Source organism: Callithrix jacchus, chromosome 5 (genome assembly GCF_049354715.1).
Source record: "Callithrix jacchus isolate 240 chromosome 5, calJac240_pri, whole genome shotgun sequence".
NCBI classification, from domain to species: domain Eukaryota; kingdom Metazoa; phylum Chordata; class Mammalia; order Primates; family Cebidae; genus Callithrix; species Callithrix jacchus.
Genome location: NC_133506.1, coordinates 18670670 through 18742758, shown reverse-complemented (window position 1 = coordinate 18742758; position 72089 = coordinate 18670670). Strand labels below are relative to the sequence as shown.

Genomic DNA, 72089 nt, shown 5'->3' with positions numbered 1-72089 from the left:
AACTGGCTTCATCTTCCTGGCTCTAATTTCTCAAATAATGTCTGTGAATATAGTTTTCACAACCTGACTACCTAATTAAGAAAGCGACATGTTTGGAAAAGATTTTAAATGCCAGTGTTTGTCAAGCTGTTTGTTTAGTGAACTCTCTGGGTGCACTGTTACACAAGAACTGTCTTAATTAAGGTTAATTCGTGTATAATTAGAGCCACTGCCTTTGGAAAAGATTCTACTGGTGGTAAAGCAGTGAGAACCCTTAATGTCTAGATTGAAGGACAAAGCAATTGCAATTAGCCAAATTTCAAGATATACCCTTTGCCTCCAATACAGAAGCTATGCCCCTGTTCTGTCCTGTTTGGAAAAGTACCTCTTTCAAGTGTTTGGAAACTTCTTGCAGACTTTGTATACCACCATTCTTTTAATAAAATTATTTTTATTTTATATATTTTTTACTATATATATATATATTTTTTTTTTTTTTTTTTTTGAGACAGAGTCTTGCTGTCGCCATGAACCAGGCTGGAATGCAGTGGCGCAATCTTGGCTCACTGCAATCTCCACCTCCAGCGTTCAAGCAATTCTCCTGCTTCAGCCTCCCGCGTAGCTGGGACTACAGGTGCATACCACTATGCCCAGCTAATTTTTGTATTTTTTAGTAGAGACAGGGTTTTACCATGTTGGCCAGGATGATCTTGATCTCTTGACCTTGTGAACCACCCACCTCGGCCTCCCAAAGTACTGGGATTACAGGCATGAGCCACCTGCCCGGCCTATTGTATATATTATATATATATATATATATATATATATATATATTATATATATATATATATATATGTAAAACATCATATTTTGTATACATATTTGCATTGAAATGACTACTACAGTCAAGTCAACCTATCCTTCATTTCACATAAATACCTTGTGTGTGTGTGTGTGTGTGTGTGTGTGGCAAGAGCACAAAAATCTACTCTCTTATCAAATTTCCAGCATACAACACAATACTACAAACTGTGGTCCATCCACCGGCTGAACATTAGATCTACTCTAGATTTATTCATCTGAAAAACTGCAACTTTGTACCTTTTTGTCTGCATCTCTCCATCTCCCCCTACCTCTGGTAACCACCCTTCTACTCTATTTTTACTTAGTCAGGCTTTTTAAAAATGCTGCATATAAGAAAGATCATGAAGTATGTTTTCTTTTCTGTGTCTGGCTTATTTCACTTAGCATAATTGTCCCAAGATTCCTCATGTTGCAAATGGCAGGATCTCCTTCCTTTCTAAGGCTGAATAATATTCCGTTTTGTGTGTGCATGTATCATAATTTCTTTTATCCAATCATCTGTTGCCAGACACTTAGGTCGTTTTTATATCTTGGCTATTGTGAATGATGCTTCATCAAACATGGCAGTGCAAATATCTTTACAAAGTGTTGATTTCATTTGCTTTGAGCATATGGAGGAATAGGAATTGCTGGATCATATGGTAGTTCCTTGTTTAATTCTTGAGGAATTTCTATACTGTTTTCCATAGTGATTGTATCAACCAGTTGCCATTCCCACCAAAAGTGCTCAAGGGTTCTATTTTCTCTACATCCCTGTCAACAGTCATTATCTTTTGTATTTTTGATAATAGCCAACTAACAAGTGTGAGGTGATATCTCATTGTTGTTTTGATTTTTATTTCCCTCTTTTTTAGTGATGTTGTACACCTTTTCATATACTTGTTGGTCCTTTCTGTGTCTTCGTTGGAGAAATGTCTATTCACATCCTTTGCTCATTTTTCAACTGTATTATTCATTTCATGCTATTGAGTTGTCCTATCCATAAAATCATTGCTGAAACCAGTTTTATGGAGCTTTTTGCCTGCTTTTTTTTTGTTCTGGGAGTTTTATGATTTCAGGTCTTATATATAAGTCTTTAATTTGGAGTTGATTTTTGTGTGTGGCCTAAGGGTCCAGTATCATTATTCTACATGTGAATATGCAGTTTCCAGCTCCATTTATTGGAGAGTCTATCCTTTCTCTGTGTGTCTTCTTGGTCTTGTTATTGAGAACTAGTTATTTTGTATTTCCTTGAGTTCATTACTGGGTTCTCTGTTCTGTTCCATTAGTTCATGTGCCTGTTTTTATGCCAGTACCAAGATGTTTCAAGATGTTTTGATTATTATAGGTTTGCAATGTAATTTGAAACCTGATACTGTGATTCCTCAAATTTTGTTTTTCTCAAGATTGCTTTAGCTATTTGGAGTCCTTTGTGGTTCCCTAGGCATTCTAGAATTTTATTTCTATTTCTGTGAAAAGAGCCATTGGAATATTGATAGGGTTTGCCTTGAATTTATTTATCACTTTGAAGAGTATGGACATTTTAACAGTATTAATTCCTTCGATCCATGAACACAGAATATCTTTACACTTACTCATGTCTTCTTCAATGTCTTTCATCAATGTTTTATAGTTTTTAGTGTACAGATATTTTTACCTTCATGGTTAGATTTGTTCCTAATTATTTTATTCTTTTTGATATTATTGTAAATATGGATAAAGCAATTCTGATTCCAGCCTCACGGTAGTTAGAAGAAAACAACATATAATCAATTCAGTGGTGGGCTGCTTATTTTCTAAACTATGTTAAAATTTAAGTCAGGCGGCCGGGCGCGGTGGCTCAAGCCTGTAATCCCAGCACTTTGGGAGGCCGAAGTGGGCGGATCACTAGGTCAAGAGGTCAAGACCATCCTGGCCAACATGGTGAAACCCCATCTCTACTAAAAATACAAAAAAAATTAGCTGGGCGTGGGTGGCATGTGCTTGTAGTCCTAGCTACCCGGGAGGCTGAGGCAGGAGAATTGCTTGAACCTGGCAGGCAGAGGTTGCAGTGAGCCGAGATCATGCCATTGCACTCCAGCCTGGTGCCTGGTGACCAAGCAAGACTCTGTCTCCAAAAAAAAAAAAAAAAATTTAAGTCAAGCAAAAATCAGTCAATTCTACTTTCTCTGTTCTTCTTACCCTTTCCTCTGCAAAAAGGGAGAAGCTAGGTGGATGGGAAGATGAGCATAGAAAACACAGGCAACCTTTTACTAAGACACTTCTCAGTAATGGAGACGTGACCAGGAAGAATGTGGTGGGCTGTTCCCATGTCTATCAGTGGCACGATGGTGCATCATCGTGCATCATAAATCTGCTTTTCTCATAAGTCTGGCTTTTTTAATAGTGAGGGCATCAAATATTAAAATGAATGCCAAAGGAAGTCATACAAATTTTATTGGCACTTTTAAAAATAGGACACAAGTGCCTAGCAGTGCCTGACCTAAAATAAGAACTTATATTTGGAAGCCAGAAATTGTCTGGAACTTCCATAAAAAAATGAATCAAAACAAGGACCATTTCGTTTTGCTTACTGTTCACTGATTTTTTTTAAAAAATTTCCAATTCATTGTGGACCAATATTTTTATAAAATACAATATAAATGAGGTACTAAAAACTAAATAAGATAAAACTCAAGACCAGATATATTATTGTAAGATTCAGCAGACATAAAATAGAGTTGAATTGTTATATGAGTTTGTAATTTTCTGTACTAATTTCTATGAAGACTTGTAAGAAACAGTTCTTGCAGCAGTGCAGGTCTGTGGAACTTATGTTGAATACAACTGGACCAGATAATGTGTCAAAGTATTTATTTCCTGGATGTTTTGAGCAAAATTCACATCTGTTTGCTCTTTCTTCAATTGGTTGTTGCTTTATAATATATCTTCTCTCTTCCCCATAAAGGGCTGAAATGTTCATAAATTTGTGAAGACTTTTGTTCAGGCGAGATCCGCTTACCCTTCTGACATGTTTAGATATTCTTCAAAGAATACTTCATTGCTTGAGAGCGAGGATTTACTGCTCCATAAAGAAATACTACTAGGTGCCAACAGGTGCATTGCTTGCTTTTCTATTCAGTTTAAGCGCATTGGGTTTTTTGACAGATGAACCTTTGATAACATCAGTTACTATTTCTTTTTAACTTTCCTTGAAACTTAAAAAAATGTTCCACTTAGAACTAATAGTGGTATGTTTACATAAAGTAGTGGGCTTGGGATCAGTTTCCTCTAAATGATTGGGCCTTGCTTGTCTGTTGTGTTCACCTGAAAATTGAGCCCCTGTCTCTGAAAACTCAATAGAAAGGCTTTTTCTCCAGAAGCAGAAATATAAGAAAACTAACATTTCATTAAATATAAGAAAACTTTCTGTCCCACTGCAGAGCAGGCTGAAAGATGTTGTTTTATTAATTAGAGTGAGGAGCTTAATAGGCTACTCGCAAGTCTGGCAGCTGAGTCTCTGCACCTTCTAATGGTGCTTTCTAACTTGTAACACTTTGAATCATAGACACCTACTCTGAAGGCCAAGAAATTAATTTATCACCTGAAAGAGATGGGGTATTACAGGCATGTTTTCAGAAGAATATCTTGTTCATTATTCAGAACAGAATTTTGGTTAGCCCACATCTAAGTTAATTTTGTGTATCATCATTTTGTAAGCATCAGCAATTTACAAGTTTTCAGGAAATTGACAAGCAATGAAATACATAAACGTCTAACACTTTGCTGAACATGACTAAATCTCCTTAATGGCTTTGAGGACAGTTCAGGATTTTCCCATTTCTCTGTGTAATCATTAAAAGCAACACTTTTTACAGCGCTGGACAACAAACACAAAAGGATTGACTCACGGGCGGATTCTGTTTTATTCTATGACACATTCCAACTATTTATTGAGCAAAATTCTGATAACTTTGTTCATCATTCAACCATTTAAACTGGAGTTAAAAGTTAAGGGCATGAGAAGGTATTCAAGCTTTTCCAATATAATTATTTCACATGTAGGAGTCTTTTCTCAAAGCATTTACCTGAAGAGAAGTTGATTTTTGAAGTCGTTCTATTGTTTAATTTTTTTCAAATGAAACATTTTAAAATAACATCATATTTCCTTATTTTGTCTCCCTACTAATTATAAAGGAATGTTCTACCTCAGGTCTGCTGGCGTAACTACCAAGAATTAGTCAGAACAGTGTAAGAATATTCTACGTACCAGGTAATTTTATATGCAAATTAAGGACTTCTAATTTATGTGACCCAAGGAATGCCGAAAATTGGATCAGAAAATAACTTAAATTTTGGGCCATTTAAAAATCTCTTTTTCTACCTGAAATCACAGTAAATAGAAAATGTCAACATGGAATGCCTTTTTAGAGTGTACAAACAGGAAACTATTAGATTGAAACACATAAAATTGCCATATTTGTGGGTCAAAAATTGTTCAAATATTGGCAATTTTAGGTGATTTAGCCTAACAGCTGATATGGCAGGTGTTTCAAAAGTTTGCCTCTACAAAGAGCAACTTGGATACTTCTGATAGACATCCTAAAATTTCCCAGAGAGTCATATTTTCTTTAGAGTAATTTGAAATTAAAACAGATCTGTTTATGAAAAAGAAGGGGAAAAAAAGATTGATTTATCTCTTTAATCCTGTTAGCATAAAAAGGAAATACAGGGATAGTCAATGAAGTAGTTTAATGAACTTTAAGTGTGGCATTTAAAAGCAACATGATGTCTTTTCTCTATATTCAAACTGACATTTGAAGAGATATGTTGAAGTGAATGATAATTTGAAGGGATTTTTTCCCCTTTATTGCTGATTTCAAGATATAAAAATATATTTGCATCTCAGGCCCTTAACTCTTTTGCATTGGTTTAAGGTTATAAAAATCTTTGTATTGGTTTTTTATGCATTAAAATGAGTGATCATGCTGAGTTTTTCATTTACTGTCTATTTTAAGATATTCAAAACTTAGTTCTGTAAGTGATTAGTATTGCTCAAGTACAGCCCCATTTGGAAAGGAGACCCACATATCTCTGGCCACATAAATAGGATTCCAAGGAAACATTAAACTCCAAGTGAGTTTATTTAAACTCTCCATTGATTTTGGATGCTTAGAAGTAATTTCCATCAAAATATCACCAGAGTAAACAGTAATTTGGCACTTTAAACATCTACATTCTGTATTGGAAAAGCATGTCATGCTAGATTTGTGAGCACGAAGCAGCCACATGACTTTTTGAACAATGGCAAAGTAAATGTGTTTCTGATTTCACATCTCTAGCACTATTCAAGTGTTTATAGCATTAATACCTAAAGTATATGTATTAATGGCCTGCTGGAAGATCAGAGATCACACAGAGCAGAGATGGAATGGCCTACACAGGCAAACTTGAACATCTGGCCCTAAAGTATATGTATTAATGCTATAAACACTTGAATAGTGCTAGAGATGTGAGGGAAAAAAGTCATTTCACACCGAGCTAATACGCACATTCTTAAGAATTATACCTATATTACTCTGTACTTATAAAATACTGCTTGTCAATGATCAACTCTATTACAACATTTTCTTCTTAAGTGTATAAATCTCAAGAGTGTCCTTCAAACTTTTTCATCTCTATCTTTCATTAAACAAAACAAGTTATCCCATGTCACTAATGTGCCAGGAACTGGGCAAGATGTTTTTGTATCTCTTAGCTTACTTTATTGTCACTTTCAACTCTATGAGTAGCTGTGATCTCTATTACCTATTCTTGGGCATAAGGATTGCACACCTAGTGACTAGAAGGAGGAGATTTGAAACCCAGTCTTTTTTCTTTCATACTGTGAGAGTTGCCTTCAAATGCCCATTGCAGGTATAGTTAGGTGTTTTGAAATTCTACACTAGAGAATCTTAGACTTTAATAAAAATTATCTGAGAATCTTGCTAAAATGCTGACTCTGATGTAGTAGATTGGGGTCGGGTGGGAGAGCCTACATTTCTGATAAGCTCCCAGGTGATGCTAATGCTGCCGGTCCAGCAATCCACTTAGAGCATTAAGTACCCACACTACTGGAGGCATGGCCAGATAGAGAGGTAAGGCCTGCACTTTAAAATGAAGACTTTGTTGAGATAAAGCAGGTGTTGGAAATCAAAATCAGCCATATTCTAATAAGGCAACTATAAAATGTGGTACTATAGGTGTGGGAGCTCCTAGAGCCTACAAAATTAAATAGGAGTTGGGAAAATTAGCCAAGAATGTTTTAATTTAGATGAGCTATACAAGACAGAAATAATAAAATAGGGATGATCAAAAATAGGACAGTCAGGGATAAAACAGGGAAGAGGAAAGTGGGAGGGGATGTTCTGGCATTTACGTCATGACCTGCCACCATACCCTGTTATGAGTGGCTTCTGGCAAGAGAGTACTTAAAAAGATACTGTACTTGGGAATACACTTTATACATAGTACAGAACTGTCAAAATTAGTCTAATTGTTTTCTTCCTGAATGCTTGTTCACTTACCTATGAATGAATGAGAGCAGGAAGTTTTAATGAGGTCAGGCACTCTGGGTTACCTATTAACTAGATTTTGGTTAGTAGCGATACTTTCATCTGTTATACGCTACCTTAACAGTCAATGTGTTATCCTGGGAGCAGCAGCACCTGGGAACTTATTAGAAATGCAAATTCTTGGTCACTACCTCAGACCTACTAAATCTGAATCTGCATTTTAGCAAGATCTGTGGGTGATTCCCATGGGCATTAAAATTTGAGTTGCATTGATATAGTAGAAAACGGGAGTCTAGAAGAAAGGTCCAGTTGGTTGCTAAGTTTTGTGGAAACACAGAGAGGTTTGGGGAAGAAAGAATTCTTTATAGGCTTACCAAAGAGATGAATCCCAGAGAGCATGAGGATGCTGGCTTAACTGAATCAAAGCTGCAAATTCAATGCTACCGCTTGGAGCAGAAAAGAGCTGTTTGGATAACCTTGTTAAGTTGAGCACATCAGGAATTCCTGATGGCTCAGTGGTATTGCCTCTCAGGGCCAGAATGCCTATGCAGTTACTTCCTTGGCACCATCAATAATCACCCGTGACCAGATCCCAAAACGAGAATTTGTAGCTCAGTTCAACAACAGTTTCCTGTATTGCTTGAGTAACTCTGCACCAAGGCCCAGGAAAAACACATGTGAGGAGTTAAAATTGTTTTAAAAAATACACCAGACTCTCCTTCGGCAGAATGTTTTTACTCCTTTGTAGAAAGTTCTGTCTTCAAGATACCTCAACCCTCATTATCTCAAACAAGATCAAAATATCTCTTGTTGTCAACAAGATCAAAAGCAGCTGAAGCAGAAGGACAAGCCAACAACTTACAGCTTCTTGTCATTTCCTTTATTACGACACCAAGCACCTTGCTGTGACTGGTTTACAGGCTGTATTAATTAGTATCTTCTGTGTTCCCAACCCTCTCAAATGACCTTTATTTAATGCACAACTCTGACTTATTTGGGCAGTTCTTCTGGCCTTAGATGGCATGTGTTTATGGTCCACTGTCAGCTTGGCGAGGGGCCAGAGGTTCAAGTTTGCCTGTGTAGGCCATTTCATCTCTGCTCTGTGTGATCTCTGATCTTCCAGCAGGCTAGCTTAAGTTTGTTTATATGTCAATAGTAAGGTTCCCAGGTGTTGCCAAGCACACCCAGTCTCTGAGGCTCAAGCTGGAACCAGCATACCGCCATTTCTGTTCCATTTTATTGACAAAAGCAAGTCACATGCCATCCAAGACTCAAGGGTGGAAAAATAGATATAAAGTGCTTCAGTGCCGTAAATGCTGTGACTACAGTGAGGGAAAGAATTATATCCCTTTTTGCAATTAACGTGCCACACAGGCCAAATAAAAGATCAGAAGACTTTCACAGACAGGACTATGTTTCATTCATCTTGATTTCTCTAGCACCATCTTTATGTGCTCAGCATCTGACATATTTTGGGCATTTAACAAATGTCTTAAAAAGAGTTTAATTCATTTTGTTTTGCTCTTTCAATGAGCTTTAAAATCTCTGACGAGAATCCAGATTCTGTTGAAATGTGATTATTATACTCATGGCGGGGATCAGAACATGCCACTTCAAAATATGCTACATTGGCATAAGGATTATTTTGAGCCAACGACAGTTGAGAAAGAGCAGATTTAGAAAGAGCTGCCTGGATTCCTCCATCTGACTACATGCAAGACATACATTTCCATTTTTATTGGTGTCCCCCTCTCCAGAACTAGAAAAAGAAGAATGACTTCAGAGATGACTCCCTCCTGAGATGGCATTGAAATGAGTCCACGTAAGCAAACATTACTAAATAACCCTTGTTTATCACTAGTTTACCCCACATGTTTACCTTTCCATAATTTACTGCCTCTGGAAGCCCACAATCTCTTTTCTTTGTCCAGTCACTTTCCACAATGTATTGCCATTTGTTAAAACACCATGTAAGTCCCCAAGTCTAACCACTCCTTTAGGTTCTTACTTTTTCTGTATGAAGTTCCTTTGCATGTAAACTTTTTCTCCTCTTTTTTCAGTTTAATATACAAGTTCCAGCCTTGGAAGCTAAGAGGATAGATGAAAAGTTTTTCTTTCCCTAAACTCACAAAGATGACCTGATTGCCAGATTAGGATAACTTTTTGTCCAGTTGTATATTTGACAACTTATAGAAAGAACCACAGTAAAAAGAATAAAAGAAAGAAATAAGACAACTAGAAAACATAAAATTTGAATGACATTTTTGAAAATGAGCCTTGCCTCACTTAATATAAATCTGTACAAAATTTTTCACCTGAAGATATTTTTTACAAAACCACTTATAAGGATAAATACTGTGAGAACACTAAAAATATAATTGCATAATTGCAAGTTTAAGCAAAAGTTGTGGTATACCCACGTGACAGAATATTAAGCATTCATTATGAAGACATGAATGGAAAATATAATATTAATATTAAAATATAAATACTTGTTTTTATACTTATATTTTATAAATACAAATATTTTTATTTATATAAATATAAATTATGAAAATATAAATACAAGTATTTATATCTGATATTTTTATATTTTAACAGAATATAAATGTGTAATAGGAAAATAATTATGTTTTAATAATTTATATTCATATGTTTATAAATAAAAATTATGTTTATATTAATAAACTTATTAATATAAATTATATTTTTATATATGTGCATATTATTTAAATAATTATATTATAAAATAGAAAAATATTTATACAATATTATTATATATAATATAAACATACATCGCCATAAGACAGTATGACTAAATGCAAGGCATGGATATACCTGGGTAGATGAGCTAAAGTTTATATATATATACACACACACACACACACACACACACACACACACATCTATATTTAAATTTGTATGCATTTTCTATTTTCTAAATATCCTGCAATACAAATACATGATATGCTTAAAATAAAAAATTAGCATAACATAAGGAAAGACAAAAGACAAATGGAAGGATACAGGTAGGGGAGATAATCCCTTATCTATTCTAGAAGAACCTTTTTCTATAACATCATATGTTGTTATATAAGTTAATTTAATTCATGTTCTTACCTTTTCATAGGACCACAACAAAATCATGGAGAAAGTTTCTTCCAGTAAGCAAGTTAAATAGTTCAACTATCTTCAAAACCAGGGAAATCCATTTTCTTAGAAATCTTCATTGGGAAGACCATATAGATATCAGAGCAGCACAGATATGGGGACAAAGACCCAATGTTGCTAACCTCACTGGAGAAGTTGAGCACCAAGGACAATCCTAAAGAATTAATTAAAGATCACACAGAGATGTGTGGAAGGCAGCAGAACCAGTCCTTCCCAAGTGTCTTGGTGGAAGCAGAGGATAAGGATGAAGAGGGGCAGAGGATGCCAGCCCTAATCTCAAGAAGCCATGTGATGATTGCAAAAGGAGGGGACACAAGATCTGCTCACTCAGATCCACAGGTAAATCAGGAATGGAGGGGAAATTTGGAGAGGCCTGTTGGTGAAATTGGAGTCAGAGAGTAGTTTCAATTTGGAGTCCTTACTGGGATATAACTGCTCCTTGCGCTGACTTGCACTGGAGAAATGTCCATGTCATCAGCATCTTATTATTTTTAATCTCATTTAAGAAGTTTTCTCCTTTTCCCTCAACTTTTTCTTCCTCTTCCTTCTCTTCTTCTTCCACTTAATTTTTTTCTTTTTCCTCTCCCTTTTCTTCCTATTCTTCCCCATTTCTCATCTCCTGAATCACTGCCAATTACCAGCACAAGGGAGCCCTCCCAACTGATGAATGTATAAACCCCAAATTGTGATTTGGATGATCCCTCCTTACAGTCGACAGTCATTCCCGTTCACTTCTACTTCAGTACTCTCTTCCAGATCTCATTTTAAAATCTCTCCATTTTAGGCCTCTTTCTCTCCTGATTTACAAGCGTGGGATGTCAGAGACTTTCTTCAGGCTGGTTCATTTAAATATTAAAACATTTCATCAGTGTGCAACTGCCTCTAAATTTCAACTTTCATGGCCTGTGCTTTTACTAAATTAATAGTCAGCACTTCCATAGCATTTGTGATTTTCAAAGCAATCCGCAAGCATTAATTAATGCTAATGCTACCCTAAGAGAATGCTGTAACTAGCTAACTGACTGAACTTTCTCTCAAATTATTTTTAAATGGTTTCAACTTGGGAGGGAAGTTGGAGTGAATGTGCAAGAGTGTATAGGATTTGGTATCATTTGCTGCCTCCTAAAAGTAATGATGCAGTAAATTGAAGTGAATCATCCTCAAAAGGATATTAAGGTTTGATCCACCTGGAATTAATCATCTCTAAGAATTACCTGTTGCCTATACTGCATCTACCAAGGCCATTCTTGTAATAAACATCTAGGGACAAAAATAACTCATGATCCAGGCATTGTTTTTCTCCCTACTTATTTTAGTTACAATCATAGGATTCCATTATTCTCCTTTCTTTGCTTCTTATCTCTATTTGTGAAAACATAAAAAAAGTGACAATAAAAATATGATTGGCTCTGCAGTCAATCAGTAAGCATTTACTTAACACCTACTAAGTGTCACATGTACTGCTTATTTCCTGGAAAAAGAAGGAAAAACAATTAAAAAAAAACAGCCTACTATTGTTGCCTTAGGGTAGACTTCAATTTACTCATAAATCAAGCTAACATGTACAACTTTTGAAGGATAAATGCTTACTAAAGTTTGGGTTTATGCGTGCAGTAGGAAAAAGAAATCCTTGTGAACTGGAAAAGTTGGATGGGGCTTCAAGGAAAGGTTAGACTTGAAGATGGCTTTCACAATTGGTGTGATAGGTTTTGGATCATCCTGAAGTATAATATAAAGGGAGTCACTGTGAGTTGTTGAGGTTGTGAAAGATGAAAGGGCTGTGTTAGGCTGAGAGTCACAAGTATGATGTCTTAGAGATGATCAGAGATAGGATACCAGTTTGATGACTCTGTGAAATACAGGATCTTTGGGGTGTTACTTTTCTGGCTGGAAGCCTGTGGCTGGTGGCACCTTTGCCTGAGTTTTGCCCAGGCCTGCTGGGCTCATTCCATCCACCAGGCCTGGCAGGCTGTGCTCAACTCTCACTACTTGCCTGTATCCCACATTTCCTCGGAAGACTGCAAGTCAGGTGCAGAGCCAGAGAGGGATGTGAGCAAGTATGGGGTCTGGCCACTGCACAGTCAGACACGCTGGCTGCTGCTGCAGGGTGGGCAGCTCCAGGTGCTAGCATGGGTGCTGGCTCTCTGCAAGGCTGTGGCTAGACCAGGCATACTACTAGCAGCTTCCCTGGCTGGCACCACAGAATGCAGTGGTGCCCAGAGCTTGGAGATGCCAAGTGCTGCAGGGCCCCAAAGAGGGAATCACAGTGCTGGGTTGGGGAGCATCCAGGTCTGGGTTCTGTGAAGGACCACACAGCTCTTCTCTCCTTCTTTTCACCTCCCACATGGTGAGCAAGGGGCATGTTTCAACCCTGCTTATGTTACAGATTTTTTAGTTTCACCATTCGCTGGGTCCCAAGTTCTTGTCCTGTGACCAGGAAGAACGAGATATGCAGAAACTGAAGGGTGAGCAAGACGAAGTGGAGCTTTATTGAGCAATAGAACAGCTCAGAGGAAACCCTCAGCAGGCAGCTCCTCTCCATAGCCAGGGTGTTCTGCTGAGTGTTCAACTCCTGGCAGAGAGGTTAGCTCCTCTCTGCTAAGCAGGTCTTCCCAACGAGTGTTCATCTCTCGGCAGAGAGGGTGGTTCCTCTCTGCAGCTGGTTTTCCTGTTGTCTGCTCCTGCTCTCAGCAGATTGGGTAGTTCCTCCCTGCAGCTGGTCGTCCCATGTCTGTTCAGGTCTGGCTGAGTCCAGGGCTTTAATGGGCCTCAGAGGGGAGGAAGTACATGCTGGTTGGTCTATGGGCAGCCATGGGTGGGCCTGGAAAAGGCACCATAAGTTCCCACTCCAGTCCCTGGGACTACAGTTGGGCCCCCAACCTTCAGGCCCCTTCTGACCTGAAGATATTGCCTCACTGGGCACCCCCAACCTTCCACCCAGGAGCCTGTCTGCCTCCTGCCACTGTCAATGGTACCCAGGCTGCTCGCACCAAGGGGCACCTGCAGGCCAGTGAGGAGCTGCCCTTAGCTCCACCTTGGCTTCTCCCCCCATGCTTATTGGTCCTCAAAATCTGGAGATGGCCCAGGCGGCAGGGGGCTGGTGTGACAGAGCTGCCTCGAGTGTATGTACACCTGACTGGGCTTGGCCCCAACTCCACTTTAGATGGGAGTGGGTTCCGGGAGTAGGGAGAGGCCAGGCAGTAGGAGATGCCCCCAAGCCTGCGGGGCTGAAAGGAGCTTCCCAGGACTCTAGGGTGCAGAGTGCAGAGAGGAAACCTGTTTTGGGGAGGGTGGGGCTCCTGCTAACTCCATGGAGTGTGCAGGCAGCCCTGGCCATGCCTTTTCTCAGCCTGGGGTGGGGGTTCCAGGTCCTTACTGGGCCCCTCTCTGCCCACCCCTCCATGCCCCATCACAGTGGCTCTCAGGGTGACAGTCTCCAGGGGGACTCCTATCAGCTCTGTGGAGCACAGCACCAAACTAGAGACCTAGCTCTGCCTCCTCCCCATGTCCTCCCTGTAGCAGCTGGCATGATAGCAGCAGCTGCTCTAGAAAGCCTGCTGCTGCCATCAGGAGGGAGGGTAGAGTGGTTTCAGAATAGCAGCATAACACTGGACAGCAAGCACTGGATTCAGGTGACCATGGGTCCAAAGAGTGGTACTTTGCGGATGGGTGACCTTGAGAAAATTCTGTCCCTCTTGGGCTTCCATTTTCTCATGAGTGAAGGGAGGATGGCAATAATTAGATTGAGTATGGGGGTGATGGGAGATTGAAATAAGGTAATAGGGAAGAGTCAAAAGGCTTTCTAGATTGGTTTTCTTCTTTTGGTCATCAAATTAATCATTTCACCATCTGTGCCCTAGGTGTGCATTCTTCATGATGAAAGTAAAAGTCTTAAGGCTTGAGTTTCTATTTCCTGGAGTATACAAAGAAATGTCTAAAAGACATTTCTACTAGAACAAAAATACTCATAAGTATTGAAAAGCAGAACATGTTCAAATTTATTACTAAACTGATAAGAAGAAAGAATATTCAAAAGCTAAAAACAGTACAGGTAGGAATCAGGCAGGATGTAGGAGGAGGAAGTTTGTCCAGAAGGCATTTGTTGAAGCTGTGTGATGTGGAGCCTCCGCTTTTATGGCCTTCTGGGCTTGCAAGAAGTAGGAGATATAGCCTTCTGCTGTCACCACGCCATGGAGCAGGTTTATCTTTGCTCCCAAAATAGGTGCTAGAAGGAACTGCCCTCTAGGTATAATGGGATCTGTTAGTCAATCTTTGTTGTCCCCCTGCTCTATGAGAGAATTGCTGGGAAATTTGCCCCTCTTGAACCTTGGTTCTGAGTGAAAGGTGAAAAACATCTTGTTTTAGAATTTTAACCAGCCTGCACATAAGTTTGCATCCTGAATTGACAAAACCTGTGTGATCCCCAAACGCCTCCAGCTTAGAATTTCATGTAAGGTGCAATGATTTCTCCAGGTACCTGGCAAGAAAGCCCTAAAACACAAAAGACCCAGAAATCCAAATTCTCCCTTAGCTATCCTTTTCTAAATTCTCCTGTGCATGAGGTTATGACTAAAATGGAAATTCATATTCAGGAGGTCTGGGGCAGGCCTGAGATTCTGCAGGTCTTACATCTCACAGGTGAACCCTGTGCTGCTGGCACATGGATCCCACACTTTGAGTAAGCGCAGAGACTCACCTTCAACTCACATGTCAGGGAAGTTCCATGGAAAACATCCTGAGGGTATTGTTTTAATCAATTCTGCTTGCTATAACAAATTGCTTTAGAATGGCATGGTTTAAATAATATTTATTTCTCACAGTCCCTAAGGCTGGAAGTTTGAGATCAGATTGAATTGGGGTGAGTGTGCTCTTTCAGGTTGCAGATAGCCATCTACTCCTTGTATCCTCACATGGTGGAAAGAGGGGCAAGGAAGCTGTTTGGAGTCTTCTAATAAGGATACTAATCCCTTACATGAGGGTTCCACCCTCATGACCTACTCACCTCTCAAAGGCCTCACCTCCAAATACAATTGCATTGGCGATTCAGTTTTAACATATGAATTTTAAAAAGAACACAAGCATTCAGTCTATTACGGGTATGAAATCACAAGCCATAACTTTTAAAAACAAAAGAAAACAAATGCAGGGAGAGAGAATTAGATCAGCAAATACTTCAGGTATTATAATTATCCAGCTGAGCTATAAAATGGATGTTTAATACATTTTAATAATTTATATATGAGATTGAAAATATGAGCAAGAAGAAAGAAACTCATAAAAATAATAAGGTTTGATAAAACCAAATAGAACTTCTAGACATAAAAATACATATGTAATTATAAAGTTTTTAAAAGTTAGTAGATAGGTTTGAGAGAAGATTAAATCCAGCTGAAGAGAATATTATTTTTAGCTGAGATATAGATCTGAAAATTGTATTTAGAATAAAGCTTAGAAAGACAATGAAGAAGAGAAAATATTTGCAAAATGTCGTTGGAGAGTTCTCTATAACTAAAGTAAGACAAAACCGTTCAGGTTTAGGATGCCCAACAAATTTAAAACAGAATAAAATTTTTTAAAAATTCTAATCCAGCCTGTAATCCCAGCACTTTGGGAGGCCAAGGTGGGTGGATCACAAGGTCAAGAGACCGAGACCATCCTGGTCAACATGGTGAAACCCCATCTCTACTAAAAATACAAAAAATTAGCTGGGCACTGTGGCATGTGCCTGTAATCCCAGCTACTCAGGAGGCTGAGGCAGGAGAATTGACTGAACCCAGGAGACGGAGGTTGTGGTGAGCTGAGATTGTGCCATTGCACTCCAGCCTGGGTAACAAGAGCTAAACTCCATCTCAAAAAAAAAAAAAAAAAAAAAAAAAAATTCTAATCCATGGCAAACAGATTTTCAAGGGCACTCAGTGAAAAAGACAACTTAACCAACTGCAATCTTTCAGTAAAATCAATGAAAACCAGAAGATAGTCAAACAATGTATTCAATGATCTGGGAGAAAATAATAGTTAACCTAGAATTTTCCATTAAAAATGATTTTTTTCACTGTGAAAATAAGGTCTGTTCAAATGTGTAAATAGAAACAATCACTAACAGATTCTCATAAAAGAAAACTCTAGAGGATGTATTTTTTGAAATTCAAGATTCAGATTCTAGATAGAAATTTCATAAGACAATTTGCATACATGATAAGACTAACAAAAAGAGAAGTGATTGAAAGACACACACACACAAACAATATAAATAAACTTGAAAATAATAATAGACATGGTTATAGGTGTAGTAGTAATTATAGTGGATAAAGATGGTTTAAATGTTTCAGGAAAATTTTGTCAGGCAAGAGAAAAATAAAAAAAAAGGGAACAACTAGCTGAGTGGTCCTTACGTTGTGATCTTTGGGCCAAGCAGCATCAGAATCACCTGGAAACTTGTTAGAAATGCGCATTCCCAAACCTACCCTGAACCCACTGAAACAGAATCTGTGGTGCCGGGTCCCAACGACCTGTTTTTTAACAAGCACTCCAGGTGATTCTAATGCATGCTCAAGTTTGATAACCATTGCTCAAGCTATATGATCCCCACGAAAGACATGTCAAATACATGAGTAGAGAGGTCTGGAAATAATAGATAAATGTGCACCCGGTAAACATTAGCAACAACAACCACAAAAGCCGTGTAGCTATGCTAGTATCGGCTGCAACAAACTTTTGTGAAACCCTTTTATAAGAGTCAGATTTCTTCATTAGTTTGCTTTCATTTGGTAACAATTTCCAAATCTCAGTACCTTCCAACAACAAGCATTTGTTACTTGTGGGCAGGTGCAGCTGGCTGCTGCCGCTTGCCCAACTCCGTTCCACGTTCTCTCACACTTTAGAAGTGCATATTCTCTGGCAGAGGGAAAGAGCAAGACAGATGGAGGAAACACATGATAGCTTTTAAGGCTTGCACTCCTCGGTGGCAAACATTACATCTGCCAGTATTGTGTTGGCGAAAGCATGCCACTTGGTCCAGCCTCTACAGAGGCAGGTATGCAGACATGTCTTTCTCACAGAAACATTGCATCTCATAGCAACAGGCCGAGGAGTATAAGCTTCTTATGGAAGTGAGAGTAAATATTAGGAATAAGAATGTAATCTGTTTTCGTCTGTCCTCTTAGTCACAGATCTCCTCCTCTTTCCATTATGCCTACAAACTACACTCAAAAGCCCCATGGAACATCCTGCAAGGTCTCATCCAATCATGAGATCAGGCTCAAAGCCCACAATTTTATAGCCATCTCTGCATTGGAAAATCCAATGCACAATGGTAGAATAGGAACAGGAAAGTCAGAACAATCACTTCTATTCATAAGGGAGAAGGATGGGAGGCATGGAGCAGTCACTCTTTTATTTTATTTTATTTTATTTTTTGAGATAGACTCTCGCTCTATTGTCCAGGCTAGAGTGCAGTGGTAACCCCTGCCTCCCACGTTCAAGCAATTCTCTCTCGTGTTACAGCTTCCTGAGTAGCTGGGATTATAGACATGCACCACCATGCCCAGCTAGCTTTTGTATTTTTAGTAGAGACAGGTTTTTCCATGTTAGCCAGAGTAGTCTTCAACTCCTGGCCTCAAGTGATCTGCCTGCCTCAGCCTCCCAAAGTGCTTAGATTAAGGCATGAGCCACGGTGCCCAGTCTTCTTTTTTATTGATCTATGGGGTATATGCAATATTTTGTTACATGCATAGGATGTGTAATGATCAAGATAGAATATTTGGGATATTTGTCACCTCGGATATTTATCATTTCTATGTATTGAGAACATTTCAAGTTCTTTATTCTGGCTACTTTGAAATATACAATACATTGTTGCTACTCTGCTTTGAATATTAGAACTTACTCCTTCAATCTGACCTTACGTTGCTACCCATTGATCAGCCTCTCTTCATCCTCCACGCCTACCTGCACACACTTCCAGCCTCTGGTATCCGTCATTCCACTCTCTACCTTTATGAGATTAACTTTTTCAGTTCCCACATAAGCAGGAGAACAGACCATATCTGTCTTTCTGTGACTGACTTATTTATCTTAACATAATGACCTCCAGTTTCATTCATGTTGCTGCAAATGGTGCGATTTTATTCTTTTTTAATGGCCAAATAGTATTCCATTGTGTACATATTCCACATTTTATTTATCCATTCACCTACTGATGGACACTAAGGCTGATTTCATATATTTGCTATTGCAGATAGTGCTGCAGTATATATGCAAGAGCTGGTATCCTTTTGATATACATATTTATCTTCCTTCAAATCAATACCACAAAATGGGATTGCTGGATAATATGGTAGTTCTATTTTTAGTTTTTTGAGAAAACTTCGTACTGTTTCCCATAGTGACAGTTCTAATTTATGTTCCCACCAACAGTGTCTAAGAGTTCCCTTTTCTCCCCAAACCTTGCCAGCATCTGTTACTTTTGTTTTACTGAAAACAAGCCATTCTAACTGGGGTGAGATGATATCTCTTTGTGATTTTGACCTGCATCTCCCTGATAATTGATGATAAGAATTTTTTTATATACTTGGTCATTTGTATGTCTTCTTTTGAGACATGTCTATTCATGTTCTTTGCCTACTTTTCATTGAATTATTTGTTTTTGTTAACTGCTGAATTATTTATATATTCTGGGTATTAGTCTCTTGCTGGATGAATGGCTTGCAAATATTTTTCTCCCCTTCACTATGTTGTCTCTTCAGTCTATGGACTATTCCTTTTCTTGCTCTTTAGTTTAACATGGTCCCATTTGTCTATTTTTGTTTTTGTTATCTGTATCTTTGAGTTCTTAGCAATAAAACATTTGCATAGATCAATGTCCTAGAGTGTTCCCTTTGTTTACCTTTAGTACTTTTACAGTCTCAGGTCTTATATTTAAGTATTTAATCCATCTTAAATTTGTATATGGTGTAATGTCCAATTTTATTCTCCTGCATATAAATATCCAATTTTTCAACACCGTTTATTGAAAAGGGTGTCTTTTCCCCAGTATATGTTCTTTGTGCCTTTGTTGAAAATTAGTTGGCTGTAAATACGTATTTATTTTTAGATTCCTTATTCTGTTTAATTGGTCTATGTGCCTGTTTTTATAGCAATACAATGCTATTTTTGATTACTGTAGCTTTGTAATATATTTTGAAGTCAGATAATATGATGCCTCCAATATGCTTTTTTCTTTTCTTTTTTTTTTTTTGTGCCCTTGATTGCTTTAGCTACTTGGACTCTTTTTTGGTTCCATATGAATTTTAGAACTTTTTTTCTATTTTGTGAACAATTACAGTATTTTGATAGGAATTGTATTGAATCTGTAGATTGTTTAGGGGCAGTATGGTCATTTTAACAATATTAATTCTTCTGATCCATGAGCATGGGATGTCTTTCCATTTGCTTATGTTCTCTCAAATTTATTTCTTCAGTGTTTTGTAGTTTTCCTTGTAGAGATCATTCACCTCTTTGGCTACATTTATTCCTAGGTGTTTTATTTTTTATAGCCATTGTTAATGAAATTGCCTTATTGATTTCTTTGTCAGCTAGTTCATTATCGGTGTATAGAAACACTACTGATTCTTGTTTGATTTTTGTCTTTATTTCTTAAAACAATATGAAATTTTAAATCTGGCATGTGAGTTCTCTGACAGCAATAAAAGTAATGTTCATTTTCTATGGATCGCAAAGTTTGAGAATTTGTGATCACATTCTTAAAATTCATTACCTTATTTTATATTACTGAGGCTGTGTTTCTTATTTTTTTAAAGACGAGGTTCCACCATGTTGGCCAGGCTGGTCTTGAACTCCCAACCTCAGGTGATCTGCCCGCCTTGGCCTCCAAAGTGCTTGGATTACAGGTGTGAGCCACTACACCCAGCTGAGGCTGTGTTTCTTAAAAGCGTCTCAGAACCAACTTGCTTTTACCATTATCCATCTTCAGGTTATTCAAGGATTCAAGCACAAAGCAAGACTTATAGACTATCCTAAATCTGCCAGCAGTGAGTGTTAAGCAATACAAAGTACCAAATAAACAACTTAGAATAATAACTTGGATTTAAGATGCTGTTGGAAAAAGTTATGATGTAGTCAGAGCTTATTCAGCCTGTTTGCCAAATAAGCCCGCCTTTCCCCACCTTTTTTTTCTTCCTGTGGAAAGAAGGGGAAGTCAGTTTTTGTTCTTCCAGAGATTCATCTTGTAAACTGCAATATAAAAATAAAATAGAATATGAGTTTTATATTTCAGGTTTCCTACTTGACAGATCTCATATCCTTGGCAAAGCTATGTATTATTAGGTACCATTCTAAGGAAGGAAACACAAATTATAGGGGTACCAACTGCCATTTAATATTTAGGGTGAATTCATATCCAGTGTGGGCTTTTGAGGATAGAGCATATTTTATTGAGAATCAATCCAAATCCAGAAGCTCTTCTTTGCCATGGCCCCAAATTTGAATAAACATGAATTTAAAAAATTCAATAGATGTGCAGTTGTGACTTTGTGTTTATTTGTCTTAATGTAAGTTTGTCATTATCTGGGGTTTACCAGATCTTGACGATTTAGAAAGAAAAAAATAGTGCTGCCCCCAATTTTACATTCTTAGGTCAACTTCCCATTCCATATCCCGTGAAATCTTGAAGTTCACTGCATGATTTCTGAGTCCTAAAAAAATGTATGGTATCTTCTGTTTCTGAGCTACTGTTTTCCCTTACACCACTTCCACAGAATCCCATACTGACCCAAATATAAAAGTCATTCTCTTGGTTTCTACAAAACACCATAAAAGAATATCACACAAAAATTCACTCGCATGAAGCATCTAAATATGTAGTTTTACTCATGATTTAGGATCCTTGAAGAGGTTACAGTGCACAGGGCACATCATAAAAGCTGTGTCAGGATCATGAATATAATCTTGACGGTCTTTTCTACCTTCTTTGTCTCACCACAGTCATCCCATGCCTTCTGGAATTACCTCTCAAAGAAACTGTGTGGTTCCAAATTCTGCCATGGCTTCTGCTTTTGGAGAACTCTGATTTAAGGCAATGATATGCTGTCTCATAGATAAACATTGTAAGTTCAGTGGTTGTGAGAACTAAATGGGGCAATTTATGTATAAGCCCTCACTCAGTAAAATAGCCAGAATTCATGGGTCTACCAAAGTGGCTCAGTTCCTTCACTCTCCATTCTATGAATGCCCACTCGAGATTGAAATGTGGGGAAGGGACTGTGATTGGATTAGAGTATGTCGCTTGTCCTGCTGAGGGCAGGGCTGCGGCGGGATCACTGAGAGCCCTGCCATATGATATGAAGTGAGAATGGATTGTTGTCACTTAGAAAGGGTCATCTCAGCTGTGAAGGCAAAATGACCTCCTACTGGACTTCTAAGCCCTATTTTATGTATGAGGGAATGAAAGCTCAGAAATATTCTGGGATTTGCCAAAGTCACATAGTAGGCAGTTCAAAGGAAATTGTATTTACCTCCTTTGATTTTAAATCTAGCAGTCTTCCTTCTGCAATGTTTGTGAGAAGAGTACTGATTACTACTTGGCACTGACTGTACCTATGAGCCTGAAAATATACTTAATGTACCTATCCCTGAATTGCTGTTATTAGCGAAATTGTTTCTTACTTGTGCTATTTTGCTTCAGATGAGTTGGAAAGAAAATAAGCTATTGATTTTCCAAATCTTTCTCAAGTCCCTGGTGAAAAATAAATAGTAAGATATCTGGCCAGGCTATAAAATGTTGACAATCAGCAAACATTACAATAGTGCTTACCATTAAAGAATTCCTTTAGATCTGAGGAACAGATGTCAAAAGCTCACTAAGGTCTATGTCAACATAAATTGAGAGTAGACTGGAGTCATGAAGGAGAAAAGAACTGCATTGTGGAGGCAAAGAATCCTTCCTTATCATCGTAAGGAAGTGTGTTCAAATCCCAGCTTGAAGGAGAAAAATCTGACATACAGCAAGCAGTCATAGCCCACTTCACTATTACTATTATTTTTTGTGTGGGAAACTATAGGCTACCAAAGACAAAGTAGTAGTCCCAGTGAGCAGTGGCAGTCAGACCAGCAGGCCCAGTGATAACCCAAAGGCATAGTATGACAGTTACTCGCTATGAAAAAATATTTTGGGCCTCCATATCTCACCCCAAATACCCCATTCTTGAAAGCACCACCAGCCACGGGGTTATCTTTGGGTTCAAAGGATAGCATTACTAATATGTAAAAGGGCTTTAGCCTATTCACGGAACAGGCACTATATACATAAATCTAAAATAGTATAGTCCCCAAGAAATAATACGACTTTTAGCACATAAAACCATTCTGGATTCTGAAAACAAATGTCACCAGCTGAGGTGAAATATCGTATTTCTGTACCTTGGTTCAGTGTAAGAAAGTTTTAAAGTAAACTATGGGGCTATGACCCCATTTCACAAACTACCCACAATAAATTCACCTAAGAAATTCCCCCAAACATCAGCTACTAAAATACCTTCGATAATTGACCTTCTTTGGTAATCAGATGTTATTACTTTTAGGACATGTTTTACAGAATGATTTTCTTGTTTTGGAATAGAGAAAATTAGTTTGACCTTTATTCCCCTAAGTTTGTAAAACACACACACACACACACACACACACACACACACAATCCAAAAACTATTCGTGGCTATAAAGCAGACTTTGGAGAAACTTTGGCTGTAGGTCTTATTTTTTACACACTAGGCAGTAAATAAACGGGTTTGATCCATGTGGAATCTGGCAATCACAATTTTTGTGCTTTGTGTTAAGATTTTGGATACATATGTGTGCCTTCCTTGAATGCAAAGGACAGCCAAACTCATCTGCATTCCTTTTAGAAATCAGGAAGAGCACTGCAAAAACAATATATTAATGCCTTAATAAAACCAATTACTGGGAGTATGGGGAGGTTTATATTTAGATTATTTTTTGCTCAAAAAAGTTAATCAAGGGCTAATTTTGGCAAAAACATTTTTGAAATTAAAAATTCTCTAAAAGCTCTCATTTTAATAAATACCCTGTAGTGACATATTACACCCTTTTTTTCTAATATAGTGCAGGATTGTCAGGGAGAAGCATATACGTTTGATTGTAATTTATACTCACCCCAAATTGTTTCTCATAAAATTTTGGAAAATTTTAGTGATATATAGCTCACACCTACATAATACTTTCTATTTTCCAGTTACTTTTCTGAATTTCATATATCTATATGTATGAGAATTTATGTGTATATGTTGATACATTTAATTCTTATATCACCTTAAGAAGCAGATAGTATTAGTAACATCTCCACTCTACAGACAGGGAAACTGAAGCACTAGAAGCTAAATAGCCTGCTTAAGATGGCACAACTAGTATATAGAAGAACCAGGTTGGGAATCCCAGCATTCTTGCCCCAGAGCCTCTTGTTCTTAATCATTGCACTATATTTCTCTAAGGTCAAGTTGGTCTGTTCTTATTTAGCTTTTTCTTAGGAGGGAAAGACTTAAATCCAACAATAACTTCTGTATAATCTAGGTGCTGTGATTTGCTAGTGTGAGACTCAGTGCATAGATTACCTCCCTTTTTCTTTTCTAATCAGCTTCAGAACCTTGGTCAAGTTACTTTGGGCCTTGGGATTCTGTTTCTTACCACAAGTTAAGGAAATCAATCTAGAACTGAGCAGTCCAATGTGGTCACTTCCAGCCTTATGAGATTTCTGGGCTCTGGCCAGTCCAAATTAAGATTGCTGTACTCACCAGATTTTCTGGAATTAATATTTTAAAAAGAATGCAAAAATATCTCATTTAAAAAATATTGATTATGTTTAAATGATAATATTTTGGGTATATTAGGTAACATTAAAATATTATTAAAATTAGTATTATCTGTTTATTTTTACTTCTCTTAATGTGACTACTAGAAACATTAAGACTATATATGATTTAACTTTGTGGTTCACATGGTATTTCTCACACCAGCAATTCTTCATCTATATGTGCATTGATATTTCCGACTGAAACACCCCTACTGGCAGAATGCAGGGAGAGGCATGATTCTAGAAACATGAGCTTTAATATCAAGATTTTCTCACATGCTGAAAAACAAAAAACAAAAATGGGAGAATGCAAGAGCATGACATTAACATTATAAAAGTAATTCAAATCCATTGCAAGCCATTTTAAAAAGTTAATTATTTGCAAATGTTGCTCTTTGTCATTAGGAACAAATTATTGGATCATACTTCAAACTGATCTGTCATCCTGCTGTGTCAAGACATCAGAATGTTCTAGAATTCTTTAATAACTCTTCCAATTCTGAGATCCTGTGGTTCTGTTCCATGAGCCAAAACTCAGCTATCGACTTTCCTTAAGATTAAAATGGAAAATAAAGATGCAAGATTAGACCACACAACCTGTTTGTAAGCTGGAGAACATCACAAGTACTGTTATGATTTTTTCCCTTTTTGAAAATGAGCTAATAATGATCTTGGCACATGTAAAGCTGTTAGCTTTAGAAAAGCCTTTTTAGAGAGTTTGTAGCTGTATCTGGGAAATTGGCTTTCATCTGGAGAATATCTGGGAAATTATCAGATTATTTTGTTCACCAGGGGCACTGAACCCCTGCTTTCCTTTTTGAGGCTGCCAACAGTGGACTCACTGGAGAAAAGAAACATTCAAGGTGACAAAACTAAATGCCCTGACCAGCAGCACAGATGTGGCATTCCTCATGTAGATTTTCAGTTGTGCTGCTGGGTTTGCTCGTTTTCACAACTAGTTTTGTTTCTACCTGCACTAAGGTGTGGCAATAACCCCTGTCCTCCAAGTTCCCACCATCAGCACTTGTTGGAGGCGAGACATCACAGGCAGGTGCTAGGTTAAGCCTGGGAGGTAAGCTGGTAGTTTGTTTTCTTCTCTACGTCATGGAAGTTGGATGATAAAGATCAGCTCCAAGTCAGAAGTGATACTTCTTGATAACTTATTGCCTAAAGGTGTCGTAGATTGGCTCATGCAATATAGAAAGTGGTAGGGGTCAGAAATAGGGACATAGTAAGTTTAAAAGGATTCAATTCTTAAATTTTCTTTAGGTAATCTTGTGAATTTTTTTTAGTAAATCTATGCAGTATACTATAAATGTATCTCAGATGAAAGCTAGATTTATTAAATAAGGCAAAGCCATAACCAGAGAGAATGAAAACCATTTGGGAAACTCATTTCTTCCCCTATACCTCCCCTCCCATCCTTCCGATCATAAGCCATAATAAAATCTGTGGGTTATCTAAGACCTTAGCTTTCTGCTTTCAGGAATTATTATCATGATACAGTAGTTCTCAAAGTGTCTTGATTCTTTGCAACATGCCTTTAGTGAAAGGGAAAAAGAAAATTGCATTAATGTTGTTTTTGGATTGAGATCCCTCCATGTATATGAAAGCATTCTTAAAATTATGATATTAATTTCCTTTTATTTTGGCAGGGCATACAATTAAAAGAGAAGTGTACAAGTATAGTGGTAGAGTTTCCCAAGAAGCATAATCTTCATGTCACCTCCTGAAAAGGGTGGATAACCTTTCTCTTGTGACCATACATGGTGTCTGAAATCTATCTCTGATTCCAGGTTCAGCAATATTAGCATCATCTGGGAATTTAGAAATGTGAATTATTGGGTCTCCCATCTCAGACCATCTAGAAACTCTGGAGGTGAATCCGAGCAACCGATGTCTTTACAAGCCCTCCAGTAGATTCTCATGCACATTATGTTTGAGAGCCTGTGCTGTAGTGGACACTGATGGGACCAGGCTAGATCCTCTTTACCAGCTAGTACAGTCATCAGTGAGTTTTGCTATTAATAGCTCATAGCTGTAAACTTCTCCAAACCATTGTGCTTGGTAGAACCCCCTTTCTCAGAGATGGAGACCCTTTGGAGGTTTTTCCACAATCACCACTCAGGAGCCTGGCCAACAACTGACTGACCTGGGGACCAAAAACCCAGCCCATTGTTTTCAAGGTAGGACAATACTGCAGTGTGACTTATGCTCCAGAGCTCTTACATGGGATCGGGCCAAGATTAGACTTTGTTTAACTCACGCCATATTCTTACTCAGACCTTTGCCTTTCCTTGTCTTGCTGCCTAACTGCCTTGTAGGTTTCACCTAGAGTCCTTCCTCAACATCCTTGCCTCAGGCTCTGCTTCCAGGGAATTTGCTTACTTGCATCACAGGTAAGAAAATTACAAAAATTATAGCTAACAGGCCACCACCTGTTTGCATAAATGGTTTTCCTGGAAAACAGCTGTGACTACTATTTACAAATTGCCTGTGGCTGCTTTTGTCCTATAATAGCAGAGTTAAATAGTTGCCACAGAGACTGTATAGTACATATAGCCTGAAATATTAAAGGAAAAGTTTGCTAATGTCTACCCAAGACATGAGACAAGCTCAGAGAGACAAAATCTGGGAGGTATCAAAAAACTGAATATATGAAGTCTGTGTCGTAAGCAGTGTGCTGGAACTGAGTGGGCACATCTCTTCATCTCTTTCCAGCTGTGCATGTAACAGCACATTGGTAGCTTGATGTCAGCCATGATGGAAATATTTCCACTATGGAAACTGTCAAATGCTACAAAAAAAAAATATATATATATATATATATGTGTGTATGTATATATATATATCCTGGAGAATCAGGTGTTAAGCGTTTACCAGCATACCAGTGGTTATAAGCCAGATGTCTTACACATTTAAGCATGTCGCAAAGAATCAAGACATTTTAGTGAAAGGCAAAGAGAAAGTGGAATTCACATTGTTCCTGGATTGAGATCCCTCCATGTATATGAAAGTATTCTTGACACTATGATTTTAACTTCTAATTTTAGCAGGAAATTCCGTTAAAAGTGCAGTGTGCCAGTAGTGGTAAGTCTTTCAAGAAGCATAGTCTTCAATCACATCAGCTCCTGAGAATAGTAGATGATCTTTTTGTGGCAATACATGGTCTCTAAATCTACCTCTGTGCTACCTTTTAGCAGTCTGTGCTATCCACCAGTTCCCTCTGAGATGGGACCATTTGTTTAGCTTTCTTAGTTGGTTACTACCTGTGTTCTTGTGGTCAGCCTTGGTACTCAGTTTTCCGAACAGATTCTCCGGGGCATCCCTTTGGTCTTAGCATTTCCAGAATCTGTACAGCTCTAAATACCTCCGTGTTCCCATTTTAAGCAGCCTCTTATTTGATTTTCCTCCTAGAAATGGCTCTATCCGGTTAGTATTTTAAGTTTGAGGCCATTATGGAGGTTTTTATCCTCCTAAAGTAGGAAAGGAATAGAAGAGGATTAGGACCCACATAAGTTTACTTTTGGGAATGTGGTAGTGAGCCTATAAGATGACCCCCTATTGGTCTCCATTTTGTTATTTATGTCTGTGTGGTTCCCTCCCATGTAAAAAGACCATTACTAGGGGAATGCTGCAGGAATGGCAATGAATACGCTCTAAGAATACATAAAACACATTATGGCTACTGTCTTGGTTCCTTGGATCCTTTATTCGAAGGGAAGCCAGCCACCATGTCTTGAGGACACTCAAGAGGTCTCTAGAGAGACCCACAGGACAGGAATTGAGGCCTCACCAACAGCCAGCACCTCAGAAGTGCATCCTCCAGCCGCTGTCAAGCTTTCCAAAGACAGCAATCCTAGCTTCCTAAGAAGCTCTTGGATTCCTAATTCACAAATACTGTGTGAGATAATAAATATGTATTTTGTTTAAGCTGCTAAGTCTCGGAGTAATTTGTCATGCAGCAAAAGATAACTAACACATATAATGTTTATCCCCTTTGATAGCAGTTCATGATCAACCAAAATTTGAAATCATCTAAATTTAAAACCAGCAAATCCCAACAGTCACTGGAGTACAAATCATTTCTACTTGGTTTGCCTGCATAACTAAAAGGATTTCTGATTCAAGAGCCAAGAAAATCTTACTAACATAAATCCTCAGATATGTGTTACTGCCTCACTGCCTAACAGAACAAAATGATGTACCAACCTGCTACTTCAGGTTAAAGGTTACAGTTTTCCTTGATTCTGCTTTGCAACTGATTTTCTTTTATCACAGTATATTATTTTACAATTGATTTCACCTGAAAATGTTTTTCCTTGCATTGGAGTCCTGACAGGCATTTATCACACAGCTAAAATGCCCCATGAGTTGGTATCACTGCATCAAGCCCTCTGCCCTCAAGGCCACCTCTTCAGATTTGGCCTAGATAATAAATTGCTTTGTTTTCCTCAGAAGACCTCAAGGTGTGCTCAAAGCCTGGTGTGTTTGGGCTTCCACCTTAATTATTGAGCATACAATTCATTTCCCACTTTTATCGAGTTGCCCAAGAGGTTAAAACTAATTATTTTTCTATTTATCATGTTCTGTACATTTTTCAAATTCTAATTTGACCTTTTTTGTAATTGGAACTTTGACTTAACTTTGCATTTTTGTTTCCTCCTAAAAACAACTGTGCTGAGAGGGAAATAAATTGAGGTTTCTTTGAAGCATTTTTTTAATGCATGAAAATTATTAAGCCTTTTAAATTTTCTATTCTGTTCGTAAAGTTTATCAGTTTATTACATAGGGGGCATATTTCCTCAACTTTTAGAATGATGTGGTCTAGGATGCAATTTTCATGTATGATCGTGGACATAAAAAAGTCACCAATCACTATGACCTCTGAATAGAAAACATCATTATAATGGCAACTCCAATTTGGTACCTGTTCTGAAACTTTAATATAAGAACAGACTCTCTTACTGCTGGGCAGAGAGAATTACTATCTGGCAAAAGTTGGGAGGAAAATATGTTTTGGATCTTCCTTTTTATGACCCTTTCTAGACCTCTCTTGCTCCCTTCTCCTCCCTCCTCAGAGTCTCCCTCTTCTCACAGCACCCACAGAGCCCCTCCCCAGGACTCATGTGTACCTATAACCCATGCTTTCCCAGGTCATCTTCAAATCCATTCTTCTTGCCTTAGAGCTGTGCTTTGTAAATGCTCTTTATAGTGAGACCCTGTGAAGTTTTACACTTTCCTCCAATAAACAGGTAGATAAAAGCAGTGTTGTTCTGTTATACATTCCTTTGCAGTTTCAAATATGTTAGGTTTACTTATTGTAAGTTCAACGAGGAGTTTATTGAGGATGTTGCCTAAACACAGATACAATACCAGAACTTACTGCTGGCATTCAGAGTCTTAAGCCAAACTTGTCATATAATTTTTCTCATTTTATAAAATATGTTTTGCATATAAAGTCAAAAACATCCCGATTCCAACAAATACGTCGCTGCAAATGGTAACAAGTTCATAAATCACTTTGAAATATTAAAATACGCTTTAAACAAATATGTGTGTACAATTTTGAAAATGAAACAAAAACATTTAATTTCAGAATAGAATTATTTTAAATACCTAACTACCCAAGTATTTTAAATATTGAATTTAATACACATTCCTTTTGGAGGGGTAAAAATACTTTTTAAGTACATTCAGTAACATGAGATTTAGCAATTCACTTAAATAATTTTCTCAGTGCTCATCTTTTTAGAGATTTACTCAAAATTGCAGAAAAATTTAAAAAAATTTTTTTAGTTGGCATGCTATAAAATGTTTTATCAAGTTCATTTAGCCCAGCAAGGCATTCAAGATTGGGCAGCCATGTTGACTTGGAGGTGCAGTTGGCTAGTCTCTTTATACTTCAGAATTTCCTCATCACTTCCAACATTATCTCCAATTATGAAAGTGAGGCCAAGCATGGAGATCAGCCTCAAAGGAACTACTGTCATTTTTCTCTCACTACTAGTACTGTCATTTTGTTGTGTCCTTTTTTTTTTTTAATCCTGAATGGAGTCTTGCTCTTTCACCAGGCTGGAGTGGAGTGGCACGATCTCGGCTCATTGTAACCTCCGTCTTCCGGATTCAAGCAATTCCTCTGCCTCAGCCTCCTGAGTAGCTGGGACTACAGGTGCATGCCACCATGCCTGGCTAATTTTTTGTATTTTAGTAGAGACAGGATTTCACCATGACCAGGATGATCTTTATATCCTGACCTCATGATCCACCTGCCTACTGTGCTTCACTCTTTATGGCCCAAATGGTTCCCCAGGTTCCAGGCACTCTGGTCATGCTGGATCTACACCAGTGTGTAGGCTGCTATGGCTGCAAGCTGGGGATGTGGTGCCGTCTGGGAGCAAAGTTTTGATGAAATTCTCTACTCCTGTCATATTTTGTGCCTTCTCTTCTTCCCCATCAACCTGGATATGCTCACATATAAGAACCAGATTATATGATGGCAAGTTGAACATGGATATAAACATTTAGCAATACATCCCCATATTTTCACATAAAAATTTGGGAACGTTTTCTGACATAAATCTTCCTGATGTTTATCTTCAAAGTGTACTCTCAAAAATTACTCAGATTTCTTAAAAAATAAAGTCAAGATGGCCACAGATCAGCCCTTTTTGTGTTCAATCGAATTAAATTTAAAATGATCAAAAACTCAATGATAAATGTTGGGTAAAGGCTGTTGCATGCTCCCTGTTCTCATCAGGCAAAGGTACTGACTGCATTTTGTTGCTGCATGACTCTGTACCAGTGTAGCCTGCCCTTCCAGTTACTCACATTTGGTGATGACTCTGAATGATGCCATAGTGTATTTTTTTTTTTTTTGAGATGGAGTTTTGCTGTTGTTACCCAGACTGGAGTGCAATGGCACGATCTCGGCTCACCCCAACCTCCGCCTTCTGGGTTCAAGCAATTCTCCTGCCTCAGCCTCCCAAGTAGCTGGGACTACAGGCGCGCACCACCATGCCCAGATAATTTTTGTATTTTTAGTAGAGACGGCGTTTCACCTTGTTGACCAGGATGGTCTCGATCTCTTGACCTCGTGATCCACCAGCCTCGGCCTCCCAAAGTGCTGGGATTACAGGCGTGAGCTACCGCGCCCGGTCACCATAGTGTATTTAATGTTAAACCTATTTATGTATTTTTAATCTTCAGATCTAAACTTGGCTTGCATACATTTTTTATATAAAGCCCTGTAATTTTTGTGCTGAAAGAAACCAAGATCCTTATTTTTATACTCATTATGTGTGCTTTAAATATGGCATTGTAAATTGGATAGGGCTACAGAAAAAGCGGGGAAATATCACTGCATAAAACACAGGAGCACTTGGGCACTTTTGCCTTATAAAGGTGAAATCAAATGGCTAATAATTATTCCTGCGCTCTATTGTCTTCCAGAGGCTCATCCCAAGAATTTTCACAAGACTTCTGTTTCATACCCTCACCAGTGGGCCTCTCTTTGGCTGAAAAACCAGTTGCTCTTTTTACACCATAGTGTGTCAATTTTTCTTGTGCCTGCTCAATCTCTCCATTCTACGAGCACAATTCTCTTGGTTTTTTCCTTTCTTTAACCTATGATCCATTTCTTGTTTTAGTGATTCTATCACCTTTACCTGAAATACTATGAAAACTATATAAATATAAATGATAGACCAACCACTTAACATTTGTAAACACTAAAACTCTGGTATTCGCTTAAGTGTGCTCTGTGTTCTCTTGTTGCATCATTTCCTGTTCTGGGAGCAGAGGCTGCTATTCATGGACTTCTCGGGCACATAACTGAACATGGTAAGTATGAGCTTCTTGAAACTCAGGTGTACAATTTTATATGTGCAGAAATGCTTACTCCTGCAAAAAGTCATTTGAGCAGAATTTAAACCTTTCTTATCTATGACCTTCTTCCAGGTGGAAAACTATTACCAGTCAGCACAAAGCCTAGTAGAAGTGGTAACATGGCTTCAGTTGGTTGTCTCCAATGTGTTAAAATTTTGGGCTGTGATACATTTGAATATGCAGGTTGTTAAAATACAGCTTTAAGATATTTTAAAAATAATTTGAATTAAACATATGCTTGGTTTTGCAAATTCTGAATGCAGTTTGATAACCATTGCTTTAGTCCAACTCAGCTCCCATTAGTTTGAATTCAATACTGATACATGAATGGTTGAAAACACATTAATTTTCTTATTTTAAAAAGAATGCTTGCTAACTTAAATACAGTTCAAATTGGTAGCATTGAAGAAGCATGCATGATTCTAACCTCGAGATTACAGAAGGATTACCTTATGAGTTGGCTAAAAATGTAGTTTTGGGCTCTATGTCGTATATTCAAAGTCAATAAATCTGATGTTGATCCCAAGATCACATATTTTTAAAAGCAATTTTAAAATCACTAGGGGTTCTGATACAAGTCGTACATGCATTATATTTTGAAAAACGTAACTGGAAGCTCCAGCTATCTGAAAGAAAGCTGGTAATGGTCAGTTTCTCCCAACAGCTGTTTGAACTGTTTGAATGGTTTTCCTGCTAGTGCCTCAGGTTCACTTCAGACTTTGCCATGAAATAGGAAGTTTGAGTTACTATCGTAGGGTCCTTTCATTTGTTCTGCCAAGATAGCTGGCAGTGGCCTTTAAAAACGGCAGGTATTGTAAAACTCAGAGAAACCTGGTAAAGTTAATGAACTTTTATCACCACAATTTTTCCCAGCTGTCAATTAAAGTATTTCCACAAGCAGAGCTTCTTCCCACACAGTAGAAATTCTTTTAGCCAGAGTAATAGCAACGTGAATTAAATGGGTCATTCTATCTTACCAAGCAAATTTTACCAGCCATATATGGTGTTGTCACAGAACAACACAAATGGAGTACTTTTGGGAAGGTCTCTGTCAGTGTTGGTGTTGGGGTGCAATACTGATCACACGCCAAGAGCTTGTGCACTGAAGTGCCAGCTATGCATGGAGTCTTTCACCAGCTGACTAGACAATATCTGAAGGAGACAGCTGCTGGGATTCACCCTCTCTATTCCATTGCCCATTGCCATTTTGAATGTCTTGTTGTGTTCATTTGAGTTTCCCTAGGAGCAAACCATGAAGCTTGAGTGCACATTGTTTTTTGTTTGTTTTTTGAGACGGAGTTTCGCTCCTGTTACCCAGGCTGGAGTGCAATGGCGCGATCTCGGCTCACTGCAACCTCCGCCTCCTGGGTTCAGGCAATTCTCCTGCCTCAGCTTTCTGAGTAGCTAGGATTACAGGCACGTGCCACCATGCCCAGCTAATTTTTTGTATTTTTAGTAGAGACAGGGTTTCACCATGTTAACCAGGATGGTCTCGATCCGTTGACCTCGTGATCCACCCACCTCAGCCTCTCCAAATGCTGGGATTACAGGCGTGAGCCACTGCGCCCGGCCCAAGTGCACATTGTTTAATTGGGACACGCACCAGGAGAGTAAGAACAGGAGATAGGACAGAGAAGAAAGCCAATACGGGAAAGTGGATGTATTATCAAGAAAGTCAGCACTGTGGGCAACTGAGCTGCATTGGAAACTGTAGGAGACAGTGATGCACAAGCCTTAGAGTGATCCTGCCCAAGGACTGAGTAAGCAGCACATATACATCCACTTCCTGTATTCAACAGTCATTGCTCCTTCTGAGACTTGTTGTATCTTCCCTTTTATGCCAGTGGAGCAGGCTCACTGGTCAGGGAAAAACAAACAAACAAACAAAATGCCCTCAGGCAGAGAAACCAGTGTGTTTTCAGCAAGGAGCCTTGAGAATGCCGAGGTAGGGGACGACGGGTATGGGTGTTACTTAACGGCAAGGGCTACACTTATTGACCACACTATCTTTTCCCTAGGCTGGAAAATTGCTAGTCCCGGACACTTTCTTTTTCTCCCAGTTGATGAACCTTCTCCTGGATGCACCTTCTTGCCTAGACATTGCCAACATTTTGTTGTTTCCACTGTATTTACTCTCTCAACCTGTAGCCCTGCACTGAAACCTGTGTTCTGATTCCTATGCTGGGGAGACTCTGAATTAGTTTTTCCTCTAATTTGAAGTGATAAAGTCCACTGTTACAACTTGAAGTTTGGCCGTGACTTCAAGTCTGGATCACAGGAGTTTGAGTCATATCCAGTCTTTCAGAGTTTTGCATTCAAATGTGGACCAGAGAGCATTATTTACTACTATGTCATTTATACACACATTTGTACACATATCTGGGGGCCTCTTAGGGAGGGATGATTACATGAAGACTGTAATTGGGTATTACTGAGTAACTAACCCAAACTTCATCTCAAGTATTGCCAAAAAGTGTAGACTCAAATTGCTGTCTTCCCTAGAAAGCTGTTCCTCCCCACACTTCTTGGTCGATGGTGCCAATATTCTCAAAGCAACCAGAATCAAGAAGTTGAATGCACCCTAGATTCTACTATTGAAACACTTCTATTAAATTGGTTTTGCATATTAAATCTCCAAATATATTTGGGATCTGCCCCTCAATGAATATTTTTTCATCACCATGTTGCTTTGGCATCTTAGCGTCTTTTGTCTAGTTGTTGCAATAGCCATTTTAGCTTTACAGCATCCCTATATGCACATTCTAAATTTTTCTTCATCTCACTCCCAGTGATGATTTTCTTTTTTTTTTTTTTTTTGAGACGGAGTTTCGCTCTTGTTACCCAGGCTGGAGTGCAATGGCGCGATCTCTTATAAAACTATAAAATTACTTACATTGGTAAAGTATATAAAAATAACAAGTACTTATCTATTCATCATTTACTTTATTAGTTCAACCATTGTGGAAGACAGTGTGGCGATTCCTCAAGGACCTAGAAACAGAAATCCCATTTGACTCCCCCATTACTGGGTATATATCCAAAGGATTATAAATCATTCTGTTACAGAGACACATGCACACATATGTTCATTGCGGCACTGTTTACAATAGCAAAGACCTGGAACCAACTAAATGCCCATTGATGATAGACTGGACAAGGAAAATGTGGCACATATACACCATGGAATACTATGCAGCCACAAAAAAATGATGAGTTTGTGTCCTTTGTAGGGACATGGATGAATCTGGAAACCATCATTCTCAGCAAACTGATGCAAGAACAGAAAATCAAACACTGCATGTTCTCACTCATAGGCAGATGTTGAACAATGAGAACACATGGACACAGGGAGGGAGCATCACACACTGGGGTCTGTTGGCGGGGACTACACGAGGGACAACAGGGGGTAGGGAGGTTGGAGAGGGATAACATGCCAGATATAGGTGATAGGGGGATGGAGGCAGCAAACCACATTGCCAGGTATGTACCTATGCAACAATCCTGCATGATCTGCATATGTACCCCAGAATCTAAAGTGCAATAATAGATATATAAGAAATTTTAAAAATGGGAAATATATATATATATATGCTAATGGAGTTGCATTCTCCAAATTTCTCCCTGATCCCCACTTGAAACTGTTCTTCTGAATTTTAAATTTTTGACTCTCATGTGTGTGTCAAAATAACTTCCACACATCTTTATAATTTTTACTACATATGATTGTATCACAGAATATTATACACTTTTGTTTTGTGTGCTTGCAAATCTTATAGAATTTATATTGTTCTGAGTATATTCTGTAGTTTGATTTTTTCACTTAATATCTTTGCAGATTCTTTTATCTAGAAGAGCATATTTCTAGATCATATCTTTTCACTGCTGTAAAATGTTTCATTGTATGAATGAAACAAAATAATTAGATAATGATTTATTGATGGACATTTATTTCTCTTATTTTTCTATTACAAATCCTGTTGCAATGATAATCCTTGTTCCTGTCTCCTTTTTGGCTGTGCATGAGAGTATCTCAGGGATGCTTACATGAAGCTGCAGTGGCTGGATTGAGGGGTATGAATCATTAACTTAACCAGAATTATGAAATTGCCCTTCTAAGTAGTTTTCTACAGTTAAGTTCTGTCAGAATAATGAAGTTTCCACTGCTTCATGCCTTTACCAACACCAGCTGTTGTCAGGTAAAAGGATAGAGTTTTATTTTTTATTCACACTATTTACTAGTGATATGAAGAATCTTTTAATGCATTTTTTAGTTTGAACTTCTTTAAATTCCTTGCTCATATCTTTCAACCCTTTTTTAAAAACTAGGTAATTTTAATTACATTAATCTTAAGATACATGTATAGGTAGAGATAGATATACCCACAGGCAAAACAATGGCCTGTACATACATTACCCTACATAGAAAAAGTGAATTTGCAGTTGTGATTAATTTAAGAACTTTAAGATGAGAATATTTTATCCTGAATTATCATCCATGTGGGCCCAAAGTACTCACATGAGTTCTTAAAAGCAGAAGAGAGAAGTATATGAAGGCCAGAGACCACAAGGCTGATTCTCTTTAACTAGGCAACCAGAGGAAGCAGGTATGTATGAACTGCACACAGATTGAAGAATCTGCCCCTGTTTAGGAGGGTGGGCCTGATTGTTGCTCCCCAGTGTCCTACAACTTGAATGGACCTGGATCGTGAGAAAAGAGGCCTGGAGAGATATGAGTCTTGTTGAAGACTTCCCCTCTACCCCAACCTTGGTCCTTCTCAAATACCCAATGGAATTTACAACTTGAAGGATTGCATCTTGCTAGGACTGAACGTGCTTGCCAAAGACATGTCCAGCCTGCGTTTCTGGCTCCTTCGTTCACAGAGCCCTGACCTTCTCAAGGGCTCTGTGCCGTTAAGGAAACAACCATAGGAAGGAAACAAATGTGTTTAAACTGCTGTCAATAAATGACACCCAGAAATTCTGCTCAAAAAAAAAAAAAAAAAGGGTTAGAGAGATGAGCTAAATGAAAGAAGACATTCAAAACATGAGAGGAACTTAACCTACTGTTGTTGGCTTTGAAGATGGAGGTAGGAATATGGATGATTTTCAGAAGTTGAAGACAGCACTCAGCTGACAGCCAGCAAGGATGTGGTGATCTCAGTTTTGCAATATAAGGAACTGAATTCTGTTAATGATCTTTATGAACAAAGGAAGAGATCTCTTCTACAGTTTCTAAAAAGGCGTGCAGCCCTGCCAGCATCTTAATTTAATTTTATTATATATACTTATGGGGTACAACATGAAGTTTTGATCTATGCATACATTGTGGAATGATTACATCAATCTAATTAAAATATCTGTCACTTCACATACATTTTTGTGGCAAGACCATTTAAAATGTATTCTTTTACCAATTTTCAAATCTTCAGCAGACTATTATAAACCGCAGTCACTCTGCGGTACAATATATTTCCAGAACTAATTCCACCTGTCTAACCAAACTTCGTACTCTCTCACCTGCATCTCTCCATTTCCTAGCTCCCCAACCTCCAGTCCCTGATTTTACTCTCTACTCCTATGAGTTCAGCTTTTTTAGATTCCACATATAAGGTTCTTTCCATGCCTGGCTTATTTCACTTAGCATAATGTCCTCCAGGTACATCCATGTTATTGTAAATGACAGGATTTTCTTATTTTTAAAGGCTGGCTGACTAGTATTCCACTGTGTATGTATATGTATGTGTGTGTGTGGGTGTGTGTGTGTATAATATATACATACTACATTTTTTTATCCATTCATTACTTGATGACACTTAGGTTGACTCCATATCTTGGCTACTGTAATACTGCAAAATACATGGCAGTACAGATATCTCTTCAACTCAGTCACATGGTATTGAATGTATGTTCAGTGCATTCAGTGATTCAGTGTATTGAACGAACATTGAATAATGTTCATTGAATGATTCATTTCCATTGGGTGCACACCTAGGAGTGGGATTATTGGATCATATGCTAAATCTATTTTAAATTTTTTGAGAAACATCCATAGTATTTTCCATAATGAATAATAATTTACGTTTACACCAACAATCTACAAAGGTTTCCTTTTCTCCATATTCTTGCAAGGACTTTTTTTGATAAAAGCCATTCTAATAGAATATCTTGATTTTAGCCTAGAAAGGCCTGTGCCATGTGTCTTACTACAGAACAGTAAGATAATTAATTTGTGCTCTTTAAGCTGCCAAACTTATGGCAATTTATTATGACAGAGATAGAAAACATTTATACATGCATAAAGAAGGTATTGTACTACTCCTTTGTTGTGCGTATACCTTGCAAACATTCTCTCTACATCTGTAGGTTGTTATTACACTTTTAAAATTGTGACTTTTAATGCACAGAAGTTTTTAATACAACATGAGATTGGATTTATCTTTTGTTTTTCTCTATTGTTTGTGTATTATGAAAATGAATCCTCCCAATACACCAAAGTCAGAAAGAGATTTTCTGCCTTCAACATTGAAACATTTCATTCAACTGCAATTTTTTTTTCATATGGTTGGTGGTAGGAATACTATTTGTTTTCAGCGGATCATCATTTCCCGAGTGCCTTTTATTGACTAGGTTATCCTTTTTCATTTATCTTTGTCTTTGTCATAAGTCAAGTTGACCAGGTTTTGTGGTTCAGTTTCTGGGGTGTTTGAATTCTTTATCTCTTTGTCTATTCTTAAACCAGTATTACAGTCTCTTAATCATAGCACTTTTATAATAATGCTTATTTTGTAGAGTAAGAACCCCTACACTGTTCTTCAATTATTTTGACTGTTCTGATCCCTTTAATCTTCCTTATGAATTTTTAAATAAAATTTTAAGTTTATTAATAACCTTGTTGGTATTTCGATTGGGTTGTGTTGAATTTATGGACTAATTTTGAAAAAACTGACATTTTTATAATATTGAGTTTGAGTGTTCTCATCCATGAACTTGGTTTATCTCTCAATTACTAATGCTCTAAGATTTTGAATACTGTATTATACTTTTATATATTTATAAATATTTTGTATGATACCTTTAAGAAAGCATTTTCTAAATATTAATTCTTGATATCTATATATGCATTTTTAATAAAGATTTTATACCTAGCAATATTCCTTAAACTCATGTATTAACTCTATTAGTTTTGTTTCTTATGTTGACAATTATAATAGTCATAACATTTTTTAATGATGACTATTTACAATACTTATATTTTAAAATTTCCTTTTCTCATCTTAATGAACTCCTTTTAGAACCTCTTGTACAGTATTAAAAGGAACACTCACAGTGTGTGTCTTAATTTTGTTGCAATTTCAAAGAAAACATTTCTATGATTTATTTTTAAGAATGTTATTTGCTCAATCAGGTTTTAACAGGTTTTTTTTCTATTCTTAGTTTGGAACTATTTATTTTTAACGAATAGATATGGGTGTATTAAATGATTTTTCTGCCTCTGTTGAAAATTACAATTTTTTCATTTTAATCGGTTTATATCAAATTACATTAATATATTTTTCTAATAAAAATATTTGTGTTTTCCTAGGGTAGATCCAACTTTTCCTAATAGTGTTTATATATGTGTATATAAGTGTCTCTATATGAAGAAGCTAGGTTTACTTGCTTGTATTCTATTTGGATTTTTTGTACCTATGGCCATCAGTGATGCTCTTCTGAAGTTGTGTTTTTCTTGTACTATCATCCATAAATTTGGATATCAAGATTATGTCACCCTTAAAAATAAAGTATATAGAAAGGAAAAGAATAAAAGAGGGAGAAGAAGGAAGAAAGGAAAGAAGAAAGGCAGGGAAAGAGGGAGAGAGGGAAGGAGGAAGGGAGGAAAAAGAAGAGGATGTGATTTCTTGTAGTAAAAAAATTATTGATTTTTGAATTTGTGTTAGTATTTGCTTAAGAAACAATCTGAACATAAGTTTATTATGTTTTTGTTTTGTTTGGAGAGGGTTGAAGTTTTAACTACTAAATTTCTTTCTTGAAAGATTATAGAACTGTCATATTTCTAGTTAGTTTTGATGTTGTCTTTTGCCTAAAAATGTTTCATTTATTTAATTTTTCACAGGATTGGCTTCGAGCTGTTCACTAAAATTTATTTTTCTTTTCAAATCCTACCTGGAGCTCAGTTATGTATTTCTTTTACCCCTAAAATGTTTTAGTTGCAACCTTTCCGTGTCATTTTGTATCACTCTTGCCAATTTTGTCTATCCCATTAGCGTGTACATTATTTATACCAGGTTGTGTTTATCCTTTCCACTGATCTTTCCAAAACTAATTCTGGTCCATTCCTTTCAGCTTAAAACTGGAAAACACCTTCTAAATCTAAGGATTTAAAACACATATATCAGGATATAAAGGCCGATTCCTTGGTTTCCCCAGACTCATCTTCCACCACTTCTCCATAAATCTTATCTGTGGCCCATTGAGGCTTCGTCACTTACAGTTTCTGAAGGTAACACCCTCTCCTCTCATGCCTCTTTGTCTTTTTAAGTGATCTTCCTTCTTTGGTAGTAGCCTTTCTTCGGTCGTCTATCATCTTTTTTCTTCCTGTTATGCTCCCCCTATTCATTTATATCCCTTCATTTACATAGTGTCCCAGTTCATACTCTTATTATTGTGTTTAGCTCCCTAAATTATAATTATTTATTTGTTTCCTCTCTTCATGACTAAAAACTTCTAAAGGGGAAAGAATTACAACTTGTCATTTTAACTGGCCCGCAATAACGTCTCAATTGACATTTTAAAGCCACACGTGTGTCATTTATTTATTTAGAAAACATCTATTGAGTGCGTTTGTATTTTAAGATACTTCAAGAAGAAAAGGAAGGAAGAAAGAAAAGAAAGAAAGAAGGAGGAAATTAAAAAGGAAGGTGGAGAAAGAAAAAGAACAAATGGAAAGAAAGAAAAATGAAGCACGAATCATAGAATATTAATCATTATTAAATATGAATAATAGCCATGTTGGACTTTATTGCACTATTTGCCCCACTTTTGTTGAAATTAAAATAAGCATTCAATTGAGAGATTTCTAGAATAGGTTCATCTTTAGAGTTGTCACAAAACATAATTTTTAAAGAACACTTGAAGGATTTTTAATTTCTTAAATACTTCTTAACTTTCATAAATGGTCAACTTTTCCATGGAAATAGACCCAAGTTTGTTAAATATTTGGAGGTATTTGTTATGGGATTATGCCTTTATATAAAATGATAATGAGTTCTACAAATGAAACAAACTTTGTTTATATTCTACAACGGTCCTAATATTCCTCCTGTGGACTCATTCTGCCAGTTGCCAACTTTCACTTACTTCTGGCTTAAATTCCTAATTTTGGGTAATACAGCCTCTTTTGTTTTTCCAGCCTTTCTTTACTCCCCCTGGAGATGGTGCATCAGGGCAGGAGGTGAGTGAAGTTCCACAGAATCATTAGAAATGTCCACTCTCCTCAGATCATCAATGATCGTTGCCACAGGTGATGTGTCTCTTCTGTTCCCTGGACTGATGACTGCTGAGGCATGACTGGTCTTGCCTTTCTTTCTGAGTTGTTTTTCAGGTATCCACAGATAACATCTCAGGGTTCACCCTTCTGCCTCTGCTCTAAGTCTGCATACTGTGGCTTCTTCATTACACACTCAGGCCATTTCACACGTCTGTGAGTCCTCCCTTTTCCTCTGAGGCACAGAGGGATTTCTGAAATCTCTAAATGTCTCCTTGAAGACCATGAGAAAACAGAAGATCTTCTTCAGACTTACCCTGTGCAAATCTATTTTCCCAATGCATGTTTGATAAAACACAATGGAGAACCTGGGGCTTCTTTTAGTGAAGTGCCCTCCCCCTAAAGGCTGCACCTATGAAATGAATCTACTCATCTATCTCCTGATGATGTTTTCAGGTTCTCCAATGATTATATAAATAATTTGACAATTTCCTTTGTTTTTTTTAGAAGGAGTCTTGCTCTGTCCCCAGGCTGGAGTGTGGTGGCACCATCACTGCAACCTCTGCTTCCCAGGTTCTAGCAATTCTCCTGCCTCAGCCTCCGAGTAGCTGGGATTACAGGTGTGCGCCACCACACCTGGCTAATATTTGTATTTTTAGTAGAGACAGGATTTCACCATGTTGGCCAGGGTGGCCTTGATCTCCTGACCTCCTGATCCGCTTGCCTCAGCCTCCGAAAGTGCTGAGATTATAGGCATGAGCCACGGATCCTGGCCCTCCTTTCTTTACTTTCCATTTTAACAATCTGTGATCTCCCTAAGAAGGGAAACTAGGCAGGTGTTTCCAACCTCTTTATTTTCCTGGAATGATTTGTCATTCTAAAAACGATTGTACTGCCCTAGAAATCTTTCTGTGTGTGTTCCCAGGTGGAAAAGCTCTACCTCATCCCGGGCCCTCTCTGCAGCAGGCATACCATGGAATTGTCATGCTCTTGACTCCCTACCAGATAGATCTAGCTGTTGTTACGTAAATGGAAACTTTAGAATTCATAAATCCCTTTTTTATTACCACCAAGTAAACCCTTTAAAGGTGAAGTAAACTCATTCTTTGACACAGCTGTTTAAAATTTAGGTAGTCAAGAAGGTTCAGGCCTTCGGACTTCTCCCGGGCCGACAGCCGCCCAACCAGGGGCCCGTGGCAGCTGGCTCAGTCGACGATCCTGGGCTCCGTGTCCAATCAGCAGTTAGCAGGTGGCTGCGCCAAGGCAGCAGAGGAGGCGCTTGAGGCTCCCAGCAGTGACAAGCCTTAGCTGCTGCATGTACGGGCATCTGTACGTGGTTCAACATGCTCTTGGGGTTCGTCTTCCTGTCCATGACCGCCCTTGCCGGCGTCGCGCTTGATCCCCCAGTGGACATCTTTGTGCACCAGCGGAAGCTGCACATGGAGGGCTTCCTGGAGCCTGAACGAGGGTGAGGCAGCAGAGGAGTCAGCCGAGGGTGAAGAATCTATCCGTGTCACCAGGTCTGGTGGCTGTTCTGTATTGGAAGTGAGAGGCGGCCAAAGGGGAAGAACATGCAGAAACCCAGACCAAAAGGAGACAGGTACTGCAACTGTGGAGGTCTAGACCATCATGCTAAGGAATGCAAGCTGGCACCCCAGCCCTGGAGGTGCCGCTTCTGCCAGAGCATCAGCCATATGGTAGCCTCATGTCCGCTGAAGGCCCAGCAGGTCCCTAGCGCACCAGGGAAAGCCAATCTACTCTCCAGAGGAAGAAGAAATCCACAGCCCTGCCCTGCCCTCGGGGTTCCAAGAATTGAGCCACAATGGGTGAAGCTTCCTGCTTCCCAGGAGCAGGAAGTTTAAGAAGCAGGCAGAGTGGAGAAAGTGGGAATAGGGTGCATTGGGACCAGCTGGCACTGCCATGTATCACACTGGGGTTCACACCATAGTCCTTTCCTCCCACTAGGTCGGGGGAAAGGGTGAGGCAAAGGAACTTCAACCATGCTCTGTCCAAATGCAAGTGAGGGATCCTAGGGATGGGGGGAAGTGGGGGAGGGGGAATTTCCAGCTTTTAAAAGTGGCCTGGATAGGGTAGTTGTTTTCCTTTGGTACCGGAAAGAGGTCCCGATTCAGACCCCAAGGGAGGGTTCTTGGATATGGTGCAAGAAAGAATTCAGGGTAAGTGCTAGAGTAAAGTGAAAGCAAGGTTATTAAGAAAGTGAAGGAATAACAAATGGCTGCTCCATAGGCAGAGCCGCCCTAAGGGCTGCTGGTTGCCCCTTTTTATGGTCATTTCTTGATTATATGCTAAACAAGGGGTGGATTATTTATGTCTCCCCTTTTTAGACCATATAGGTAACTTCTTGAGGTTGCCATGGTATTTTTAAACTGTCATGGCACTGGTGAGACTGTAGCAGTGAGGACAACTAGAGGTCACTCTCATCGTCATCTTGGTTTTGGTGGCACTTAGCCAGCTTCTTTACTGCAAGCTGTTTGATCAGCAAGGTCTTTATGACTTGTATATTGTGCCAACCTCCTATCTCATCCTGTGACTAAGAATGCCTTAACCTCTTGGAAATGAAGCCCAGCAAACCTCAGCGTCATTTTACGCAGCCCCTATTCAAGATGGAGTTGCTCCAGTTAAAATGCCTCTCACACTTTTGAAGACGAATATATAGTAATAATTCCCATGCCAGAGTGAAATGATTAAGTATAAGACCAGACTCACGGAGCCAAACTGCTACATTCTGTGGGAGGGAATCTCTTAGGAATAAGGCAGTTTTTTTTGTTTCTTTTTTTCACAGCTTGAATCCTTATAACTACTTTTGGGATAAGGGTTCTGGAAACTGTCCCAAGCAATAGGTGGAGATGAAGGCAAAAAGGGTGTTTGGGGAACAGCTGCAAACCTGCTGTTCCTACGCTCACCCCCACCGCATTCTGGGCCAATGAGATATTATTTATTTGCTGCCTTGGATACAGTACCTTTGGAGTACCTCCCTTAGATACTCTACTTTCTCCAGGATGCCAGCTGCAGTAGCTGAGTGCAAATGACGTTACCTTGTACATTTTAACATTTTTTTCCTTGAAATAGTCTGCTTTTGTATTTTTACATATTTTAACCTAAGGCCCTCATTTCCTGCACTGTGTTCTCAGGTACATGAGCAATCTCAGGGATGAGCCGGCAGCAGCTCCAAGTCTGTAAGGCAGGAATACTTTTTGCCATTCTTTTTGCCACCAGGGAGAGCAACTGTCTGGAGTGCACAGCCTATTGGACGATCTCATCTTTGCTAATGAGAGCTGGCTTTTCTGCCATAGTATCCTCTTGAAGCCCTCTCTGCCTTGAAAATCTTTTATGAAGGACTAGGTGGTTGTTGTTGTTGTTGTTGTTTTGAGATGGAGTTTCGCTCTTGTTACCCAGGCTGGAGTGCAACAGCGCGATCTCGGCTCACCGCAACCTCTGCCTCCTGGGTTCAGGCAATTCTCCTGCCTCAGTCTCCTGAGTAGCTGGGATTACAGGCAAGCGCCACCATGCCCAGCTAATTTTTTGTATTTTTAGTAGAGACGGGGTTTCACCACGTTGACCAGGATGGTCTCAATCTCTTGACCTCGTGATCCACCCGCCTCGGCCTCCCAAAGTTCTGGGATTACAGGCTTGAGCCACCGCGCCCGGACCCAAGGATAAGCTTTAAAACCAATACTTCTGTATTAATCCTACGCTGTCGAAGGATGAATATATGAAACAAAGTCTAAAATCCTTAACCTTTCAAAATTTTGGGGTTCTGGGGAGACCCATAAGCACGGGCTGCTTTGTTGTACCTGGAGCCCCTGTCGTGCTCACTGCAGTAGTGATTAATAGCTAAAGGAGAAAAGGAGGTTTTGTTTACATGCTCTGAGATCACCGCAAACCTATCTCACTGTATTGAAACAGGTCGAATGAAATATAACTCACTGGGTGCTGTGCTGTGTGCCTGATCTTGGGTTCTTGTCTTTCCTAAATGCTGCTCTCCCTTCTGCCCCCAGTTATTGTAGTTGTTTGGGCTTTTTAGGACTTCACAGAGTTGGTGATCACTCCGGGGCCTAGTTTGTGTAAATATAATGTATTGGTCTTTCTCCATGTTCTTTTGGGGTTTTGTTTACTTGTAACTTCCTTTTGTATTGAGAGAAAAATAGCCAAACCATCTATGACAGAAGATCCTGTGCCAGGCCAAAAGATCTAAAACATTAGTTTGGGGGCCCTCTCCTTAAAGTGGAGATCTTGAACCATCCTTTCTTTTGTGTTCCCCTTCCCCTTTTACCTATTAGACCAGATCTTCTGTCCTAAAATCTTGTCTCCTATCCAGCCCTCTTTTTTGTTCATCCTCGAAAGAAAACTAATACACCCAGACACATACACATTTAATGCTTGGAGTGTCTCCACAACTGTTAAATGATTTATGCAGAAACCCTGAAGAAGCTAGAAACCCTCCATCCCTTGTTCCCAACTTCCTGAGTCAAGACCATTTCTTGACTTATCCATGTCAAACACTTTAGACAGTGCTGTTCTTTGGATGGATCAAACCTAGTTAATCTTTAATCCTGAAGTAGAGAAAAGCAACCGGGGGCCTTCCATGTAGAAAGTGGTGTCAGGGGGTCAAGAAAGGGAATATGAATTTATGTCCAGGGCACTCAGGAACTTTTTTATGCAGGTGCAAGAAACATCAAAGTAGGCACAAGATTATTCAACAGAAGACAAATGAATGTAACTCCATGTTTATTGCTAGAAACCAAAAGTTTATGAGAAATCTTGAATTTATTGGGAGGGGGAGTAGGAAAGCCTGAGCCTGTCCTTTTCCTGATCCCTTCCCCTCATTCCTGAACTGCAGGAGACTGATCCCCTTTCGGCTTTGGTGACCCCGTCACTGGGGTGTGTTTATTTGATGGTTGAATTTGCTTCACCGGGTACTTCCTTTCCCATTTTCTAGTCATTTTGTAGCACATGCTGACTCTTCCATTCCCTTCTCCTTTCCCTGAGAGAATACAGTGAATAAATATAGACTTATTGGTAATGAAAAAAAGAAGGTTGTAAACAAATATTGTGTCTCCTAAAAAATTATGGTGAGATTACACTTGCCATATTCTCTAGAATCTAAGAATGACCTATATTTGGTTGGCAAACTGTGAGCAGAAGGAACCTGTCACCTCTCTTATAGAAGTTTTAAGGTAAAATGAACAATATACCATGTCCCTTTTTTCTGCCTTGAGAACTATGGAAGTATGCTCCAAGGAGAAGCATCCCTCAACTTGCATTCTTTTTTATTTTTTTTTGAGACGGAGTTTTGCTCTTGTTACCCAGGCTGGAGTGCAATGGTGCAATCTCGGCTCACCGCAACCTCCACCTCCTGGGTTCAGGCAATTCTCCTGCCTCAGCCTCCTGAGTAGCTGGGATTACAGGCACACGCCACCGTGCTTTAAGGGACTATGGTAAAAAAAAAAAAGCCCCCTGCCCAGCCACAAAGGGTTTGTACCATGTGCAACAAATAAACATTTGTTTTATTAAGCCACAGAACTCTGGGGGTTCTTATTACAGCCCTATAATCTAGAGCATCCAGACTGATGCACAGATTAATATTAATTAACATGGAAAAATAGTCATCACATGTGTGTAGTGAAAGCTAGCACAATCGCCATTAGGTTGAGATCTCAACTCAACCTTCTCAAAGCTGATAAAACATAATTTGCTCTTTCACCTATTAATTCTGAGTATGTTTCTCAATTATAAATTTGATTAATAAGTTAAAGAGTAAATTTTTCCTCTAAGAAGTTTTGAGAAGCCACACATTTGGGGAGCAAGAATTGTATTTATGGCTGTTTTCAACCTTTTGGATAGATTTCCAGAGTTTGGGAAAATCATCTGTGAGAAGTTCTGTCTTTTCAAAGTAGAAAGAAAAATTGAGTTCTTAGTCTCACTTGGAGCTAGAGTGTATGCATTTGACTTACCCATACCTACTAGTTCCACTGATTTGAAAGCAGGAAATAGAGGACATTGTTCTGTGTAGAATTATCTTTTGCTTATAGGAAGCCTGTGGATTTGGCGAATGGTAGTGATTTCAAAGTCAGGGTTTTGTCATAGAGTGGTATAGCAGTCAGAATTCTCTCTCTAACTATACATATTTAATTAGCTTTACAGCTCTCTAGAGAGATGTGCCAAGGAATTGAATGATACAATGATGTGAAGTGATACAGTTGAAACAAGTTTGATATCTGTAGGATGGGCAGTCAGAAAGGGAAGATTATAAGTAAAAGGAACTCCTGGGGCATGGGCCAAAGCTGTTGTCAACAGGAAGAATTTCTTTGCATTTTTTCTGGAAATACTCTGCCTTACTTTTTAGGTCTTCTGATTACCATGCCTACCTAGATTATCCAGGTTTATCTCCCTTATTTAAAGTTAACTGATGAGTGACTTTAATGACATCTCCAAAACCACTTCACATCAACAGTAGATTAGTATTTAATTAAATAACTGGGGACTATCACCTAATTAAGTCAACACATTCTTAAAAATTATAAAGTGTTCATCAACAATGGTTTCAGAAAAGCTGAGTTCCTTTCTTCCGGTAATTGATATGGCAGTGCCATTAATTTTATTTGTTTGTTTGTTTGTTAAATTCAGCCTGTTCTACTGAATGGTTTGTGTTTTTTTGTTTTTGTTTTGTTTTTTTCCAGGAATGTCAACTTTATCTTTTCCCCCAGATAACTGCTATTCTGGCAGCTATTAATATCTTTTTATAAATAAATTCCCTTACTGGTTAACATAGAGTAGATTATATTTACTTTAACTCAAGCAGCTGACCATACTAAACTTAATCTACTTAGAAAAATCACTTTCTTCTTGTACAATAAAGGAATTTGGTCAAAATGACATTATATAGATTTGTGCTTCCTGTTTATGAAACAAGCTTTTTCTATAGGCCATATTGTTTTGTTCTTAAATTAGAACGTTCTAGAAGTCATGCCCTCTCTATGGAGAGACACTTCCCTATGTTACTTATTCAGTTTTCTCTTGAATATCTTTGCAACAGAAACATTTAGTGAATTATTGAAAATTTTCAAGACTTGTTCCATGGAAATGCCAATACCTTCTTCCTTTTGCATGCTTACAGAAGAGACTGTAACCATAGATGGTGTGGAAAATGGAAGAGGAAGAAGAAAGACATAAGTGAATAGAAAAGACGAAGGTAAACTAAGGAATAAAGTTCTCTTTTAATTGAGCAAAGATTGAACAATATGTTACAACTATTTTCTTTCGTAACATAGTTGTACCATATATTGTCTTGTCTAGGTTCTTATTAAATATTGCTTTATGAACTACCCTATGACAGTCACACCCAAATGCTTTTGGCCTAACATTAGGCTAGTGGTACTATATATATGTCTGTGGATATTTATAAACTTATTTGTTGTTTAAAACATTTCTATATCATTACTTATAACAAAATGATTAAAAGGACAACTTATGGAGAAAAACTGCCTAGTTTTGTTTGGTTGTTGTTAGATTTAATTTTTAAAATTGTGTTAAAATGTACAAGACATAAGATTTACCATTTTAACCATTCTTAAGTGTACATTTCTGTGTCATTAAGTTTCACATCGTTGTGCAACGATCACCACTATTCATTTCCATAACTTTTTCATTGTACCATAGTGAAACTTTATACCCATTAAATAATCACTCCCCATTTTCTCCTCCCCCAGCTGCTGGAAAACTCCATTCTACTTCTGTCTCTATGAATTTGACTGCTGTAAGTATCTCATATAAGTGGAATCATGAATTTTTTGTGTGTGTGTATATGGCTTATTTCACTTAGCATAATGCCTTCAAGTTTTACCCATGTAGCATGTATCAGAACTTCATTCTTTTTAAAGACTGAATAATATTTCATTTGTACTTATACACTACACTTAATGTATCCATTTATCCACTGATGGACATTTTTATTGTTTTTATCTTTTGGCTGTTATGAATAATGCTGATATGAACACTAGGCCTTTTAGAGACCCTGTTTTCAATTTTTAAAAATATTTCCAGAAGTGGAATTGTTGAATCGTATGGTTTAATTCTATGTTTAGTTTTTTTCAAGAACTGCCCTACCACTTTCCACAGTTTCTGTGGCATTTGTTATTCCTATTAGAAATACTAAGGGGTCCGATTTCTTCAGACCCTTGAAACGCTTGTTTTCTGTTTTGTTTTGTTTCGGAAAATAGCTATCCCAATGGGTGTAAAGTTGTATTGACTTAAGTTTTCTGCACTCTTGATGCTCTGGAAATTGGGGCCTCATTGATACCAGATAGACTTCCTTTCCCAGGGATAACTAATTGCAGACAGCAAACAATTCCCCTTTCAGCCTGCCTTTGATAAACAAACAAAACAATTCAGAGTCCACACCCCTAAACATCTCCTTTACCAAACTCTCAGACACGGAGCCAATATTTTTCCTGCCCTAAATCACCCCAGAGCCAGATACCTGACAAGAAGGGATGACTGCTATAGTCTGGAGCGCACCAAAATTATTAAAACAAATCCCAAAGGTACTCAGCATATGTATCCTGCCTTGCCCATTTCTTTCCAGGAAACTCTGAATAAAGGCTCCAGGCCATGTTTTCCCCTGTTTCCCTTGTGCCTACTAACTGACTTTGTTGCTTCTTTCTTGTGGTCCTGTGTGGCATCCTCTGCCTCCGGATTGTGGGGAATTCATGAGTATAAAGTTCCTCATGATAATAATTTCTGTGTCTATGTATCTTGCCATACCCAATTACCAAAAATCCCTGGTGCATTTTTAGAAGAGAAGTGGTGTCTCATTGTGTTTTGATTTGCATTTCCCTATTGATTCCTGGTAATGTTGAGTATTTGTTATATGTGTATTGACCGTTTGTATATGTTTTGGACCAATGTCTATAAATCTTTGGCTCATTTTTGAATTAAATTATTTTATGGTGTCGAGTTGTAGGAGCTCTTTGTATATTCTAGATATTCCTTTATCAGATGTGTGATTTGGATTTTCTTCTCTCACTTTATGTGTTACCTTTTTTACTTTGTTGATAACATACTTTGATGAACAAATCTTTTAAATTTTGATGAAGTCCAATTTGTGTATATTTTTTCTTTTTTGTTGCCTGTGCTTTTGGTGTCATATCAACAAATTACTACTAAATCCAATGTCACGAAGCTTTTCCCCTAGGTTTTCTCCCAAAGTTTTGTAGTTTTAGCTCTTGCATTTAGATATTTGATACATTTAAATTTTTTTTTCAATAATACTGTATAATAAAATGTTCAACTTTGCTCTTTTGCATGTGAATACATATTTTTCGATGTAACTTTTGTTGAAAAGACTGTCCTTTAAATAATCTTGGCTCCATTGTTTATTTGACCATAAAATGTAAGGGTTCATTTCTGGGCTGTCTAGTCTATTCCAGTCTATATGTCTGTCTTTATGTTACTACCACACTGTTTTAATTACCATAACTTTGTAGTAAGTTTCAAAAACAGAAAATATAAGACCTCCAACTTTGTTTTTCTTTTGCAGGATTGTTTTGGCAATTGGGAATTCCTTGAGCTTTATTATGAATTTTAGGAGTGATTTTTTTATTTTGGCAAAAAATGTCATTGAAATTATAATAGGGATTGCATTAAATCTGTAGATTGTTTTGGGTAGTATGGATATCCTAACAATATTAAATCATCTAGTTTATGTACATGTGATTTCTTTCCACTTATTTGTGTTTTCTTTAATTTCAGCAGTGGATTATGGTTTTCAGTATGTAAGTCTTTCATTTCTTTGGTTAGACTTATTCCTAAGTGTTTTATTTTTTTGATCCTATTGTAAACGGAATTGTTTTCTTAAATTTCTTTTCAGATTGTACGTTGTTAGTATACAAATATAGCTAATTTTTATGTGCTGATTTTGTATACTGAAACTTTGCTAAATGTGTTTATTAGTTCTAACAGGTTTTGTTCGTTTCTGTGTGTGGCGGGGGATGTTTGTGGGTATTCTTGGGATTTTATACACATAAGATCATGTCATCTGAGAACAGAGATAATTTTGCTTCTCTCTTTCCAATTTAGATGCTTTTATTTATTTTTCTATCCTAATTGCTCTGACTACAACTTTTAGCACTGTGTTAAATAAAAGTGGTAAAATTGAACATACTTGTGTTGTTGCTGATCTTATAGAAAAAGCTTTCAGTCTTCCACCATTGAGCATAATGTTAGCTATGGATTTTCTACATATATCTTTATTATGCTGAGATGGGTTTCTTCTATTCCTAGTGTGTTGAGTGTTTTTATCATGAGAAAATGTGAATTTTGTCAGTTTATTTTCTGCATCAGTTTAGAAAATCATGCTCTCCAATTTCATTCTGTTAATGTGGTGTGGCAAATTAATTCTTGTATGAAAAACTATCTTTACATCCCAGGAATATATCCTACTTCACCTTGGCATATAATACTTCCAATATGCTATTGAATTTGGTTTCCTAGTCAAGCAAATAAGTTTTGGCATCAATATTCATAAGTAATATCGGTGTGTAGTTTTCTTGTCACATCTTTTTCTGGCTTTGGCATCAGCCTAATACTGGCCTCATTGAATGAGTATAGAAGTATTCTTTCCTCTTTAATATTTTTAAAAATTTGAAGATTGATTTAATTCTTTAAACATTTCTGAGAATTTACTGATGAAGCCATCTGGTCTTGGACTTTTCTTTGTTGTAAGATTTTTGATGACTGACTCAATTTCCTTACTCATTATCCATCAGTTGTAATTCCTTATTTCTTCACGATCCAGTCTTAGTAGATTGTGAATTTCTAGAAAGCTGTCCATTTTCATCTAGGTTATCTATTTTGTTGACATACAATTTTTCACAATACTCCCTTATAATTCTTTTTATTTCTGTAAAATTAGTAGTAATTCTTTCTCATTTTTGATTTTAGTTATTTGAAACTTTTTCTTTTTTTGTTAACTACAAGGTGTTAATTTTGTTGATCTTTTTGAAGAACCAATTATTGATATTGTTGATGCTCTCTGTTGTTTTTCTAGTCTCTTATTTGTTTATGTTACAATTTATTTTCTTCTGGAAACTTTGTGTTTAGTTTATTTTTTTATATATTTCTTGGGTCCTTCAGGTGTAACCTGAGGTGTCAGAGCTCCTGTGTAGGGAATTAGTTGACTCGTGGGGTTGGTAAGAAAAATATACCGACAACAGGATAGGTTTGAAAAGGAAAGTTTTGTTAGATACAAAGAACACTGCAGAAGAGTGCAGTGGGGCACCTCAGCAAGAGAGGACCGAGAGCCCATGGTGTTTTTTTCTTAGGGGTATTTTTGGACCTTAAAGCAGGAGTTGAAGGGTAATTTGCACAATAAATGATTAAATTTGTAGACATAGTGCCTTAATGTTGGCAAAGGCTGCACAATGAGTTTCGATATGCATGCATTCCAGAGATGTACAGAAATTCTAGTTATTTATAAATTTTTAAGTTGAAAAGAGGCCTGAAACAAGGTGCCTTTAGACAATAGGAAAGTCTAATTACTTCTAAATTCCTTAGATAAGAAATTTTTGTCTTTGGGGCTTGCTCGATGTTCACCAGGTAACTTTTACTCTCCTCACTGGATTTTTTATTTGAGATCATTCTTCTTTTTTTTTTTTTTTTTTTTTTTTTAAGATGAAGTCTTGCTCTGACTCCCAGGCTGGAGTGCAATGGTCCAATCTTGGTTCACTGCAACCTCCACCTCCTGAGTTCAAGCGATTCTCCTGCCTCAGCCTCTCGTGTAGCTGGGATTACAGGCACCTGCCACTGCCCCCAACTAATTTTCATATTTTTAGTAGAGATGGGGTTTCGCCATGTTCACCAGGGTGGTCTCAAACTCCTGACCTCAGGTGATCCACCCACCTCAGCCTCCCAAATGGCTGGGATTACAGGTGTGAGCCACCATGTCTGGCCCATTCTTTTTTTCATACAAGTGTTTACCATTACAATGATCTCTCTTAACATTGCTTTTACTGAATCCCATAATTTGGCATGTAGTGTTTTCATTTCCATTTTTCTCAAGATATTTTCTAATTTCCCTTGTGATATGGTTTGACTATGTCCCCACCCAAATCTCAACTTAAACTTTATCTCCAAGAATTTCCATGTGTTGGGGAGGAATCCAGGGGGAGGAAATGGAATCATGGTGCCAGTCTTTCCTGTACTATTCTTGTGATACTGAATAAGTCTCATGAGATCTGCTGGGCTTATCAGGGGCTTGAGCTTTTGCTTGTTCCTCATTTCTCTTGCTGGTGCCGTGTAAGAAGTGACTTTTGCCTCCCGCCTTGATTCTGAGGCCTCCCCAGCTATGTGGAACTCTTAAGTCCAGTTAAACCTCTTTTTCTTGCCTGTCTCAGGTATGTCTTTATCAGCAGTGTGAAAACAGACTAATACAGTAAGTTAGTTCCAGTAGAATGGGACATTGCTGAAAAGATACCCAAAAATGTGGAAGCAACTTTGGAACCGGGTAATAGGCAGAGATTGGAACAGTTTGAAGGGATCCAAAGAAAACAGGAAAATGTGGGAAAGCTTGGAACTTCCTAGAGACTTGTTGAATGGCTTTGCCCAAAATGCTAATAGCAATAAAGACAATAAAATCCAGGCTGAGGTGGTCTCAGATGGAGATGAGGAATTTGTTGAGAACTAGAGAAAAGGTGACTCTTATGTTTTAGCAAAGAAACTGGTGGCATTTTGCCCATGCCCTAGAGATCTGTGGAAATTTGAACTTCAGAGAGATGGTTTAGGGTATCTGGTGGAAGACATTTCTAAGCAGCAAAGCATTCAAGGGGTGACTTAGATACTGTTAAGGCGTTCCATTTTATAAGAGAAGCGGAGCATAAAGGTTCAGAAAATTTGCACCTGACTATGAGCTAGAAAAGAAAAACCCATTTTCTGGGGAGAAATTCAAGCTGGGTGCAGAGATTTTCGTAAGCAGCAAGGAGCCTAATGTTAATCCCCAAGACCATGGGGAAAATGCCTCTGAGCCATGCCAGAGGCCTTCACTGAAGCCTCTCCCATCACAGGCCCAGAGGCCCGGGAGGAAAAGGTGGTTTCCGGGAGCACACCCAGGGTTCAGGGTCCCTGTGCTGTGTGCAGACTAGGAAGTTGGTACCCTGTGTCCCAGCTGCTCCAGCCGCAGAGGACAGGAGCCAACTTACAGCTCAGGCTGTGGCTTTAGAGGTGGTGTTAAGCCTGCAGGTACACGGGCTCTTTAGACATGGTGTTGAGCCTGCACGTGGTGTTGAGCCTGCAGGTGCACAGAAGTCATGAATTGAGGTTTGGAAACCTCTACCTATATTTCAGATGCATGAAAATGCCTGGATGCCCAGGTAAAAGTTTGGTGCAGGGGTGGGTCTCTCATGGAGAACCTCTGCTAGGGCAGTGCAGAAGGGTAATGTGGGGTTGGAGCCCCCACACTGAATCCCTACTGGGGCACTGCGTAGTGGAGCAGTGAGAAAAGGGCCAATGTTCTCCAGACCCCAGAATGGTAGATCCACTGACAGCTTGCTCTGTATGCCTGAAAAGGTCGCAGACATTCAACACCAGTCTGTGAAAGCAGCCGGGAGCAGGGGCTGTACCCTGCAAAGTCACAGGGGTGGAGCTGCACAAAACCATGGGAACCCACCTCTTGCATAAGCATGACCTAGATGTGAGACCTGGGGTCAGAGGAGATCATTTTGGAGCTTTAAAATTTGACTGTCCTGCTGGATTTAGGACTTGCGTGGGCCCTGTAACCCTTTTTGTTCTGGCCAATTTCTCCCGTTTGGAATGGCTGGATTTACGCAATACCTTCCTCGTGTTATCTAGGCAGTAACTAGCTTCCACACATTGTATCTAGGATGTAACTAGCTTGTTTGAATTTACAGGCTCATAGGCAGAGGGGACTTGCCTTGTCTTAGATGAGATTTTGGACTGTGGACTTTTGGGTTGATACTGAAATGAGTTAAGATTTTGGGGGACTGTTGAGAAGGCATGATTGATTTTGAAATATGAGGGCATGATATTTGGAGGGGCCATGGGCAGAAAGATATAGTTTGGCTGTGTCCCCACCCATATCTCAACTTGAATTTTATCTCTCAGAATTCAAGGGGGATTTAGGGGGAGGTAATTGAATCCTGGGTGCCAGTCTTTCCCATGCTATTCAGATGGGAAATGCCCATCAGATCTCATGAGACTTATTCACTATCCCATGATAATGAACGAGTCTCATGAGATCTGATGGGCATTTGCTTCTACCTCATTTTCTCTTGATGCCTTGATGTAAGAACTGCCTTTTGCCTCCCGCCATGATTCTGAGGCCTACCCAGCCATGTGGAACTATAAGTCCAATTAAACCTCTTTTTCTTCCCAGTTTCAGGTATGTCTCATCAGCTTCATGAAAACAAACTAATACACCTTGTTATTTCTTCTTTGAGCCATGGTCTGTTTAAGAGTGTGTTGCTTCCTTTTCATTCATTTCTGATTTTTAATGTTTTTCTTCTGGTATTGATTTGTGGTTTTATTCCATTGTGTTGAGAAAAGAAATTGATATGATTTACATACATTAAAATTTATGAAGACTTCTCTTGTAGCCTAACATGGTTTATCCTGGAGAATGTTCCATGCACACTTGACAAAAAGACATATTCTGCATTGTTAAATGGAGTGTTCTGTGTATATCTATTAGACACAATTGCTCTAAAATAGTTTTTAAGTTTTCTACCTTCTTACTGATCTTTCATGTTTTTCCATCCATCACTGAAAGTGAGTTATTAAAGTCTCTATTACTGTAGAGTTGCCTCTTTCCTTTTTCAATGATCTCAATATTTGTTTCATATGTGTTTATAATTGTTATATCTTCTTGGTGAATTCATCCTTTCATTATTATATAATGTCCTACTTTGTCTTCTGCAAGCATTCTCCATTGAAAGTGCATTTTGTCTGATATTAATATAATTACAACTGTTCTCTTTTGATTTTTTTGAATTTGATATTATTTTTCTATCCTCTCACTTTAAACCTATATGTTTCTTTAGATCTAAAGTGATTCTATTGTAGACAGTATATAGCTGGATCCTACTAATTTTTAAAAATACATTCTGCCAATCTGTCTTTTGAATGATTATATTGAAAATAATTACTGATAAGGAAGAACTTAAAATTGACATTTTAAAACTTGTTTTCTTATAGCTGTTCTGTTCCTTATTTCTTCCTTTACTGATTTTCTTTATTTTTACTTGATTTTTTGTGGTGATACATTTTGATTCCCTTTTTATTTCCTTTTGTTTATATTCTACCTATAGAATATAAACAAAATTTGTATTCTAAGATTATTATGGGGATTGCATATAACGTCCTAAAGTTATGTTACTCTATCTTAAATCGTTAGCAATTTAACTTCAGTCACACACAAAAACTCTACTACTGTACAGCTTGGACCCCTTTATGTTATTGATGTCACACAGTACGCCTTTATATCACATAGTTTTTAACATAGACTTATAATTTGTTTTTCATTTGTCTTTTAAATTTTGTAGAAGATGAAAGACTTATGTTACAAACCAAAATTACAATAATATTGTTTATTTACATTTGTTCACCTATTTACCTTAAGAATTGTATATTTTTATATGACTTTGAATTACTGTCAAATGTCCTTTCTTTTCAACTTGAAGGACTCTCTAGCATATTTTGTAGGACAGTTTTAGTGATAATAAACTCCCTTAGCTTTTGTTTGTCTTGGGATGTCTTAACTTCTCCCATAGTTTTGAAAGATAGTTTTTCCAGATATAGAATTCTCAGCTTACATTTATTTTTTTCGGGACTTTGAATATATCATCCTACTGCCTTCTTTCCTGCAAGGTTTCTTCTGTGAAATTTGATGCTAATGTTACTGGAGATTCCTTTTATGTGATGATTCATTTTTCACTTTCTGTTTTCATGAGTCTCTCTTTACTTTTTCATTCCTTTGCTTTTCCCTATCCAACTCAGTAATATCAAATGGCCTGTAAAGGTTACTGCTTCTCCTCTTGGCCTGTGATGGTTAATTTTATGTGTCAAATTAATTGGACCAAGGGAGGTCCAGATAGCTGGTAAAGCATTATTTCTTGGTGTGTCTGTGAGGTTGTTTCCAGGAGAAACATTTAAATCATAGACTGAGTAAAGAAAACTGTCTTCAGCAACTTGGTTGAGCATCATCAAATACATTAATGGCCCAAATAACACTAAAAGGTGGTAAAAGTCTTTTACTTTTTCCTTGATTTGTCTATTAGGTTATTTGCTTTTGTTGGTTACATCTAGCTGTTAGGTTACATGAATTGATGGATAATTGCTGTGTTGTTTTCAATAATGCCCTGGGCACCTAAATTTCTTTGCAGCCTGTTTTCAGGAAAGTCAGGCCTAGGAGGGCTCTGCTGTATCCTTCCCTGTATTTTCTCTGGTAGACTTCAGATGGTCTAAGGTTTAGGTAGCTGCTTTGTGAAATTACCTGCATCTTCTCAATTACTTACCACCAAAACCTTCATTGTTTCTGAAAGTGCCCCTGGGCTTGAACTTGCCCACAAGCTATTCCAAATAAAATTCCTTTTTTTAAAAAATAGAGACCCGATCACTCTCTCCTTCTAGGCATATGCTCTGTGTGATTACTCTTGAGTGGGGTGGCGGTGGGGGGCCAATGACCCAGTTGTCTTGGAATAACATATCTGCTTTACAAGCGGGAGAGTGGGCAGAGGCAGTAGCTTCTGCCTTTTTTAGTTTTCCTCATCTGGTATGGAACCTTCTAGTGAAGCCTCACAAATAATTTGCAACAAGAGTGAATTGGGTTCCACCAGTCTTGGGCTGCCATGCCTGAGATAGAAGTCCTACTCTTTAATTGGAAGTGTGTAAAGAAAGAAAGTCCTGTATCTTTCACCCTTTCTTGACTGGGTTTAGGGGTCTTCTTGACTGAAATGTCTGTACGAAAAACTGAGAGGAGAAATTCCATAGCCTGATTCTCCCAAGAGGTGTGGTAGTCCTTAAGTGGGACGTAGGGAGAGAAGGAGTCCTGTGTTCTTCACTTCACTGCCCTGACATAATGCTTCTGCCATGCTGCGCAGGAAGAGGGGAGGGAGGGAACAGGTAGTGGCTCAAATGCCACAGATTATCACTGTTCTTACCAACATTTACTAGATTTATTAGAATAAACAATCCTTAAAATTTTTCTGTATGCTTACAACAATTCCCAAAGAATTAAAGTAGCCTGGTTTTTGTTGTTTTTCAGTTTTTACCCATTATGGTGGTTTTTCTGGAGGGAGATTCCATGGAGCTCTTCATGCTGCTGTTCCAGATGTTGTGCTCTATAATTAATTTTTTAGATGGATCTTGCATCCTGCAATGTGGCTAAACTCCCTTAGTGTTTCTAACTGATATGTGGTAGATTCCATTCTATTTTTTACATAGACAACGGAGTCCTCTGTGAATAAAGACAGTTTTTTTTTCAGAAGGAACACTTTCATCACTAAGTATGATATCATCATTAAGTATCAGTTTTTGGTAGATGCCATATATGAGAATTAAGAAATCTCCTTATATTTCTATTTTCTGAGAGTTTTTATTAGGAGAGTTTGATAGATTTTGTCAAATTTATTTTTATACGTCTAGATAACCTCATGTTTTTCTTTTTATGTTGTAAAATATAATAAGTTACATTGCTTAATTTTTGAATATTAAACCAACCTTGCATTTCTAGTATAAATGCCATTTAGTCATGATGTATATATTAGCCTTTTCATACATTGTTGTATTCAATTTATTATAATTTCATTTATAATTTTTGCAACTATCTTTATAAGAGATATTGGTCCATAGTTTTTCTTTATTGTTCTAGTTTTGGTATGAGGATAATGGTGACTTCATAAAATAATTTGTTTTTTCATAGATTTACTTTTCTTTTCTTTTTTTTTTTTCTTTGAGATGGAGTTTTGCTCTTGTTACCCAGGCTGGAGTGCAATGGTGCAATCTCGGCTCATCTCCGCCTCCTGAGTTCAAGCAATGCTCCTACCTCAGCCTCCCAAGTAGCTAGGACTACAGGCGCACGCCACCATGCCCAGCTAATTTTTTTTTGTATTTTTAGTAAAGACGGGGTTTCACCTTGTTGACCAGGATGGTCTCGATCTCTTGACCTCATGATCCGCCCGCCTCGGCCTCCCAAAGTGCTGGGATTATAGGCGTGAGCCACTGCGCCCGACCTACTTTTCAAGTATTTCTCCTCTTCAGTTTTTTAGAAGTTTCAGTAGTATTAGTATAATTCCTTCCTTGATGTATTAGAATTTTCCAATGTAGAGCCAGCCATCTGAGGCTGGAATTTTTTAGTCAGTAAGGCCTTTAACTAAATTTTGTTTAATTAGTAGATATAAAGCTATGTTTGTCATCTATTGCTTCTGTAGTGAATTTTGATACTTTGTATATTTTTTGAAATTTTTATTCTTAGTTTCTTTAACATGAAATTTTTTACAATATTCTCCTTCTATCTTGGTATTCTCTATATAGCCTGCGATGGCACTTCTTTTCTTTTTGGCTTAGTAAGTTGTGCCGTCACAAAGAGCCACCTTTTAGTTTCATTCAATTTTCTCTATTGTTTTTCCATTTTTATTTAACTGAGAAAGGCTTTCATCTTTATTATTCTTTCTTCTGCTTAATTTGGCTCTTTTCTGCTCTTCATTTTTTTCTAATTTCTTCATATAAATATTTTGGTCATTAATGTTAGTTCTTTTTTTTTCAATATAAATTTTTATTTTTATAATTTTACTCCTAATTATTACTTCAGTAGCACTATACAAATGTTGATATTTTGGTTTTGAAATTTTTATTTAGTTCAGAACATTTTACAATTTTCATTGGAAATTATCTAACCCATGGGGTTATTAGCAGTGTGTTACCAAATTTTTTAATATCTAAGGATTTTCTAGAGTCATTGTTATTAATTTCTCAATTGAGTTCATTTTGCTCAGATAAAGTACTTTCTTTTAAATTTGATTTCTTTTAGATTTGTTTTAGGACCCAGAGTATGATCTATTTTAATGTGTTTCCTGTCCCCACAGAAAGGGTATGTGTTTGCCATTGTTGGGTTGAGTATTTACTTAGATTAAGGTTTTAGTGTTATTCAAATAGTCTATGTTCTTAATAATTTTATATCAACTTGTTCAAACATTATTGATGTAGGGCAATAAGATCTCTGACTATAACTGTGAATCTGTCTGCTACAAAATTCCATTTTAACATCCTATTACAAACAATAGTGATGTAATCTCTATATGTGTGTAAATGATTGTTAATTAGTTTTCTATTGCTATTATAAACTTACCAGTTTAAGCAACACCCTTATATTATCTCACAGTTTCTCTGGGTCATAAATCTGGCCACAAAATTACTGGGTTCTCTGCTCAGCATCTTTTAAGCTGAAAATCAAAGTGTCTGTTGGGTTACTTTCTCACCTGAAACTTGAAGTCCTCTTCCAGGTTTATACAGGTTGTTAGCAAAATTAAAATTGTAACTCTTAAGACTGAGGTTCCTATTTTTTGGTCAGCTATTGGCTAAGGGTTGCTCTGAGCTATCAGAGGTCACCCTCAGGTTTAGCCACATGGACCTCTTATAACATGACAATTCACTTCTTCAAAGCATATAGAAGAGTCATCTTCCTTTCAGAAAGGACTCAACACTCTTTAATTTAAGGGCTTATGTGATTGGGTCAGGCCCACCCAGGATAATCTTTCCATTGATTAAATCAAAGTCAGCTAGTTGCAGACCTCAATTATATTAGCAAAATAACTTTCAGAGAGAAAGGTTAAAAAACAAAACAAAACCCAGAACAGCTGTAGAAAAATGGAAAGGAGAAGACAAAGTATAAAATTAAGTAAAAATGTAGACTACAGAAGTTGAAAAGGCAGCCTTTTGAATATGAACAAGGACTAGGACTGGAAGTTGTATTAGAAAAATAAAAACACTAACTTTGACTTTGGGATACAATTTGGGTTAATTCCTGCCCTGAACTTTATTTTAGTAGAAAGTTTGCAATAAAGTAAAACATAAATACCATAAACAAAATATTTTATGTCAGTTTCTATTAGAGATAATAGCAGCTTATGGGAAACACAATTTTATTTTTTATTTCAAGTGTTTTCCTCATCCAGAGGGTTAAATGTTATCAACACTGGTAAGGAACAATTTCATGATGGCAGGCAAAGAGGTAAAGCTTCCTCGTGAGAAACCAATTTCCGAAAGGTAACAGCCCAGCATGCCTTTGATTTTCCATAGGATGCCACCCCTTTGATATAATTGAATTTATCTCATCTACTAGTACTTGAGTAAAGATGGATGCTAAAGGACCTTAAGTTAGAGGTTAAGAGTTTTTTGAAGATGCAGTTGTTTTTTATGACTGTTTTCGGACACTTGGAAACCCTGAGTCTGAGTAAGGACTTCTTTTTCCCCCTCCACACACGTTATATTAAGCTGTCATTCGTAGCCACAGCAGGTGCGCAAACCTGTCCTGGAAGAACTTGGATGGCAGAAGCTCCCTGGTGGTACGTAGCTTTCAAAAAATCAACATTTGTCCAGTGAACTCTGACATTAGTGTAAATAATGGTGCGCAATGGCGCGATCTGGGCTCACCGCAACCTCCGCTTCCTGGGTTCAGGCAATTCTCCTGCCTCAGCCTCCTGAATAGCTGGGATTACAGGCACGCGCCACCATGCCCAGCTAATTTTTTTGTATTTTTAGTAGAGACGAGGTTTCACCATGTTGACAAGGATGGTCTCGATCTGTTGACCTCGTGATCCACCCGCCTCGGCCTCCCAAAGTGCTGGGATTACAGGCTTGAGCCACCGCACCCGGCCAATCTCAACTTTTTTTTAATGTTTTCACAGGAACTCAGTAACAACTAGTAATTGAGAGTAATCTCTGCATGTCCTAGCTCAACAAATGCACCTCACTGTAGAAAGAGGTTCATGGATGAAGCTGAACTCTGAAGAGTACAGGTATAATAAACAAAAAAACCGGGATTTTTATTTTGTCAAAACTTACTAATTGTAAATAGGTAATCTATGAATTGTACAGAAGTCATCTAAAATTCTGCTATCTTGTGTGCTTAATGCAAATTGAACGTGTCCAATGCAATAGAATATACAGAAGGATCTAAGTAATTTATTTTTACTATTTTTAAATTCTCAGTAATGTTTTTGACTTCAAAAATTTTTTCTTCTATTTAACAAGCATTTTTACAGTTTCTACTTTGTTAGAAGCATTTTGTTTGGCATTAGGGTATAAAAGTGAACAATATAAATAGGAATCTTTACCTTCATCGAGCATATAACATGTCTGCTGAGACATTTTACCATATAGGGTATATGTAAGTTATGTTTATTATTTTATACTAGCACTTGGTGAGTACCCATCAGTGCATTTCATTAGTTAGGCAGTCAAGATTTACAAATGCTTAATATATACCAGGGTTCATACTGGAATTGCATAAATACTTAACTAAAAAATCAGCAGAAAAGAGACCCCTAAGTATAATTATAGTTTCAATATGATAAATCATACATTGTGATTTGTAAAATGTAGATAGTTACTGAAGACAAAGAAACACTCTCACCTATCTTATGTATATATGTCTGTGTTTACTTATCTATCAATCTCTTAATTGGTGGAGAATGTAGATAAAATTGCATAAGACAAACTCTACGGAGGAGGTAAGCTTTGAACTCTCATCCAGAGAGTAAATATAGAACCAATTTTATATACTAAAGATTGCAAGCAATAGATTTCTAAAATAGAAACATGTTTAGGAAAGGAATGGGCCTTTTATACAAAGGTTAATTGTACATCTGTCCCGGGTTTAAGACACAGTCTTGATAACAGATGCTGTCAGTGCTCTGCTGCTTCCGGTGAGCTCTTACCATTCTTACCCAACTTCCCACTGTTGAGCACCCCTCTCCCTTTGCTTGAGGGCCTTCTCTGGCTACCAGAGCCCGCTTTGTTCATGCATGTGATGGGAAGTACTGGGAAAAAAATTCCCTTCACGATCAGCTCAAAACCAGTAATATCTGGGATTCGTAGGATAAATATTCCAGCTCCCTTATCCCTGGATAGGATAAATTTAAGGTTTAAAATTTAAATTATAAACTGTTCTCTAGAGTTCCCCAAGAAGATAAAAATCTAATTATCCACAAGGGTAGCCTATTTGTTAGTGCACTCTTATGGCTGTCTTCTTTTCCCTTTGTCACTTCCCCACTCTCTAAATGGTCCTGGAAGCACATCCCAAACCAACTACTTGCACTTGAATGCTTGTCTCAGGGTCTGCTGCTGGAAAAACGAAACCAAAGACACTGACCGTTCTTCGTAAACCATAGTTTCTGCCTTTAAGAAACTCCCAAGTGACCTCCCAATCACTTTCTTCACTTAATAGTACCCAGACCAAAGACACTGTTTACATTCAACACATACACGTGCACCCATTACAAGATTAATATACCCCCACACAGATAGATGATAGATTGATAGGTAGGTAGATCGATAAAAGGCAAGGGCCTTTTATCAAAGGTGATTTTTCAAAATCTCTCATTTTTCTACTGTTAAAAAATTTGGAATCCAAAGTTCTTGTCTTCCAGGCCGAGGCTCTCACTGCATACAAAGTTGCATCTGAAAGGAAATTTAGCAGAAAATAAACTGGTTCAATTGATATTTTTACGTGACTGTGAGTTAGCTATTGCTGCCTAACAAATTACATGAAACTTTATTACTTAAACAATTATCTTTTAAAAAGCATTTTTGCTAACAAGTTTATGGGTCATCTTGGATGGTTCTACTGATGTGGGTGAGTTTTGGCTGATCACGGCAAGCCTTTCTTACGTATCTCTGATCTGCTGCTGGGGAGGTTAAAGGCTAGGAGTCGCTTGGCTGGGACAATGGGAATGACTGTTCATGTGGCTCTCATCTTCCAACAGGCTAACTCAGGCTTGTTCACATGACAGAGGCCATGGTCAAAGAGAGAGAGCAGAACCATGCAAGGACTTCTTAGTCTTAGTCTTAAGTTTAAAACTAGAAGATAATTACTTTTGTTACTTTCTAGTGGTTAAATAGGTCAAAAGACCAACCTAAATTCAACAGGTAGAGAAATAGCTCCAATCCTTAGTGGGAGTTGCTGAAAACCCATATTGCAAAATGATGTGGATACATGGAAGGAAATGATCACAGCCATTCTTTTGCAAACAATTTACCACCTTCTGGCTAGTGTCTATCTGAATTCATTCTGTGTTTATCAAATGACCAGGACCTTTTCTAAAGGGGGCAAATAATAACATGTCATCTTTATTCCATTACCTTGCAACTCATTTTGCCATAATTCCTCTCCTTGGCCATGTTCTGTGCTAATTTTCTTATGTTTTAGAAATTCTGTTCTCTGGTACAGCACTGATTTCCCCCTACTCACAATTTTATTTAGTCTTCTCAAGCTTCAAATTAGTCCTCTGAGTTAATTGTATTATGGAACATTCATTAGAAACAGTATAGTATATAAAATTATATTTTGCAATATTTTTAATAGCCATGGATAGGGAAACCTATATATTGTGAAAGAGACTGAAAAAGGGAGAAAAGAGGAGAAAGGCTGTTATGTGTGTAAAGAAATAGCATCCTTGCCACCCTGTGGAAGTTTCTAAAATTGCATGATTCAAAATCTTTGAACATGTGTCTACTGAGTACCTCTTTGTATAAATCTCTGTGCTGAGTAACAGTGAGGGAAAAATGAACTGTGCCATGCAAAGGGGCATCTCCATGTTGCAGAACTAAACAGAGCCAATGTGCTCACCTTGTGTTGTCAAGTTGACCAACCCTACCCCCAGCCTCATCTCAATAGAGATGGGATGATGGCAGAGCCCCATCTCATGATCAGGATTTTAGAGCTAGAAGAATCTTTTGGATTTATCTAAGCCAACTCATAGTCTTTTGTTAGGTAAACTTTTAAAATACACAAAGTATTTATGGGAAAGTTCTCAGATAATGATTTAATAGCTCCATGAGTGTACCATGTAACCAGCACCCAGAATGACAAACAGGAAACTCCCAGTTTCCTAGAAGCCCACCTCTTGTGCTCTTCCAGTCACTGCCCTCCCTCCACATCCTGACTTCCAATAGCATAGACATATCTTGCTTCTTGGGAACTTTTTCCAAATGGAATTATACTGTTCTCTTTTGCGTCATGTATGCCACACTACATATGACATCGATAATATTATTCATCCTTGTTGTTATGTATTCTTGAAGATTATTTTCATCAATTCATAATATTCCAACATATGAGTAAATCACAACTTATTCAATTCTGCAGTTCATGGTGCATATATGCTTGTATTTTCGTTGTGTATCTATTCAGGACTATAGTTTCTGGGCCACATGTATGCATATATTTGGCTTTTGTAAATTATGCCAAACAATCTTCTAAATTGGTTATACCAAGTTATATTTCCACCAGCCCAACTCTAATTATGTAACTTTTATTTTTAAATAATTATAGGTTTGTAAGAATTTGCAAAGAAAAGTCCAGTGGAGATCTGTGTCCCATGTACTGAGCCTCCCCAATGCCTAATATTAAGTATCCAGCATATGTATTTTTTTAATATAGGAAGCAGACTGAAAGAGGCAAAGTGATCTGGTTGAAGCCTCATGATAATTAGTTGCAAAATTATAACTAGAGTATGGACTTTCTATTGACTCATGAAAAGCTGCAACAAGTTCTCTTTAACATCACCTTACAGTTTGCAGCCCTTTTATGTTTATAAAATTACATCGTTGGTAACACAGAAACAGAAAAGTAAATATCACATTTTTTCACTGATAAGTGGGAACTAAATGATGAGAATACATGAACACATAGAGGGGAACAACACACACTAGGGCCTTTCAGAGGGTGAAGGGTGGGAGGAGGGAGAGGATCAGAAACAACAACTAATAGATTCTAGGCTTAATACCTGGGTGAGGATATAATCTGTGCAAGAAACCCTCATGACATGAATTTACCTACATTAAAAAAACCTGCACATGTACCCCTGAACTTAAAAGTTAAATATATATAATTGATATGCTCTCTTAGTAAAATTTGAAGAACATTTACCTGTCTCCTAGGAGTAGAAACTAACATTGAACCTGGTACAGAATCAGTGTTCAATAAAAGGTAGTCACCTATTATCAGTAGCAACAGTATCATCCCAGGTGGAGAGCATTTTTATCACCATTCCTTAGAAGAGGGGTGTAATGCATAAAGAATTGAATACATCTTCAAGGGCTGAGTTGATAAGCCACAGCACCTATCCTAGAGTTGTATTTAGAAACTCTGACACTACACTTCAATTGCTGATAGTGATAACTCGCTTGATAATATGCACTGTGTTGCCTTCATTCTCTGTCCTGTCTCAATTTCTACTCCCCTCCTGCCAGTATTTTCTGGGCTCACATCCCAGATAAAATATTTGTACTAAAATTCTTACTCAGAATCTGCCTCTGGGGAATCAAAACTAAGACACTCATCTTCACTATTTTTAATTTCTGTTCTGATGCAAAAAACAACTTCCAAGGAGTGGCTTCCGTGTGACATTTTTAAGTTTCCTCCAGTGATCCTAAAAGATCAGGTTATGCCTTGTCAGTTCTTTTGGCAGGATTTCTTTGTTCTGTGGCAATGATCTCTATCTCATGGATTAATTTCTTAAAGAACTCTGGCCTAGAGAGGTTTAGTATTTTACTTGACCTTCCTATGTAGAATATTTTTGGATAACAGCAAAGTCCTCTCATACCTTAACCTTAAATGTTCCAAGAGAAAGTTCTACCCTGTTAGAATAAAGGTCATGCCTTCCTCAATTATAGCTAATCTCAAGGTATGAGAGTTTAACTAATGGTCAAATCCATATTCAGTCTAATTACACATAGTTATGAGTATATAACATTCAACCCATGCCCCAGTGATTTATAGAATACAAATGTGATGGGATATTGCTGCTTAAATCCAAGCAGGAGAAGAGGCTCAGAAATCACAAGGACAACCTTTATACAAAAGCCATTGCTAAGCATTAGTCAGACAGTTAAGATTAACATGGGATAGCACAACTCTCCATTAGTTACTCATCAGCAAACACATAAAAACGAGAGCTAGATTATAGCTCTTTGGTGTATTTTTAAAAATGAGAAAATGGAAAAGCACAGAGGCTGGGCAAGTACCCAGGGTCATGCAACTGGCTAAATTGCTGAGCTGTCAGACACCAAGTCCTCCCCTTCTTAATCCAGTGTACCAATGGGCCTCATAGGGAATGAAAACACAGATACTAATTCAAGAATTTCAAATTTTAGCATCCATCAAAATCATAGTGGGTTTGCTAAAATACAGACTGATGTTCCCTGCTGCCTAGAATTTCTGATTTCATAGGGCTAGTGTGGAGACCCTGAGGATTTGCATTTGTGTCAAGGTCCCAGCACTGCATTTGATACTGATGTTGCTAGCCCAAGGATCACATTTTGAGAATGCTTGCACTAATGGAATAGATTTTTTTCTAAGATGGATCTCAGATGGTACTCATGCGAGGAGCCTGGAGCCACTGGCAGACACAGGGGCATGCTATTGTTAGAATCACAGGGCTTAAAATTCAGGCCTGAGCAGAGACTTTTAGAGGTGAAATGCCAAGCAGTTAGGTCTCGAAACTAGGCTGACTAGGGAAGTTGAGTTTACAAAGATCAGAAAGAGGCACAGCAGCAAACATGACTCAAGGTCAGAAATGCTAAGTTCAGAAAGTTTCAAGGCTCAGAATCTCAACTCTTTCAGAAGGAAGGATTGTTATCCTAGCTGAATGCTGAACTACTAGGAATAAAGGCAAAAAATTAAATTATTAGGCTCATTTTTTTGTTCTTTTGGCCCTCAAAAACCTATATCCAAATGCTTCTCACAATGGATACTTCCAGTGAATGCTTGGATATAACCCACTCCAGAAATGCTTTGGATATGCTATTGTCATTATTTTCAGTTTTCCCTTGAAGTTTTGTTGTTAAAATGGACTGAAGTGAACCTAGGCTCTTTCCCCACTAGCTGTGGAACTGATGAATTGTGTAACCCTTTGGAACCTCGGTTTCCTTACCAGGACAAGAGGGTTAAAACAATTTTTTTCTCATACGCCTTCTTCAAGAATTAAGTGAGCCATACTAGCACTTGCCAGATGCGTAACAGCTCGTAAACCTCCATTGTGTCATTATTCTTACCATTATTACCGCGTGCTAGTATCTTTCCTCTGATGACTGCCACACTCCTGGCGATGGTTATAGTCTGTGAGATTTCACTTTTGGAAAACCAGTGATATTTGAATAATGATTAGGTATGAGATTGAAGAAATGTCTTTTACTTTAGGAATTAGAAAACTTAAGAAATAAGCCCTGGGGGTGTGTGCGTCTGTGTGTGCGTGTGTGTGAGTTAAAAGCAGTTAGAATTACCTGGAACAGAAGAAAAGACATAAGTCGAAAATATGTGGTAAAATCTATAACATTGTGCCAATGTTAATTTCTTAGTTTTTAATAAGTGTACTATGGTTATGTAAGATTTAAACATTAGAGGAAGCTAGTTACAGGATGTACTGTAACTCTGTGCTATTTCTGTAACTCTTCTATAGATGTAAATGATCTGAAATAATTTTTTAAGTATAAAATTAATTAGAAAAGAGCTAATTAAGAAGGTTGTGACATAGTTTTTAATAACCTTCTATAGAATAAGTATTTACTCTTTAAAAGCAGGTTTTATGTTGTTATTTATTTATTTATTTATGTTTCTTTCCCCAGGAGAAGCTAAAATGCATCCAGAAGCAAGTCGTGACACAGAAATGCTAAGTGCTCCCCAAAACCATTTTCTCTTTTCTCTGGACTCAACCTTAGACTACATTTCCCAGCTTCTCTTGCAGTTAGTTGCGGTCATGTGACTGCATCTGGTGAAATAGTTATGACCAGCAGTAATGCAGTATTTCCTGGCCTGGACTGTGGAAACCTCCCACAATCCTTTGTGTTCCCTCTCCCCATTTAACACCCTGGAGGGAGAATAGAGTAAGACAGAAGGAAATTGGGCACTGAATGAGCATGCAAGCCTGCCATTCAATCAGACATTCCTTTTGGGCTTTGATGGCATGAGAGACTTTTTGGAGGGTTGAATTGCTAAAATGGGCTACTTACCTAACTAATGAAAAATCTGGGCAGCATACTGTGGCATTTCTTCGGGTGGTATTGTTTTTGGTTAAACATGGTTTAACTCTGAAAGAAATCCCAAACGAAGTAAGTATCTCTAGTATAAAATTCCATGGTGGATATTTTAAAATGAGATGATTATGTTTGAATGTGCATATTCTGGTATTTGCATTTTATTGGTTTATATTTACATATAATTTAAAAACTGTAAGTATCATGAAGGCAGGAACCATGACTGCTTTGTCATTGACTGTACTCCTAGAATTTAATGCAGTGGTTCACAGTTAATAAAATTTAATTGAATCAAGAAAATTTGGAAATAACTGATTCGTTCATACAGAATAAGAAAGGGTTTTTAATTGCATGTTTAAAGACGAACATAGCAGTATATTTATTTGTTTTGTAGTTAAAATACATTATTTTGTATCTCAGCTTTGTTTGAATAAATACAAATGAAATTACATAGCAGTTTTATCCCATACTATGTATTATCTTGTTTAAAAATGTTTGCCTAAGAACATAGTAAGGACTAAAGAAGTTCTTTTTGAAAGAGTGCATTTATAAGCCCAGCTGACTGTTGTGTTTTGTTGTGGGATACATGGAAATAACTGTATCTTTTATTGCTTTATATCATTGATCATAAATGAAGTTACAAAAACATGCAGTTCTTCACTTAACTGAACGCATATGTGTATCTTCTATAAAGGTACATTATAAGTCCTAAATAAATTTTAGTTAGTGACTGACAGAATAGTATTGAGAAAAGCTTAATTATTTGATTGACTGATGAAGAAAACTTCCCATAACTTCATATATTGGATTAAAGTAATGAGAGGAATAAGTATAAAATATTAGCAAGTGATTGTAAGAATGAATTAGAGTAAAATTTTCCCCTACAACAAATCTAATTATTTCAAGAAGATCCATGTGATTTAATTTGTTAGTGCCCAGTAGTTTGTATTAAAATAAATTAAAAAGCTGTGAGATATCCTCTTGTGAGATATTGGCATTCTAGTTTTTGTTATGTACAAGGTTTCCCAAAGCTGCTAAAATTAATTTCTGAACTCTCCCCTTTAGAGTGCAATTGCTGAGAGGAAAAATATGTAGATAATAGAAATATATATTGTAACTAATGAAGTAAGCATGTATCCATATTAATGAAGTCCTCTAATTAACCATGCTACTGAATAGGATAATATGGCATGGAAGAAATGGGCATAATTTCATTCTGAAGCTGACATAAAATAATAATGAAATAAATAGCTTTGTGGCAAGATAATTATAGATTTATTAATCTGTGTTTTTAATCTCCTGCTATGTAATAAGCAATAAACTGAGGGCTATTTGTGATTTCTATTCTGTTTCCACCACTTCCCACTGAGACCCAACCCACCTCACCCAACCTCTTTGTTCCTCTGACTCAGTTTTGCTTTAGAGCCAAAGCAAATATCCTGAAGAAAATCCCTTTTCTTGTTTGATCTTTCAAAAGCTAGATCACAATAAGATTATGTGAGGCACTTCCAACAAGGTAGACTTTTATTTTATTTGGAAGGAAGGGAGATGAGTGACGAGTCAAAGACGAGAATCACAAATAAGTGGAGGGAAAAGAAGTTACACCGAGAGTGGAATGAAACTCTAATATGCTGGTCTAGCAAGAAGTAGTAACCCAATATTCCCTTCCCATCACAGGTACTCCAAAAGTCATCAGGACCACAAAATGAATAGTTCTGTGGTACTTCTAGGAGATTGGATAGAGTGATGATGAAATTCCATGCTTCATGAGGATTCTTGTCTCAAAATGACTTGAAAACTGCAGAGCTATGAGGGTTCAGGGGTTAGGTTAACTGGAAGATGATCAACAGGTCCTCCCCAAGTGCTCTGTTCTGCCTGAGATTTCTGGTATAATTCAAGGCATTGCAGAGTGGAGGAAAAGGGAATAAGGTAGGGTCAATGGGGAGTCATGGGAGAGCACCTAATAATGAGGGAGATTCTATTTCTTCCCAGACTTGAAGTTAGATTTAATGTGATTGAAAGAACATAAAGAAATGTGACATTTCTTTGACTT

The 72089-nt window shown here is 37.7% G+C and overlaps 1 long non-coding RNA gene and 1 pseudogene across 1 annotated transcript in view; both read left to right on the top strand.

Annotated features, from left to right (window-relative positions):
* The first annotated feature begins 13927 nt into the window (after positions 1 to 13927).
* Positions 13928 to 43585, top strand: LOC100395926 (protein lin-28 homolog A pseudogene; annotated as a pseudogene).
* A 26046-nt stretch (positions 43586 to 69631) lies between these two features.
* The window catches only part of LOC108591644 (uncharacterized), an 11774-nt gene continuing 9316 nt past the window's right edge, over positions 69632 to 72089 (top strand). The window contains exon 1 of the long non-coding RNA XR_004743974.3: positions 69632 to 70111. This is a non-coding gene — a long non-coding RNA (uncharacterized LOC108591644). The remainder of the gene's footprint in view (positions 70112 to 72089) is intronic.